We start from the raw sequence: 72,089 nt of genomic DNA on the forward strand, positions 1-72,089 counted from the left end.
AACTTCAGTATGGATTGTGGTGGACAGGCCTTCAAGGTTAACCCACAATTGACACCACTAGGGTACACCTGCTTGTGCTAAGACATCAAGCCTTCTAAGGTCTAGTGGGGCCTTCTAAGGTCTAGCATGGGAATGTGCTCCCTCAGTAGAGTGGTCTGGTGGACTGGTCATGAAGGCTGAACCCGGTTCCCCAGTTCCAAATTCGACAGCTCTGGCCATAGTGCCACATCCTCTCCTCCATTGAACACCATACTTTCCCACTGAGAGAAACTCGCACTGCCTTCAGCTATAACCTAATTGTGCCCGCTATAAACACTTGGATGTGGCTCAATTCAAATTATGCACTTGATAAGAGTAATATCCTGCCTAAAAAAAAAAAGTAAAAGCAACCACCCATAGGGAATGCGAAATTACGTAAAGCATGTGAAATGTAAGCAGAAACAACAAGGTTACCTCTCACTCACTTTTCAGAAATCAGCGAGTGGTTTTACCTGAAAAGTTAAGGACATGACTAGAGGGCCCTGAAGGGAACCGTTTCAATGTCCATTACTTATATCCTTACAAAACGTAAGCAGTATGGTTTAAAAAGACCACATCCATAAACACAGAGCCATGGTCCACATTTTGTTTTCCAATCCACCCATCAACCAGGTATTGCAGTACCTCTAGGAATGGTACACTTTCCCACCTGGGAACAACAATGCTGTTCAAAGAAAGACAAGAAAACGAAAGTAGCGCTTCACTGGCAAACTCTGCAAAGTGATGCTGTTGTATTTGGATGTAAATACAACCAATCTGGCCACTTTGCAACCACACTGTCTTGCTTTATTTAGTTATGTATTTATTTTTCATATTTGAAACCTTCTATTTCTCTCCATCCCACTGCACTTTGGAATAGAAAAATGTCAGAAAAAAGGCATTTCCCGCAAGAGTGTTTTTCTTTTTTGGATCCATCTCACAGGGAAGCAACTAAATGAAAGAAGGAAAGAGAGGTTGTGAACCGTTTCTTCAAGTTACGGTTTTCAGTAAGTGAGGAGCAAGACAGAAAGAGGGAATAATAGGAAGAGAGGGGGCGACAGCTGCCAGCACAAAAAAGAAGAGGACATTGCCCGAGTCCTATTCCTTCTCTGCCCATTCCTGAACGTCCAAGAAAGCAAGACAAGCCTTATCTGAATGCCTTTGTCCGCCCCCAAAATAGTGCCGCCTGGGGCGGACCGCCCCCACCGCCCCACCCTAGCTACGCCACTGCTCATCCGTTAGGAGAACAAAGGCGTGAAACATGTCGACCTTTTAATAACACTATCCCTTCACACATCACAATTAGAGCTGCAGCAGGTTTAATTTTTCTTGCCAGCCTGGACTCTTGTAGTCCGTTTTTAGCCATAGCATCAGTATCCAGCGAATAAAGAACATTTGGACACTTTCGCTATTTTTAAAACACCACTGTCACCACTCTACTCACCACACTTCAGCTCGACTGCCTCTTCATATAGGGCTATACGGAGCTACAACATTCCTGATCTCCGGCAAAGAGCCCCCCTGCGGGGCCCGTTGGGCATTGCAGCGCCAGCCCAACAAGGACTGCCCTATGAAGAAGCATAAACCAAAGGAAATGATGGACGGAGTGTTGAACATTGCAAGCACTCACCCCCAGTCAACTGATCTGGGTTTAATCCATCACCGTTCTTTAGCCCACTCTGCCACCCCAGTTCAGACATGGCCGTACGCAAATCAGTCTGACCCTGTGCCTCATGGGAACAGTCCAGCCCGAACTGCCAAGCCATGTCTTCCCTGGACCGGAAACAAGCTTCCTAGGACCGGTTTCTGGCATTTCAGCCGTCTTCAGCCAGGCTTGCTTGAATCCAGTGGCAAAGTGAGCAAGGGACTCACGTCTGAGCATACCCTGCCAACTTATGGCGAACAAAGCAAAAACCAAAGGAAATGATGGACAGAGTGTTGAACATTGCAAGCACTCACCCCCAGTCAACTGATCTGGGTTTAATCCATCACTGTTCTTTAGCCCACTCTGCCACCCCAGTTCAGACATGGCCGTATGCAAATCAGTCTGACCCTGTGTCTCATGGGAACAGTCCAGCCCGAACTGTCAAGCCATGTCTTCCCTGGACCGGAAACAAGCTTCCTAGGACCGGTTTCTGGCATTTCAGCCGTCTTCAGCCAGGCTTGCTTGAATCCAGTGGCAAAGTGAGCAAGGGACTCACGTCTGAGCATACCCTGCCAACTTATGGCGAACAAAGCAAAAGAAGCATGACACCCCTTGGGGTGTGTGAGGGCCATTGCTCCTATTGGACCACTCCCCTTCCCTACTAGTGTTCATTCTCCGACTGGTTGTCCTCCCTCCCTCCCCTCTACTACCTGTTGCTCCATCCCCGTAGGAACTGCATACACTTTTTGTACCGATATATAGCAGGGCATGTATGCAGGACCTAGATTATAAAAGCCATTGTACCCCTTTGGTTTACACTTTAAAGCACGGCCCTTTGACCGTGGGACTTGTTAAGAGGAGTAGCTCAAGCAGCAACCCCTAATCTACAGAAACTCTCTTCTGAGATTCATCTGCCCTATAGTGCAACTTGTCTAGGGTCCACCCCCCACCCCGCATTCCTTTGACCACCATACCTGCCCCCCTTTTTCTTTCCCCCCTTCCAGGCCCTCCTTCACTGCCATTAACCATGGACTGTCCCCAGGGTTGATAACAATATGGTCTCAGAAATTCTACAAGCTCCCTCCCTACTAGGAGCAGAGGGGTCCTCTGCCGGTTAACACCCTAACCGAAGACTGAAGCACACTGACCTCCATGAAAAGAATGTACGTGAAAATGACACTTCACGGCTTATTAATTTTGGAATACCTGCACGCGAACATCACCCCAGGTGGTTTGATTGTGAGAAACATGCCTCGGATCTTCCTATAGGACATGGCCTTTAGAAGGAAGTGGCCCCTGGTGGCATGGAAATGCACCAGGGACTGGCTGATCCTAATCATAAACACAGCCAAACGCCCGGCGGATGACCTCAATGTGAAAATCACCATGGCATAAAATGTACTACAAACCACAATCCAGATTACATCATACAAAAAAAAATTGGCAGAGATTGACACTGAAATAAATGAAAACCGTGAGTACGTGTTAAAACCGAAGATCTGCAAGTTGCAAAAGGATATTAGAAAGTTCGATAGAGAACAAGTATATCCCTACTTACAAGAAGACTACACTGGCAACGGAGACGCTTCTTCTGAAGAGAACAACTCATTGAGGACACGTTACTCTTCATCAAGCAGTAATTCCAGAGGATATGAAGACTCCCGCAGAAATCCACGACCTCAACCACCACCATTGATGGGCTACGATGGAATACCATAACAATGACCACCTCAAGGATGGCAAGCCTACCAAATTAACCCACCAGGACCACCACATGCCTTCCCTCAACCCTACTTCACCCATCCTTTTTGAGGCAGAGGTTGGGGCAGAGGGTGAGAAGGAGAAGAGGCACACAACAGAAGCAAGTACAGTGGCAGAACTAGGACAAAGAGACCTACAGACAAACCAGGAGCCAGACGGCCAAGGATTCTCACCGGAAAACAAACCGCGGTGCTCCGGAAAGGTCTTGGATTCGACCCCATCCCGAAAGAAGACTGCTTCAGAACGACAAACGAACTACATTGCTTCTTCCGAAAGATTCACCTCCACACCTTTTTTCAGGACCAACCTCCACCGGACCAGACGGACTCAGGCCTACATGCCCCCTCAGCCTTCACACCCACCACAGGTATGGTTCCTCCAGAAGTCCTCATTTTCGAGAAGGCACTACTTAAAGACGTGGCATGCTGCCCCCAGGGACACCGCTTTGCGAACATGTCCAATGAAGAAACGGAAGCAATGCACTCCCTTGGCAGAGACAAATCCATTACTATAAAATCTGCGGACAAGGGTAGTGCCATTGTTATCCTCGGCATCACCGAGTATGACCAGGAATGTGCTCAACAGTTAGCCAATCGCGCTCACTACATGCCTATCAGAGAAGACCCCACAGGCCGCCTTGCGAAACACATCACTTCCATTGTCTTTGCGGCTGAGACCCGAGATGGATCATCAAAAAGGAAGCCACCTTTCTGGTCAATAAGAACCCCAGGACACCTTATTTCTACACCTTGCCAAAGAGCCACAAAGCCACTAGACCATCACCTGGGACACCCATAGTATCCAGCATTAGTTTAATTCTTGAACTCCTGTCACAATTTTGTGACTCCTTCCTCCAACCCATTGTAACACAAACACCATTCTTTCTCAAAGACACCACTGCGGTGCTCAAACCTCCTCGAAAACCGGGGAGACGACATACATGTGGACATCTTCATTACTCTAGCCTTGGAAGCGTTGTATACAAACATACCCCAGGATGACACCTTAGAGGTCATTGAGACTTTCCTCAGAGCGACCACTTGGTCCTCTGCACCCCATCAGCTTTATCATGGAGTGCACCACTCTGGCACTCAAGGAAAACTATTTCCAGTTTAAGGACACTCTATACCACCAGACCCAGGAAACGTCGATGGGGAGTTCCTTTGCTCCGAGTCTGGCCTGTTTGTACATGGCAGACTTCGAGCAGAGGTGCATCCTCCGAGATGACAACCCTTTCCACTCCAACATTGTGGTGTGGCACAGGAACATCAACAATACCCTGATCTTGTGGCAGGGCTCGGAAGCCAGATGTGGTGAATTTTGTGAATGGATGAATACTCTCAGCCACTATCTGAAGTTCACTAGCAGCATCTCCACTATTGAGATTGCTTTTCTTGACCTTATGATAACCTTCAAAGATGGCAGGATGGCAACTAAAAGTTTCAAAAATCCCATCGACAGGAATAGTTTGCTGAGGTACAAAAGCCACCACTCAAAACATTTGCGGGACAATCTCCCCTACTGTGAATTTATGCGACTGAGACGCAACTGTAGCACCTCCACTGACTACAAAGAACAGGCTAAAACACTCACAAGAGACCTGGTTTTCAGGCAATATCCCTAGATGGTGGTGCAGAAAGCTTACAAGCGAGCCCGTAATAACAACAGAGAAAGTCTCCTGGAACACCATGAATGACCTACCGGCCAAGCAATCACCTGTGTCACTTCATTTACACCTCAATCCAACATGATAAAAAATATCATAAAAAAACACTGGCCGATTTTGCATACAGGAGACCTAACACCAGACATCCCCCGTTTTTCATTTTAATGCACCTCGAATATAAAAGATACCATTGTACACACTAGACCATGCCCTATGCGCCCACAACGACAACAACTCTGAGGGATCCCCCCAGTCCAAGGCCACTACCCCTGCACCTCATGCAGTGTCTGCCCCAACACCTGCCCAGCAAAGGAAGTTACATTGAGCCCCAACCACACGTGGACCCAGAGGATCCACACCAATTGCAACACTCGAAATTGCATATATCTTATCACCTGCCCGCGCCTGAACATCGCAGCAACATTAGGTGTGGTAGGTCCACATCTAAGATGCTATCCCACTACATCGAGATGCACCATACTCATGAGAAGATCAAGTGGACAGTTCTCGAATCCTTTCCCAATATCACCCAACAAGGGTTGTTCCACAAAGAACAACGCTGGATTTTTCGTCTGTCAACTAACACCATGGGATTAAATGATGAAATTCCGTGGTCAGGGGCAACTCTGTGATCATATATCCCTACATTACTCCATTGGGTCACACTCTAATGGTTAGAGGTAAAATGAGAAGACCACCACCACTCCTCCAGGTATCAGCACGACTGTATGGCTACCCGAGGCCGGTGGACTAGCCATACTGTGACTACGCACAAGCTTGGTGAAGCTGCTGCAGTTGTATGTAACAAGGACTGGAATATATATATTTTGTATTCAACTTAACCACACTAATCAGCGGGGCCCAAAACCCTCCTATCCACATCAAATACCCCCCCCCCCAACCCCTACCCCCATAGTTCTACTATCTTCAAGGATCATTTTAACCCCTCTAAAATGGCCATCGCACTGGTCTGACCCAGCGTGACACCAGCCTCTTTTCTATCTTCTGGGCTAATTTAAACATTACCGGTCCAAGATGGTGCCCGAGAGTGCTGGCCCACTTGAGTCTTTTTTCCCTCTCTACCTGACCTCCACCTCCATATCGGGTATTTATACCGACACATCCAGCATGAAGACACCAGCATCCCTGGCGTCCAGACGTGAGTAGGTCCCATGTTGAGGAGCTCCATACTGGAGGTGAGTTGTTACTATCCAACCATATACTTACAGGCATAGCAGGAGATTTTAGCCGGCACACTGCCTTTTTCACTGTCCCGGCATCCCAACCTCTACCTCCGCTCTAACCGTAACTTCACCCAGGATACCAGTCCAGGCCCCAGTCTAGACCGCTGGGATCTCCTAACGGCCATTGTAATGACTCTAAGCGCTGCACCGTGGGAGACCGGTGGCTCCCCTTGAGTCTATTAGACATTTTATAGTCCTTGATTCTGTCACAGGGCTAAAGCGCTTCCCTCTTTTACCTGGGGCAGCTTTTAACCATGAGGATGGTTTTTTCCGCCCCGCCATCCCCACCCCTCTCTATACCTCACCACTGCCCGCACTTGCCTCTGATTGGGGTTTACACAGTGCATTTCAACACATGTACCGAAACATGTTGTAGTGTTCTCTTCTTCTCTTCCCGCGTTGAGGCTCTCGTGCCTGAGGGGCTCCACGAGGAAGGCGTAGAATTAGAGTGTTGAAAAAGCTTACCTTTGAATGCAAACGGACAGGGAGAGAGTTGATTGGAGCTGTTGACTCTCGGAGGCTCAGCTTGTTCGTTGTCTGCCTGAGTTATCAATAAAGTGAAATTTAACTCTTTATGTGTAGCCTGGCTTCACTACAAATGTTTTTGTGATTTAGACTATTTACTCAGCCCAAACAGGGAGGTCACCTATAAATCTTCCACCTTGGCCGAGTAATGTCACACTGCAAGCGGCGGGGGCCCCGTGTATGAGAGACCAACACCACATATATCCACACAGTATATATGCCCCCACTAATATAGATGAGGTTTTCCAGATAACACACGGGATTGTTATATTTAACAACCAGTTGAAGACACTACCCATTACCTGGACTCGACCTTCCTCCAGGCTTCTACTTTCCGTCATTGCTACGGTTGGTGTGGACGCACAGGCTGACGCACCTGCTCCAGAACCGATAGGTGAGTCCCATGTGTCCCAGGTGGCGCTGTACTGTAAAAGAATTTTGTTACCACTCATATCAGGTTGTATTAATTGTTCCACCTGATCGCTAGCACTTGTAAAAAAGAATGGGAATGTACTGTGCATGTTTTCCAGGTATCCTCCACTCATTAATGCACCTACTGGTGTGGGCTACCATTATGTACATTTGTCTGTGCCACGTTTGTTCTACCTTCCACGTGTGACATACAGATCAGAGCTCACTGCAAGGCGTGAAACATGTTGACCTTTTAATAACACTATCCCTTCACACTTCACAATTAGAGCTGAAGCAGGTTTAATTTTTCTTGCCAGCCTGGACTCTTGTAGTCCGTTTTTAGCCATAGCATCAGTATCCAGCGAATAAATAACATTTAGACATTTTTAGCTATTTTTAAAACACCACTGTCACCACTCTACTCTCCACACTTCCGCTCGACTGCCTCATCATATAGGGCTATACGGAGTTACAACATTGAAGATCTCCTGCGTGGCCCGTCAGACATTGCAGCGCCGGTCGGATGAGGAGCTGCCCTATGATGAAGTATGACACCCCTTGGGGTGTGTGAGGTCATTTGCTCCTATTGGAGCACTCCCCTTCCCTACTAGTGTTCCTTCTCCGACTGGTTGTCCTCACTCCCTCCCCTCCACTACCTGTCGCTCCCTCCCTGTAGGAACTGCATACCCTTTTTGTACCGATAGATAGCAGGGCATGTATGCAGGACCTAGATTATAAAAGCCCTTGTCCCCCTTTGATTTACATGGTAAACAGCCAAGACAGCCTTTTGGTCATGCCAAGCATTTTGGAATTCTTGGCTGGCCTCCAGGTTTTTGCTGGCCTTCTTCTTGTGGTCAGCCATGTGTGAATGCAGGCCAAGGACATATTCCATAATGTCCTGTTGAGGAGGTTTGAGAGGTTGCTCCCAACCTTCCTTCACTAGACTCAAGGGAACCCTAGCTGTATATCCAAACAGAAGCACAAATGGGCTGTAGCCTGCCCCCTTCAAAGGAACCTCTCTGTAGGCAAAGAGAAGGCAGGGTAGTAAGACATCCCATTTTTGCTTAAGCTTTACCCTTTACCTTCAGAGTATAGAATCCCATCAACCCAATTTCTCCTATGGCACCTACTGATATCCCCTGCTTCCTCAGCAGTAGCTGTCTGTCTGAGGGGTTCACCAGTTCCGTCCTCTCTGGCGCGGCTTCCCTGCAGGAGGTGGAGACAGCATTGTGTAAGGCAGACCAGGCCATTCAGGTGAAAGGGAACCTCTTCCCCCTACTCTAAATACAGCCCAGGTCTATTCAGCCCAGCCCTGATTAATTCAGTAAAGGCAAAACACACCTCAATCCCCCCTGTCACACCAAAGCCAGGACATTACACGCTTCAAAACATGTCCTACCTTTCAAAGACACTGCACCCTGCCCAGAGGGTACCTTGGGCTTACCTTAGGGGTGACTCACATGTAAGAGAAGAGAAGGTTAGGGCCTGGCAAGTGGGTGCACTTGCTAGATCAACATGGCAGTACCAGACTGCGCACAGACACTGCAGTGGCAGATCTGAAAACCTTTTGCAAGGCTGCTGGTGTGGGTGACAAAATCAGTGCTGCAGAACCACCAGCAGCATTCGACTTACAGGCCCTGGGCACACACAGTGCACTGTACCAGGGACTTAATAGTAAGTCAAACAAGCCAATCATGGAAACACCAATCCATATTCACAGTTTACAGAGGGAGCATTTGCACTTTGGCACTGATCAGCAGTGGCAAAGTGCCCAAAGCATCTAGACCAGCAAACATGGAGTCCAGCACACAGCAAAAACATAGGAGGCAGAGGCAAAAAAATACAGGGGAAAACCACGCCAACTATGCCAGGTCTAACAGTATACCACATGTCTCCTACTTTTGTGCGTGATAGGGTTCCTGGGCCAATGCCAGGGTCCACTCCCTTTATGTACCAGGGCCACAAGGCTTGTGTACCAAACTCTCTAGACTCTCTACCTGCACCTGCCACTGCAGTTTCATATTGTAGGTTTTCCGGATGTGTACTGGTACTGCATCTGAACTGTGTGTACCTTCTGTGTCTCATCGTCTCCCCCTTCTCTTGATTAACGTACATACAATGCTGCAGGCTTCACGTGCTGTGCCCCATGCAGCCTGTAGGCAGTAATAACTAGTAGTGGAGACCTTCATCTATTTTTAGGGGTTGCCTAGCAATACTCCTCCCGCTTGTGTGACTCAGTGGAATTTGGCAGAGTTTTGCAGTTATTCTGCGTAATTCCGTGAAGTGAAACTCGGAAAGCTCCACCCAGTCCTAGTAGAGTGTTTTAGAGCGGAGTGTCCTGGAGTGGACTTTTGCAGAGTTTAGTGGCATAGAGTGGAGTGGCGTATAGTGGAGTGGCGTACAGTGGGGTGAAGTACAGTGGAATAGAATGGAGTGGCATAGCGTACAGTAGAGTATAAATCGTAGAGTGGTGTAAAGTGTCAGAGTGGCGTAGAGTGGAGTGAAGTAGAGTGGAGTGATGTAGAGTGTCATGGAGTTGCATACGGTGATTTAGAGTGAAGTGGCATAGAGTATTGTGGAGGGCCGTTAGTAGAGGGCCATAGACTGAAGTAAAGTTTTTAGACTGGAGTGTCGTAGAGTTGAGTAGAGTGTTGTTGAGTAGAGTGGTGTAGAGTGTCATAGAGGGAAGGAGAGTGTCGTGGAATGGAGTGGGCTAAAGTGAAGTGTCATGGAGTGGTGTAAAGTGAAGTGGCATAGAGTGGAGTAGAATAGAGTACAGTAGAGGTGAGTAGAGTAGATCAGAGTGGAGTGGAGTGCCATAGAATGGAGTGGCATAACACAGAGTGGAGTCAAGTGTCAGAGTGGAGTACAGTAGAGTGTCAGAGATGAGTAAAGTGGAGTAGGGCGGTGTGGAGTGTCGTAGAGTGAAATGTCATTGAGTGGAGTTTCAGAGTGGAGTCATAGAGTGGTGCAGCGTGGAGAGGAGTGACAGACTGATAAAGTGGTGTAGACTGTCTCAGAGTGGAGTGGCAGATAGTGGCATAATGAGAGTAGAGTGTTGTGGAGTGAAGTAGAGTGTCATGGAGTGGGGTGACGTAGAGTTTAGGGGTGTAGAGTGGAAGGGCACAGAGTGGAGTGGAGTAGGGTGGAGTGATGTAGTGCAGAGTAGAGGAAAAAAAAGTGGAGTGGCATAGCGTGTAGTGCCATAAAGTGGAGTAAAGTATCATAGAGTGTTGTAAAGTGGAATAAAGTGGCGTGCTGTAGTGTAGTAGTATGGAGTAGATTAGTGTGTTGTAGAGTAGAGTGTCGTAAACTGGAGTGATGTAGCATGTAGTGGCACTGAGTGGAGTGGCATGAAGTGGAGCAAAGTGGCGTAGAGTGAAGAGGGACAGTGTAGAGTGGCGTATAGTGGAGTAGAGTCGAATGGCGTAGAGTAGACTAGGATTGCGTAGAGTGGAGTAGAGTACAGTGGAATAGAGTTGAGTGGTGTACCGTGGTGTAGAGTGGAGTAAAGTGGCCTATAGAGTGGAGTTTTACCGAGTGGAGTAGAGTCATGGAGTGGAGTAGAGTGGAGTGGCAAAGAGCAGAGTTAAGTGGCATAGAGTATAGTAGAGTGGTGTAGACTGCCAGTGAGTGGAGTGGCATAAAGGTGAGTAGAGAGGAGTGAAGTAGAATGTCAGAGTGGAGTTATGTAGAGTGAAGTGGCATAGAGTGTAGAAGCATAGAGTGGCATAGTTGAATAAAGTGTCATAGAGTGGAGTAAAATGTTGCAGAGTGGAGTGGCATACAGTGCAGTAGCGTAGAATGGAGAAGGGTGGAGTGGCATAACGTAGAGAGGGGTAAAATGTTGTAGAGTGAAGTGGCATAGCATGTAGTGCTGTAGAGTAGAGTAGAGTATCATAGAGTCCCGTAAAGTGGAATAAAGTGGATTGTTGTAGGGTGTCATAGAATGGTCTTTCGGAGAGTAGAACGGCATAGAGTGGAGTTGCGTAGCGTCAAGCGACACAGACTGGAGTGGCATAGAATGGAGTGGAGCAGAGTGACGTAGAGCGAAGAGGAGTGGCGTAGAGTAGAGTAGAATGGCATTGAGAAGAGTAGAATGGCATAGAGTGAAGTAGAGTGGCATAAAATGGCACTGTGCAGAGTGTCATGGAATGGAGTATCATAAAGCGGAGTGCGGTAGAGTGAATAGTTGTGGAGTGTCATCGAGTGGAGTTTCAGAATGGAGTAGAGACGTAGAATGGAGTGGAGTAGCGTAGAGTGAAGTAGAGTAAAGTGGCATAGAGTGTTGCGCTGTGGCGTAGACTGTCGTAGAGTGGAGTGGCATAGAGCAGCACAAAGAGGAGTAGAGTGGAGTGACATATAGTGAAGTGAAGTAGAGTGTCATCGACTGGAGGTACATATAGTGGAGGGGCATTGAATGGTTTTTTTTAGTGGCATAGCGTACAGTTCAATAACGTTTTGTAGAGTGGAGTAAGGTGTAGAGTGGAGTGGAGTACATTTGAGTGGAGTAGTGTGCAGTGGTGTATCGTAGAATGGAGTAAAATGCCATATAGTGGACTAGCATGGAGTTCTACAGAGTGGAGTAGAGTATTGTATGGTGTGGTAAAGTGGAATAAAGTGGAATACAATAGAACAGAGTAGTGTGTCATAGGGTGGTGTTGAGTGGAGTTGTGTAGAATGGAGTGGCATAGAGTGGAGTAGAGCAGAGTGGCAAGAGGAGCGGTGTAGAGTGGAGAAAGAGCAGCGAGTAAAGGGGCAGAGAATACTGGAATAGAGTAGAGTAGGATGGCATAGAGTGGAGTGGCATTGATTGTTGTGGAGTAGAGTGGCATAGAGTGGTGTAGAGTGGAGTGACATAGTGTGATGTAGAGTGGAGGGGCATAAACTGACAGAGTGTAGTAGAGTTTCGTAGAGTGGAGTATGCATGGTGTGGAAGTGCACTGCCATTACAGACAACATATTTTTAATTAAAATGACCACTACATTTGCACAGAGATACAGTTGAATTGCTAAAACTAGACAGCGCACAAACGATAATGTGTGGAAATGGCATCACCTAGTGTGTTGATTTGTTTAGATCATATTCAAATATTTGCTTCCAGGACACTTCTGTACTACAAAAAAAGTGTTTCATTTGTGATTTTCGAATTCTGAAATATTTGCACAGTTCATTTACAGAGATTTAAAATTTGTTGTGTGCTAGAAAAACACCTTTCCTTTCACACCCCCAGATTGTGAGATCTCACGTTGAAGTCAGAGAAAGAAAAGTAACCATCAAGCCCCCTCAGAAGACAAAGCCATACATTTGACCTCTGTCTTTGATGCACAGCAAATGTGACAAGATAGGAACAAAAATAAAAGGCCTGCTTACAGAAATCGAACACTCGTGGAAAAATACAGTAAACAGGCTATGCTCCATACGACAAACATGCTGGGCAGTCAAAAACAAATATAGCCAGCAAACACAAAGCAAGCAAATGTGAGTTACAAACCACAAATCCAAAGGTAAGCAATGAGCGGAATGCATTCTTAGATCAGCTTTTAGAATGTCCCCAACAAGTCTTTAGCAAACACACAGCTGTGATTTCTGGTAGTCTTCAACTAAAAAATCATGAGCTAATTAGTCTCGACATGCCACTCACAGAACATTCTTCTACATGTGACACCAGAATAAGTTTTTCGGGACAATCTAAGAAAGCTAGCAGTGAAAATCTATTTTTTTAATGTTTCATATATTTGATTAATTTTACAAAAAAACAAATCTTGTGACACAGCACATCCATGTGACAGCAGAGAAAAGTCGAGGCGGAAGGCTGGCACAATCTTCTAAAGCATGTTCCAAAAGCACAGTTTACAGTTTCTCATAGTGTGTGCTCCCGTCTATTCCCTCTTACACTGTACCCATATTAGTGGATGTCCCCCTCCCCTCTCCCCATTCCACTCGGCTTGTTTACCCAAACTTTAGAAGCCTAACAGCAGCCAGTACAGCCACAACAACATAAATAAGACTAGCGTTATGTATCTGGAATCCTGGCTCCCCGCCCTGGTTAAGTCTCCATATGTGGTAGTTACAGTATTGAAAAATATCTAGTACTTTCCAGCGTGGGGGGGGTGCCAAAACAAGCATCAAAGGCTAGGTATGACTCCTGAATGTTGCTTGTCAAGCGCTCCATGGCCAAAATTGCCGATAGTCTCTGATGCAACTGTATATGTGGAGGGCACTGTGGTCTCTTCCAATTATGGGATTTTGCCACCCGAGACACTGAAGGCACATGTGCTATTCGTCTCTGGATATGGATGCCAGAATTGAGGCCCAGAAGTATGACCTCAGGTGTCACCAGGAGTGGGAAGGTGATGACCTGCTGAAGTATTTTAGATATCCCATGCCAAAATGGTTGAATCACCGGGCACTCCCATTATATATGGAGGGTGTCACCTATTGCTCCGCATCTTCTCCGGCTCCATGCCGAGGCATCGTGATACACACGATGTAACCTGTGGGGTGTGTAGTGCCAATCGTACAATATTTTGTAATGTATCTACCTCCCCAGGGCTAAGGAGGATGATGAATGAATGTTCATTTGAAATTTGTCCCATCTTTTGGGTGCCACCCGAGCTTCCAAGGCCTCTTCCCAGTCCCTGTTGTGTCACCATGAAGTCCAGTGTCGTGTGATATTACGAGTTTGTATAATGCCGAGATGGTACCCAGTGCGCCAATCAGTTCAGGAAATCGTTCAAATTGTGTTTTTTCCATGGTGGCCTTTACTCGAATCTGAGGGTGTGTCATACTGAACACTAAACAATATGCAACTAGCAACCAAAAAACTTGAAAGGTATACAACTCGGCAAGATGGTAGGCTGAGGTGACCTTCTGGTGAATGAGGGACAAGTTGCCCTCAGTGTCTTCCAGTCCAGGGGCAGGAGGCCTAGTTCTGCAGCTCAATGAGGTCCCACCTGGGACAGACAAGTCCGCACCATCGGCGTCAGTCTGCCAGAAGAGTACTATGCGTCTCTCTCCTGATCCTGCACAGCCATCAAGAAACATTTTAATTGGATCTCCGGGTCCATCTTGCGATTGTCATCTTAGTTAGGGTGCCAGGGAACACCACTGCCTCCAGTCTAGGGGGTCCATCCCTCTCTAGCCCTTTCTGCATCGCTAATGTCTTAGTGGGGTGGGTGGATCCACCAAAGGCCATTGCAGGGGTCCCTCCCAGTGGCCCTCTGCTGCTGAATGTTTCCAAGGAAAGCTTCCACCACGACATACTGCAGTTCTCCGTAACCCTCTGTGTCATACTCAAAAAGTGTGTCTTCCCCCGGGCCAAAATGTGTCCAGTCCAATGCTACAGCGATGGACATGACGCCATGGTAGGTCAGGACTGAGGACCGGAGAGCGGTTCTTGATCCCTTTTGAGACCTCTCAAGTGCAGCCATCTGCTTCTCTGTCGGCGGCTCCCAGTTTCTCCAGGTCAGGCAGTCCCAGCCCTGCGTTGGTTCCCATTGATTGTGTGAATGTCCCCCTGGGAGGAGCCCCTCCCAATCATGACTATCTCAGTTGGCACTCCTTTCTCGGGCTCCGCGAGAGACCAGGCTGGGCACTCCCAGGCCTCCAGGGCCCCGAGGGACAATACTATTGTGACAACCAAGTGGGCGGCCAGCTTTTGTATGTCCGAGACAGTATGTGGGATCCATCCCAGCTCAAAGGAGAGGTCAAAAGGGTACGCTCAGCTGTATCAAATAGCATCCTCTCGAAGTATCATGGTGATGGATCGAAAAGGTCTCATGTTGCTGTAGCGTGAGTTGGAAGATATCTTGGTTGCAAGATTCTCTCCTTCTCTAGGTGGTAGTGGTACTTAATTAAGACATCCCTGGAGTGTTGTTGCTGAGCGGCCCTCTTAGGTCCCACAAGGTGTATCCTGCCTGTCGTTATCTCTGGGTGGTTATTCCCCAGCAGGGAGGAGAGCATGCCAACCACAAAGAATTCCAAGTTGGTGTCTAGGACCTCCTCGATGAGTCCACGTATGCTAAGGTTTTAACGCCTTGAGCAATTTTCTTGGTCCTTGAGTTTATCAACCATTGTTTGGTGTTGCTCGCCTATCACAGCATATTCCTCTGAGGCCACGGCATGGGCAGCATCAACTGTGTCCAGATATGTCACGGTCTCCACTATTAGTTGCAACACTGAGTCCACATCTGTTCTGCGATCTGCAACTCAAGGGGCATCACCCAGCTCCGCCACCGCACCTGTGCTTTGGGTTTCCAAATATGTAAAAAGGGTCCCCCTGGTTGTTGCATTCTTCTTGGGGGCATGGAAGCTCTCCCAGCATGAGGACTTTGCGCCTACCTGGCTTTTGTTCAGGGCAGCCTCGCTTCTAGTATCAGCATTTAGCTGTTGGCACCCCCGCTGCACAGTTGCAGTGAAACGGTCCCAGAGAGGTCCCACTTTATGGTCTCAGTCTCTCCCTCTGTTTAAATGCATGCTGGAGTGCTGTGCATCCGTTCCAGTGGCAGCCTGATCTCTCAAGACCCCTTCTGTACAACTTTTTCGGGTCACTCTCCATTACGGGGATCTCTAAATTCCTCTCGCTGTGTAGCCACTGACGGTGCAACACTGTCTTGTGGTTTTGCCTCGGGGGTCTGGAGAACAGAACACATGTAGGCAACTTATGTTGAGGCCTCTCCATACTTCAGGCCTGCTACAGGATGCCCAGGTAGGAGTCGCAGTCTCTACAGCTGAGGGTGCCATATCTTGTTCTCTATCCCCGGGGTTGCTCTTTGCTGTGCCCACAGCCCGGGAAGATCCCCTGCACGAGCCTCTGCTCCTAGATGGGGGCCTCCTACTGCCCTACATCAACTTTGGGCCATGTGGCGATGTTCATCATAGCTCTGGGCCCGGCCGGGGCCGCACATTGCCGAAAGGCTTGCCTGACCATCCCGGCTGCTGTCAACTCACATGGTTCAGTGCTGGGGAGAGTGCGCTCACTATGTTTCTAGATCCCCCGCGGATCATGGATGTCACTGCATCGGGGTGGATGGGTCTAAATGCTGCCCTAAAAACTGTTGGCCAGCTGGAACGATGGCAAGGAGCCTCTCACTGCTCCGCCATCTTGGTCACATCCCTAAAACCACTATTTTTATTTTTTGGGATGTAAAATTGTCCTGTAGTTCTTATAGTACCCATGCAGGACCTGCACGTTTGGATAACATACACTGTGAGATTGGTGGCAGACTGGTTCCGTACACCCCCACAGGGAAATGTTAGCCTGTTTGCATTTAAGCTAGCTGACAGTGCCACAAGTGTCTTCGCTTATCGGGGAGAGAATAATTTCTGGCAACCTTAGAACATGACAACCCTGATCCCTCAACATCGTGGAAACAATGTGCTACTTTTCGCTCAGTCACTTGTGCTCAATTAGCTTATCTCATAGATACACAAAATAAACAGTCTGGGCGTTTCAATAAAGATTTATTGAACAGTTGTTATTCTCGTGTAAAATATATGAGCTGCAACAACCATTAGACAGTAGCAGAGATATATTATTAGCAGTACTATGAATATAAAAGGATAATACAGTTATATCACTGTGCAATAAGCGTGAATACATACATGAATATAAAATGCATGATAAAGGTGCGAGCACTCCTACGATGCCTACCTAGTGGTACCTAAGTGTACCTAGCATGTGAGTAGGTGTAAAAGCCAAGAATACCTCTAGGATTTAGTCGAACCCCATTACCTGAGGTGTGAGAATGTAGAAGCCCTTCTTGGTCCCGATTTGGACACCCCGCGAGGGATGTTCAGACCACTGTCAGCTGGAGCATCTACATGCAGGAGCCTCAGCGTCTCTGGTCAGTGTGTCAGACTGGAAGTCTCGGTTTCCTCTGTCTAACACTAGCAAGAGGTGCTATATTTATATAAAAAGTATCTAATGTTCCTTTGACCCTTGTTACTTGTATTAGCCATTGTTGGGTATGAGGATGACTTATGGTATGAACCTTGAACGTAGATATGGGGAGGAAGGTGGTGTAGCCCTAGCCTGGTTTCTAAGAACCCTTATGAATATTCATTCATGCTGTGTGAGTCTATAGATGGAGTTATAGGACTCTAATGTTAAGGAGAAAGAAATGCGTTACTTACCTGTTAACAGCAGTTATCCAGTATTGGTGTCTTTCATAGATTCACATGCCTGAATCATTCCCCGTCGTCGAGACGGGAGCCTCCGGTACATAGAAAAGTAATGTCCTATAGACATACATAGAGAAAAATAGGCCTAAGGGCCTCCCCTTAGTAGCCTATCCTTGTCCTTATGTAAAAAGGACCAAACTCTTAGAGCCAGCCAATCAGCTATCACCTCCCTCTAGAACCTTCCTGACAGGAGCCTCAGTCCCTCAGATTTTCGTACGCACCAAGCTAGGTAGGCGTAATATAGTTAGAGAGAGACGTGAGTCCTTCCAGGGGAGGCGGGAGGGTTGCATGTGAATCTATGAAAGACACCAATACTGGATAACTGCTGTTACAGGTAAGTAATGCATTTCTTATCCAGTATTAGGGGTGTCTTTCATAGATTCACATGCCTGAATCAGAGTAGTCAGCAATACATTATGCACATTTCTGATGTAATCATGCCATATAGCCATTTTAGATAAAACACATATTACTATGCGAGTTTAAAACATTGGAATACATCAATACAATATATCAGCAAGAGATGTGCATACCAGGATGGCGGGATGTTGGAAGGCTCACCTCACTGGAATAGATGGCGAAGCACCGCCTGGCCCACTGCCGCATCCTTCGTAAGCTCAGCATCCAGGCAGTAGTGTCTGGAGAAGGTGTGCGGTGACTTCCACGTCGCCGCTCTGCATATGTCCAAAATCGGCACTCCAGCGAACAGTGCTGCTGATGTGGACATCGCTCTGGTGGAATGCGCTTTCACCCTGTCTCTCAAAGGCCGACCGGCCCCGTCATGGCAGAATGCTATCGCTGAGGCGATCCACCTTGAGATGCTCTGTTTCGTTAGAGGCATACCCATCATTGGCCTACTGTAGGCCACAAATAGCTGAGATGACTTCCTGAAGCTCTTTGTTTTGTCTATGTAAAACTTTAGACACCTTTTGAGGTCCAGAGAGTGGAGCGTCCTTTCTGCTGCCGTGGTAGGGTTTGCAAAGAAGGAACGGAGAACCACCGGTTCATTGAGGTGAAAGTCTGAAGGCACTTTCGGTATGAATTTGGGATTTGTCCTCAGCACTACCCTGTCCTGTTTGAACTGCATGAGGGGTTCCTGAATGGAGAGAGCTTGAAGCTCGCCGACTCTCCTGGCAGATGTTAGAGCGAGCAGCAGAGCCGTTTTCCATGAAATGTACTTGATGGAAGCTCGATGAATGGGCTCAAAAGGGTGCCTCATGAGTTGGTTAAGGACCAAATTGAGGTGCCACGTCGGTGGGACCCGTCTAGGTCTTGGGAAGGACTTATATAGTCCCTTTAGGAACTGTTTGATAAGCCTACTGGACCAGAGAGACGGGCCTTTGTAAGTCCTGGTGAAACGTGAAATGGCCGCCAGATGCACCTTTATAGATGCATGCGCCAATCCCGACTGTGCCAAGTGTAGTAGATATGGCAATATCTGTTCAGGTGTGAAGTGGAGTGGGCAGGCCTTTCTCTAAACACCATACGCAGAATCGTTTCCATTTGAGAGAGTAGGTTTTGTTGGTACTGTCCGCTCTCGCCTTTGCCAGCACGTCCCTGCATTCCTGCGGGATGTTTAAATGACAGAACTCTCTGTGCTCAGGAGCCAGGCCGATAACCTGAGCGATTGCAGGTTCGGGTATTGCACCTGCCCGTTGGACATTGTCAGCAGGTTCGGGTGCTGTTTGAGACGAATCGGTGTCCTGATGGAGAGGCGATGAAGATCCGAGAACCAGTGCTGCCTCGGCCAGAACGGAGCAATTAGGATCAGGGTACATGGCTCTGCCTTCATCTTCCTGAGGACCCTGGAAATCATCGGAAACGGCGGAAAAGCGTACGCAAATACGCTGAACCAGCCTATGGAAAAGGCATTTCCGAGTGACCTTGGTTGGGGATGCCAGCTTGCGTAGTTTGGGCATTTGGCGTTCTCCCTGGTGGCAAACAGGTCGATTGCAGGGACCCCCCATTCCGAGAATATCTGAGCTAGCGTATTCTCGACGAGCTCCCATTCGTGGGAGAGGGATTTCTGTCTGCTTAGGGCGTCTGCAATGGTGTTGTCCTTGCCCGGGACATAGTCCGCCCTGAGAGTGATCCCATGGAGAACAAGCCAGTTCCAGATCTTTTGCGATTCGCGTGATAGAGTGAGCGAATGCGTTCCTCCCTGTTTGTTGAGATAGTGCATCGTAGTGGTGTTGTCCGTTCTGACGAGCACCTGGGAGTTCTGGATGCGTGGCAAAAAGGCTTATAGCGCCAGATACACAGCTCTCAATTCCAGAAGATTGATATGGAGATGCTGCTCCTGATCTGTCCATTTGCCGCTTACTCGGAGGTCCTGCAGGACGGCCCCCCAGCCTGCCAGAGATGCATCGGTGGTGATCACCAGCGGTGCTGCTGGAAGCAGGAATGGCAGTCCTATAGACAAATTCCTGTGATCTTTCCACCATTCCAGGCTCTTGGATATTTGCGGTGTTATCCTCACAATGTCTTCGAACGAACCTGTACTCTGAGTCCATTGGCTCGCGAGGGCTTCTTGCAATGGACGCATCCGAAGTCTGCAGTGAGGGATGAGGAGTATACAAGAAGACATCATTCCTAGGAGTGATTTGTAGGTTCGAACTCCTAGGGACTTCCTTGATGCCACAGCCGTGGCCAGAGATATTATCTTGCTTTTCCTTTCCTCTGAAGGGAATGCCCTTGCGCATTCCGTGTTCAAGGTCGCCCCGAGGAAGGTGATGCTTCTTGTTGGGGACATATAGGATTTCTGGTGATTGAGAGTCAATCCTAGATGTTGAAAAAGATTGGTGCAGGCGTTGGAGGATTTGGTTGCGCCTGCAGCTGAAGGTGCCTTTACCAGCCAGTCGTCGAGGTAAGGGAAGACTTGGTGACCCATTTGACGCAGGAAAGCTGCCACAGGTGAAAGATACTTGGTAAAAATCCGCGGAGCGGATTTGAGGCCAAACGGCAGGACCTTGAATTGGTAGTGCTGTCCTGCCACCTCGAAACGTAGAAACTTTCTGTGCCCCCTGAGTATCGGGATGTGATAGTAGGCATCCTGAAGATCCAGCGATGTCATGAAATCTCCTTTTTCTAGAATGCCTAGTATTTCTTGGATCGTCACCATCCTGAACGACTGACTCTTGAGGAAAGAGTTGAGTGCCCTGAGGTCTAGAATGGGCCTCCACTTCTTCTCCTTCTTGCGTATAAGAAAGAAGCGGGAATAGAATCCTTTCTCCCTCTGAGACAATGGAACCCGCTCGATCGCTCCTTTCTTCAACATCGCAGATATTTCTCGGAGTAGCAGTCGCAGATGTTTGTGTGGGAACCTGCGGGGAGGGGTTGCAGGTGGGATGGTGGTAAACTCCAGGGAATGGCCGAATCTTATTAATTGAAGTACCCATCGATCTGTGGTGATGAGAAGCCAATTGTTTAGGAAATGGGTCAATTTGCCTCCAATCTTTGATGAGGGAGATAGTCGCTGGACTGGCTGGAGTAACTGGTCACTGGCGTCCGCCGGTGCCCCTCTTCTGGTTTTTACCCCTGAAGTTTGATCTCCCATAAGAGGTCTGACGACCTTGTTGTTGTTTCTGCTGGTACTGGGATTTATTCTGGGAGGAATACGAGGACCTATTCTGATAGGATCCCCTGTAGGAGGACTGGCCTCTGGCCTTGTTGCCTCGAAAGGACTGATTCCTTGCCTGTAAAGTACCAAGCGCTCTAGCCGTATCAGTGTCTTTCTTGATTGCTTGGAGCGCCTCGTCAATTTTATCCCCGAAAAGGTGTTGGCCGTCGAAGGGCATGTCCAGCACCTTTGTCTGCACTTCCTGCCTGAACGATGTTGCCTTCAGCCATCCCTGACGGCGCAGGACTGCAGCCCCAGCCATTTGGCGAAAGCCTGTCATGGCCACATCTATGGCACAATCAATGATCTCGGCCGCCGAGGTTTGGCCCTCAGTAAGTAGTGCCTTGACCTCCTCTTGAACTGCGCTTGGCAGCTCCGCTATATATGGGGCTATATCTTCCCAAAGTTGGCGGTTATAACGCCCTAATAGGGCTATGGAGTTGGCCACCTTGATGGTCATTGCCGACGTGGTAGAAAACCTTTTACCAATCGTGTCCAACTTCCTGCCTTCCTTGTCTGGTGGGGCTGACAGAGGAGAGGAAGGGTTTCGAGAATTCTTCTGGGCCGCCTGGGTTACTACCGAATCCGGTTTCGGGTGCCCATTAAGGCAAGCTGGTGCCGTGGATGGAGCCTTGTACTTTTTATCCAGGCGTGGAACAACCGCAGGTACGGAGGCCGGCGTCAGCATCAGTTTCTTTCCCTGGTCCCAGAGAAAGTCAATAATTGGGATTGACTTCGTCGTCTTCTTTGTCTGCTCTTTGAAGTCATGCAAGAAGCACTCAGTCTCAGTCGCTTCCATCACCATATGAAACCGCGTCGCTGCTCTTTCTACTATCTTATGGAAACCGCCAATATCCACTGGCGGTGAATCTGCTTGGCGCGGTTGCGGGGAAGGTGGAGAGGATGCCACATACTCCTCCTCCTCATCCTGATCCGTCTGGTCTTCCTGGACTTCCCCCTCTTTCATCTCTTCAGCCTCCTCATCCGAGGACTCTATCACTTGAGGAGGCACTTTCTCCTGGCGGACCTGGGTAGCTGGTCGTGTTTGAGTTGGAGCTGTCCTTGGTGGGTTTGTAGTAGGCATCGGGCCCCCTGTATCAAGCGCCGGTGATTCTGGGAACCGTTGTTTGTAGTCCCGGATAAGGTATTTGAGGTCATTAACAATCGACAGGGGAAGGCATACCATCGGGGTGACCTCCGTGCGAACCTGCTCCCGGACAGGGAGTTCCTGGTAGCTCATCTCCTCCTGCTCTTCGTCCGTGCTCTGACATTTGACGTGCAGCTCAGAAGGGGAAGTAGCCTGATTCAGGAATTCTTCTTCAGACTCCTCACTCTGAAGAATCTCCATAGGCAAATGAGTCTGCACCTTACTTGGAGACGTTGTTTCTGGTGTAATCTGTTGCCTGGTCAGTTTGCCAGATCCAGAACAGGATCCCCTGCTGCCGTCCGTGTTGTTGTCGACGGTGGTAGGGTCATAGACGACGTTCCTACTAGTTTAGATTTCTTCCATGGCTCAGAAATATCTATGGACGACGACGATACCCTCGTCGACGGCATGGCCTTCGTCGACGGTGTCCCCGTCGACGGTGTCCCCGTCAACGATGTTTTCCCCGTCGACGATGCCTTCGTCGACGATGCGCTCGTCGACGATTCATTTGTCGTCGACGCCTTCGTCGTCGACATCTTTGTCGTCGACGCCTTCGTCGTCGACGCCTTCGTCGTCATCTTCGACGTCGACGTCTGCGTCGTCGACTCCCCCGTCGACGGGGGGCTCCTCATCGACGATGTCGTCGTCGACGGAATAATCTTCGTCGCCGACGAGGTCTTGGACGTCGACAACGGCTTTAGCAGTATAACAGATGAAATAGGTGTATCTGCTGACGATGATGAAGGGGTGGTCGTCGTCGACGAGAAGACTGACGACGCAGTCGTCGGTGACACAGTTGTCGTCGCTGTGGGGACATGACCTGGCGCCCCAACTCTTTTTTGCGCTGAGGAGGTTGGCGCAATTTTGCTGGCCGACTGTGTAGGCTTCTTAAAAGTCTGAGAGTCCTTGTCAGACACTGAAGATTTTGAAGATCTTGCCTCTGAAGACTTCTTGTGTGCCTTCATAGGAGGAGTGTCTGAGGGGCCAGGAGACGTAACTCTTGGCCTCTTCAGGGAGACTTGAGAGGTTCTTGAAAAGCTTTCCTCTGAGGATACCACACTCTCCCTGTCCTTAAGCCTGTCCAGCCAGATAAGAAGACGACCTTCTCTGTCCCTCAAGGTCTTGTGAGGAAAAGACCTGCATATTTTACAATCCTTAGGCACGTGGTCTGGATAAAGGCAATATAGGCAGAGGTCATGTTTGTCGTCCACATGGAGCCTCTTTTTCCCACATGAAGAGCAGGCCCTGAAAAGGGCTTTCTTCTGGGATTCAGACATGCCAGAAGTTTTAGAAGAAAGAAATCACTCACTGCAGTAATAAGTGGCCTGAAGCAATCTCAGTTCAAGTCCTTGAAGAAATAAGTCACTAAAAGTGAACAATCTGGTTTGAAATAAATCCTGAGGAGAACTCAGGCTGGAGACTCCCTAGCACAACGTGCGGTAGAAAATCTGAGGGACTGAGGCTCCTGTCAGGAAGGTTCTAGAGGGAGGTGATAGCTGATTGGCTGGCTCTAAGAGTTTGGTCCTTTTTACATAAGGACAAGGATAGGCTACTAAGGGGAGGCCCTTAGGCCTATTTTTCTCTATGTATGTCTATAGGACATTACTTTTCTATGTACCGGAGGCTCCCGTCTCGACGACGGGGAATGAATCAGGCATGTGAATCTATGAAAGACACCCCTAATACTGGATAACCCTCCTTCTGCACCCAGGACTAGAATTAGGTAAAGGTTCAATCCTAAAAGGCTTGTTACAGTGTAGTGTAGGGGAGATAATGTATGTGAAAGGGTACGATGTTACCCAGGCCTATATTAGGGTACCTGTATGAAACATAACAAAATGATGCCTTTGAAGTTGCTTCAAGTGTCCTGCAAACTAACAGCATCTTTCCGTGTCATTACTGGACTCATGGAAAGGTAAGTTTGTTCGAATAAACACCCTTATTTGTGTGCGTCAGAGAGCAAAGTGGAAATAAAATATTAGTTTTTGGTTCTTAACGCCGAAAATGGACTTGACCTTTATCACCCTGAAGGGGCCGCTGTGAGATGCTTTAGTAGTTGTCTGCAGGTGAACTAGAGGATAGCCATGGGAGGTATGTGCAGGAAAACTCAGTCTACAGCAGCTTTTGGGAGGAGATTTGGAGCTCTTTGGAGGAAGCACCACAGGGCAGAATTAAAGCCCTTTAAACCTGGCATTGTTGGCGTGTTTTCCCATCTCTTTTATGCTTCTGACCTCCTGTTTTTGACTGTGTGCTGCATTTAGTTTTGCTGGTTTTAGAACTCTGGGTACTTTACCACTGCTAACCAGTGCTAAAGTATAAGTGCTCCCTGTGTAAATTGTATCTGTAATTGGTTATCCATGATTGGCATATTTATTTTAATGGTAAATCCCTAGTAAAGTGCACTGCCTGTGCCCTGGGCCTGTAAATCAAATGCTACAAGTGGGCCTGCTGCACTGTTTGTGCCACCCACGTGAGTAACCCTGCAAACATGTCTCAGACCTGCCACTGCAGTATCTGTGTGGGCAGTTCTAAACTGCATGTCGACCTGGCAAGTGCAACCACTTGCCAGGCCCATATCTTACCTTATGCTACATGTAAGGCACACCTAAGGTAGGCTCAACCAAGCCCCATGAGCAGGGTGTAGTGTATTTAAGAGGTAGGACATGCACTGGTGTGTTTTGCATGTCTTGATAGTGAAATACCGCTAATTTTATTTTTCACTATTGCAAGGGCTTGCTCTCCCCAAGGTTATCGTTGGAGCTGTCTTGTAACCTCACACAAGTGTAACTTCCAATTGTGAAGAAATAGAGATTTGGAGTTTGGAGTCAATGAACACACAATTTAAAAATACATCTTTTAGTGAAGTTGGTTTTAAATTGCGTGTTTGAAATGCCAGTTTTAGAAAGTGGCATTTTCAATATGTTTTCAATATATTTCTCTAGACCTTACTCGGTGTTTCTTCACAGGATTTACATTCCATGAAGAATTCTTGACTCCCTGAGCTTGTCTGACTTGTGCAGGTAAGCCTCCTCTTATGCACCTTATGTCTTACTTCGCCCACGTGGAGCGCTGCCAGGGCTTACTTTGTCTGATCTAATTTTAGATCTATTGACAGCTTCCACACAGCAAGGGACGCCTCTTCAAGGCATCCTTCTTTTTGGGTGAGTAATAGTCCAACCATAAGCTACTTAGCTGAATACTCCCCCAGTTGGAACACTTTTTTGAATTCTCCTCCGCTCATTAGGTCGAGCATTCAAGACCTCTTATATATACTTTAGTATATACTTATATGTGTATGTACTTTGTGGGCTCTGGAGATCAGCCCTAGGACTTGTCTGCTTCCGCTTAGGGACTTTTTTTTCTTTTCAACTGCCTCTATTTAACTGTCTTGATAGAAAATGGCCAGCAGAGGTCAGTAAAATACCAGAATTGCTTTCTGCTGAAGGACTTTCTTTTTTTAATTTTTCTGGCAACTGCCTATATTTAAATTTCTTGATAGGAAACGACCAGCAGAGGTCAGTAAAATACCAGAATCACTTCAGCATTCTCTAGATTCCAGTCCATAGAAATTGTCTTCCATGAGCACCCGTAGACAGTAATATTTTTTTCAAATCTTGTATTTTCATTGATATGACCATTGAAGGCCCTGATTTTATATCAAAACAGAGCTTTGGACTTTACCATTTCTCGCTGAAGGCAATATTTCTCTCCATGTGTTCCCATGCCTGGCGTGTCACGCAATTTGGTGCTTACTTTCCCTCCATGTTAAAGAACAGTAGATGTTTCAGCACCCAGGCTAATGTGCTGCATAGCTAAATACATATAAGGTCCCAAAGGCGAGATCGATTGCATTGCAAATGCTTGTTTTTTAGGCTGTCAACACTCCCACAACGCTTTGTCAGGGTCGAAACGTCGACGAATATATATGGTTCAGCTATGTCAAAACTATGGGCCATACATCAATAAGCAAATCAGCTGCTACCCAGAGTTACTGTCTACTTTTGCTCTAACCACATTCTAGTTCCCTGTGTAAATAATTGTACATAATTTCACTTTTTATATATGCACTGCACCACTGTCAATGAGCACTTAATGTCACTGTACCATATGTCACCTTTTTCAATATTTCCTGTATTGACAATCTTCTGATTATTTGTAAATATTGATTTAAGCTTTAATTGATATAAAAGAAAACTCATTTTGCAAGCATCCAATAGTAGGTGTTTTGCTTCGATCTGTGTTTTAATTTCATTTAATATGTGTTCCAACATCATTTGATAGACATTTGAAAGACGTTTTATGATTTAACCAAAGTCAATGCTACACCTTCCATACTTATTGAATAGGTATCAAGCAAGTTCTCTTGTTTCTCTTCAAATTCATCTTCTACAAAGCAATTGGGTTCTCCCCGACAGTACCATTGTAGCCTATTATATACATACCCAGGTTCCGAGGGACACAGGGTCGCCCCATTATTGCCATCTTACTTTTAGAAAGTGGGCATGTTTTTGCTTAACCATTCTGTGCCTCTGCCTGCACGTGGAATCCACATCTGAGGGAGGGTGACAGTTGGCCTGTTTGTGCATTCACTCTAGACAATCACACAAAAGGAGCTGAGGTGTGCCCTGCATATCCTTATGACCCCTCACCAGGCTGATGGGTCTTCCTGTGCTAGAGTGGCAGGAAAAGTTGTCACAAAATCCTCAAACAAATCAGTCTTCACCCCCCTGTAGTGTGTCTGGAGCCAGGTCAGGGAAAGGCAGGGTTTTGTGCACTACAATGACATTACTTTGAAGTTTGCCTACTTCAAAGGCAGAAACTGGTATAAGTACTGGAGCTATGACACCATAACTCCAGAACACTTCTGGACAAAGAGGACTTTCTGCGAGGAAGGAGAGCTGGGTGCTGTAGCAGGGGAACTGCCACTCTGCTTGTTGCTTTGTTGTGCTGGCCTTCTGCTTGCTGCTTCTCTCCTGTGAGTGAAAGAACTGGACTTTGCTTTCTACATCCTGCTTCCAAGGTTCTCCGAAGGCCTGTGTGTGCTCGCCTTCTGTTAAGAAGTCTCAGGGCAATCAATGTCTTCATCAGCAGCCCATGAACTCCTCTGCTGTGACTCTTGACCTGCCAAGTGGTGCCAATTCCAGTTCTGGACCCTTAGAGGTGGTTTGATGCTAAGAACTAAGAAGATCAACGCATCGACTCTCAGCACCTGTTTTTCCGACGTAGCACCGTTGTGCGGTTGAAAAAGCTAAATATTGCTGATGTGTGCCCAAAGATTTGACACAGGGCCTGCCGTGCAGCTGAAAGATTGCCGCAGCCCGAGTTCTGAGGACTGTGTCACTGACATCTGTGGCGCATGCTCTGACGTGGGCTTAGCTGTGCAGCTGAAGAAATCGACACATCACCTGCTTCATGGCTGGGAAATCCACGCAGCACCTGTTCCACCGCTGCTACATTGATCCAGCGCATCAGGATTTTTGATGCATCGTCTCTGCGCTGCAAGTTCTTCATCGATATTGCCCTGCAGTAAGGAACTGAGGCTGTGTGTCTGGAGATCGACGCATCAACTCCTCTAACAGTAAGGAACTGACATATCACCTCCCCTGACAGTAAGGAACCAACGCTGAATTAAGGAAAAGAAGCATCACTTACCCTGGCAGTAAGAAACTGACCTATTACCTCCCCTAGGAGTAAGGAAGCAACGCATTGCTTTGCTTTTCCGGTGCCTCACCTCCCCTGTGCCTGTTTTCGTCATCTTTGATTTTGAGGCAGCACAGTTACTTTGTGACAAAAGTGCCACATCCATAGTTTTTTTATGGACTGAACTATTTTGAACCTTTAAAAAGTGACATCTTTACTTGTGTATGGTGGATTTTGTCATTTTGGTCTTGTTTTTTTCAGACAAATATTGGCTATTTTTCTATAAACTGGGGTGGTGTCCTTTTATAGTGTTTTCACTGTGTTATTGTGTGTGTATGTACACATGCTTACACATTGCCTCTGAGATAAGCCTAATTGCTTGTGCCAAGCTGCCAAGGGGGTCATCAGGGGTTATTGTAGATGTGTAATCCCTTTACCCTTACTAGAATGGGGGTCCATGCTTAGACAGGGTCCAAACCACTACCAATTAGAGACTCCCATTTCTAACAAAGCCTGTGGGGTCACACAACTGCCGTCCAGCTACTAGCTGCGTCAAGCTACATCACTTTAGGTAGCCACAATACGTCTCATTAGGATATGTATAGGAGAAAAGTATTTAATGTCCGTTTTGAAGGACATGTTTTTCCAATCTTAGAAAACTGGTGTTGTTCTTCTTATGTTTCTACTCGTGGTGGGAAGGTTGGCCAACTTTGGGACGGACACACAAAGTAGAGAGCAGGCCTACAAGGGCTCTCATGAATGCACAGCAAGTAAACATGGGAAGTCACTAATGCTTGCTCACAAAAGATTCTGGGGACAGCAAGCTCATGTTTGTGGCTTCGTAGATGTTTGAAGAGCCACTCCAGCATAGCTGTGGCCTGTCAATGTTACTCATTAGCAATAGTACAGTAGGGTGTCCATCACAGACACCGCTGAAATATTTCATGTGCATCATACAGGGGTGAAGCAAGATCTTAATTTACCTGCCCTACCAGAAAATGTAATAAATACAATAATTAATTCACTTTTTTGTGTTAGCTCTGGGAAAATAAAGTCCCTTGGTTAACCGTTTGTAACCTGAGTACTTTGTATTATGGTCTGGGAAATTGCTTTCTCGGTCTCTTTTGTCCCTCGAGGCTACTACCTTAGAATGATTTGACACCAAATAGTGCTAAAACAGTGTAAGTGTAGTGAAATTCCTTATTTTCCGGAGAAAACCGGGAAAGCAAATCTTAGTGTTGATAGCACTTTCTCTGTAATTATCAGTTTTAACCGACTACCACAAACCGGTGGGGTAAAACAGGCCCCAGCAGCCCCCGAGCTGCAGGGGGCCCCCTCAGCACAGTTCTCTGGCCTGAGAGCACTTCTCTAACAAGTGGTGTGTCTGTGTGGAAATGCCCCACACTATGGCCATGTCTAAACTGGGGTGGTGTAGTGGGCAAAAGAACGATGGATTTAACCCAGATCTCTTGACTGGGGGAGAATGTATGCATTGTCAGCATTCCGTCCATCATTTGTTTGTTGTAACGCTTTTCGCCCTAAGTGGGATGGGTATTCCCAGACGTGGGACCCATGCTCACTACGCCACTGGAGTCAAGCTATCCTGGCTGATGACGGCTGATAGCCAGAAACCGGTCCTAGGATGCTTGATTCCGGTCCAGGGAAGACATGGCTTGGCAGTTCGGGCTGGACTGTTCCCATGAGGCACAGGGTCAAGACTGATTTGCATATGGCCATGTCTAAACTGGGGTGGTGTAGTGGGCAAAAGAACGATGGATTTAACCCAGATCTCTTGACTGGGGGAGAATGTATGCATTGTCAGCATTCCGTCCATCATTTGTTTGTTGTAATGCTTTTCGCCCTAAGTGGGATGGGTATTCCCAGACGTGGGACCCGTGCTCACTACGCCACTGGAGTCAAGCTATCCTGGCTGATGACGGCTGATAGCCAGAAACCGGTCCTAGGATGCTTGATTCCGGTCCAGGGAAGACATGGCTTGGCAGTTCGGTCTGGACTGTTCCCATGAGGCACAGGGTCAAGACTGATTTGCATATGGCCATGTCTAAACTGGGGTGGTGTAGTGGGCAAAAGAACGATGGATTTAACCCAGATCTCTTGACTGGGGGAGAATGTATGCATTGTCAGCATTCCGTCCATCATTTGTTTGTTGTAACGCTTTTCGCCCTAAGTGGGATGGGTATTCCCAGACGTGGGACCCGTGCTCACTACGCCACTGGAGTCAAGCTATCCTGGCTGATGACGGCTGATAGACAGAAACCGGTCCAGGGAAGACATGGCTTGGCAGTTCGGGCTGGACTGTTCCCATGAGGCACAGGGTCAAGACTGATTTGCATATGGCCATGTCTAAACTGGGGTGGTGTAGTGGGCAAAAGAACGATGGATTTAACCCAGATCTCTTGAATGGGGGAGACTGTATGCATTGTCAGCATTCCGTCCATCATTTGTTTGTTGTAACCCCTTGTGAAAGGGTAGCATGCCATTAGTCATAGTGGAGTCAGACAATGGCTAAAGTGGACTGACGCATCGCCCTTTGATGCATAACTGAGAGAGTGGAAGGATAATGTGCATGACATAATCACAGACTATTTGAGAAGGCCTGACTTGAAAACCCCTATAAGTATGGTATACACATAATTTTAGTAAAATCGCAAGGGCTTGTTTTGGCTAACAGGCCCAAAAACGTCAATTGGTCTGCCATTGGCTGTCAGCCTCTTGCATTGTGAGAAGAAGGCAAGAAAGAAAGAGTGAAAGAAATCAAGAAAAAAGGCAAAGAAGAAAGAAAGCAAGAAAGAAATGGCGAGCGAGGGAAGAAAAATGGAAGGACGGAAGGAAGCCAGGTAGGTAACAGGCAAAAAAGGAGAGAAAGAAGGCATAAAAGAAAGAAAGAAAGCAGACAAGAAAGAAAGAAAAAAAGTCAAGAAAGACTGCAGGCAAGAAAGAAAGAAAGAAGGCAAGAAAGAAAGAAAGAAGGTAAGAAAGAAGGTAGGTAAGAAAGAAATAAAGCAAGCAAGACAAAGAAAGAAGACAAGAAAAATAGAAGGCAAGAAAGAAAGAATGAGAGAAGGGAAACAAGAATGAAGCAGGCAAGAAAGAAGGTAAGAAGTAAACAAGAGTGAACATAAGGAATAAGGAAGGAAGAAAAATAAGGATGAAGGAAAGAAAGGACAAAGAAGGAAAACAAGAATCAAGGCAAGAAAGAAGGAAAGAAAGAAACAAAGAAGGTAAAAATGAACAGGAGTGTTCACTATATTGTTTTGTTGTCCACTATATTGTTTTGTTTCCTGCCCAAATTCAGGCAATCCAATGTTAACAAATATAACAATGATGAACAAACAATGAGATTCAGTTGTCAGGAGTCTTAAAAATGCATCCAGTATCCAACTTTTATTGATTTTTCAATATATGAAGTTTTCCAGTCAGCCCAGCCAACGCGTTTCATACTCTATCGACTTCATCAGGGTTGTGCTTTCCAAACTTGTGTGACTTTCAAATAGCAAGAAAAATGCTGCGACACTTAAACCCTGACGCACGAAGAAGGAAGATGATTTAGGGGGTAGTACACCACCTGAAAAGGGATTTATTACCCATGAAGACACTGAAGAGGAGCCTGTACTTCCTGCTATTTAAAAGTGCTAAATTATCCTGCTTTGTGGGGTCTATCATTGTTCTTTTCCTTTAATGTTCCACTGACTGCTTCCCTGTAACAAGGGAAGAGTAAGGATTACTTCTATCTCCAATGCTTGCTGACCAAGTGAAGCATTTACAGGCTTTATTTCTACATCTTTTACAGTCAAGTTGATCTTTTCTTTATCTTTTACAGTCAGCTTGGATTTACTCTGATCTAGCTCCACCAACTCTGAAGTAACCAGGAAAAAGTTGAGGGTTCAGAGATCCAGGATAGGATGAAGACCCTTGTCCTGCTTGGGTACCAGAAAGTAGAGGACATAGCAACCACAGCCTACTTCTATCACGGAACTCTCCCTATGGCTCCCTTGGTCTAAAGAGCCATGACTTCCTCGAGGAGCAGGGACAAATGATACTCTGTCAGCCGGTCGTAAAATGGAGGCATGGAGTGTGGGGTAGTCTTGAATGGGAGGAAGTAGGCCCTTTGGACGATCTGCAGAAACCATCTGTCCGATGTTATGGACTGCCAGTAGTCGAGGTAACGGCAGATCCTGCCATCCACTGGATGCCCATTACCTAGAAGGGAAGATTTTGAGGCTTCAGCTGCTTTCCCAAGCTGTCCAGCCTCTTGGATTCCCTGCAGCCGTGGTCCGTGCAGGTAACAGGGGTGGGGCAGAGGGACCGCATTGGGGGGGATTTCGAGGGACGATGTAGAGGGAAAATGAAATAAATAATTAATTTTCCCTCTGCATCATCCTTTGAAATCCCCCCACCACCCCACCGCTATTACCTGCACGGACCGAGGCAGATTCCCTGCCTCGGGGAGCGGCACGGACCACCAAGCTTTCCAGGGTAGGGTGATGGATGAGGGAATCCTCCTATTTACAAGAGCTCCTGTGCTGGGTTTGGACCAGGTCCCCAAAAGGACGCCTGTTGGGGCTCTGTTGAACTGAAGTAGGAGTTCAGAGGAGGAGACTCCCAGTTGCAGCACCTACATCAAGATGTTGGTCTCCCTCCTCCTTAGCCACAGTATGGGGCCAAAGCATACTGGTATCTTAAAACATATCCAGTCTGCTGTTATCACCCAGTTCCTCACACCAGTCCATATCCTGATCATACTGATTATTCTAAAGTGTCCAGCGACACCTCCCCTTCCTCCCAGAGGCCCAGCCCTTCAGAGTGGGGCTCAGGTTCCAACCTAGGACACAGGGGTCCTGTGGGCACCAGAATCAGTGTCGGTCGATGCAGCTGAGTGTTGCTGGGGGTCACAATGGGGCTAGTGCCGCTGGCCGGCATGGGGAGCATCAAAATAGTGGCCGGCGCTGGGTAAGGTTGTAGTGGCACAACCGGCACCAGTCCAGATCAATGACCGGATCCATCGATGCCCGCCGGGGCCAGAGCTGCCAGCAAGGAAGCAGATGAGGCCCCCGGAGAGCCCAAAGGGGCCAGGCCACTAAAAAATGAGACGCATGGCCTCATACAACTCTTTACATTGATATGGGATCGCTCTGGCTCCTGGAAAACTAGGGCGGTGTAGAGTCCACCCAGGAGCATGTTCTGAGGAACTGGATCTCGAACTTCAATGTTCCTTTGTCACGTCAGCCGACAGATGAGGAGAAGTCAGAGTGTGCTTCAACTGCTTGTATTTTTTGTGCCTCTTACCCAAGTGCCCTGACGACTTTTAGAGTGACGAAGAGGACTTTGGACTCCTGAAACAGTCCCCAGACCTTTCTCAAGCGGGACTGTTACTTCCACTGAGTTGCATGCCAGGCCACCAGCAGCTTCAGGGAGCGCTCCCTTGAAGCGTTCGGCACCATGGCTTGGCAGCCGAAGCACAATGGAGTTTTGGTCATGCTCCAGAACCCACAAACACACGAGGTGCAGGTCCATCACTGACATGGCACAGTGACAGGCGCCACAGGTTTTAAAATCTATCTTCCTCGATGACATCCTCGACAAACCAGGAGGCAAAAACCTCACAATAGGTCAACAACATTTGGCAATAATCCTATCAAAAACTGACAGAGGGGTAGTTCTTCTTACAGACCAACACTGGCTGGCACAGAAATAAAAGAACTGACATCAGCGCACAAGGTGGAGCTTATATACATAATGTGGATGTCACTTTTGGCGCAGCCGCCACCACAATGCAGAGCCGACCAATGACACCTACTGGTGCGCAGGGGTACTGCTCACGAAAAATCTTCCAGATCCAATCTGATGCCTGGGGAATCTCAAAGGTAAGGAATCTGCAGCTAGAAGTCTTTATCAGATAAACCTCAAACAAAAATTGTAATTCAAACTTGGATGGTCAAGAGTCAGAGGCGGACCTTGCAGTATCATCTATGTGCCTTGTCTCTGTAAACAATTGGTGTGGTAACGTGGTAACTTGTTGAACATCTGCAAAGTCAAGCAAAGTTAGTGCACAAAGATCTAAGTCGTTGGAGTAGGCTGTGCTCAGTATTACCAGTTCAGAGGGCTGGGGTTGTTGAAGAGAGCATGAAAGGAGTGCCAAGGGTTCACCTTTTCAAATAAAGGGCCAAATGCTGGTCCCCTGATAAGCATGCTCACCAGGCTGAGCCACTGTTCTTAGGGCCTGCTTCCCTGCACTTGGTTACTGTGGAGTTACTTTCCTGCTCAGTTGGTAAGATGTTTGATGCATGGATGCAGAGAACTCTGAGCAACCTGCTCAGGGTCTCTAATTGCAGTATGTTTACTTTTTGCAGATAGTCAATCAGCACGTAGAACATCAGAGCCATTAGCATATCTTCTTCAGCTTTATCCCATTCTCAAGGATACCCACAATACGCAGCTCAATGTCCAATAAGCTGTAGGCTCACATAGATCATTGTTGCTCTTCATCTTGCAGGAGCCATGGGCAGCTTTGGGGGGTTGAGCTCACTGTCAATTGGTGCAGTGAGTCGATTTGAAATGTGGGTGCCAGCCAATCTCGTTTAAGAACGTCATCACAGGCTCTCTCTTGTTTTAGCTTCTGAGAGACTGGCAGGGACTGGGGACAATGTATATTCAGCCCAAAGCTAAAAATGGGTAAAACAAGTATCTATATGTAATTCCTTCTGACTTAGAGCATGTCCACTTTTGAAGTTTCTACACACACTTTTCACATGAAAAAAGTCAGGACCTGGAGGGTGGGTATCATCTTCATGTTGGTAGTCACCCGTGAGACATGGCACTTACGAAGTCCTATTTCAAAGTATACATTCAAACAAAAACTTGCATTCTGTCTGCATCCTTTTTGCCTGAATTGTTCAGGTCTAACTGGATTTTACGAGGGACTGTTGAAAGATTTAAACCTGGGGTACAGTAAAAAAGCTACAGCCCCAAAAGTAAGAATTACTGCCACCAACAAGTAGCATTCTTAAAAAAGATTCAGGGGGCTACACCATCAAGAGTAATTTTAGGGGAATGCTTTGAGAGTCTCCTATCTCCTACTACAGGGAATGGTCGGGGTAATGGAGCCAAAGTCACTGTCTGGATGGCACTAGATTAGGGTCCATCAACCACACAATAGAGGGCAACATGCACCAAGAAGCAGAAAATGAGTATCCAGTATAAAAAGATGTGCACGTAGGGTCAACATCCTTCTCTAGGTCAATATAGACACTGACTCCAGTCCTGGACTTTTTACCCACAAATCATTTTTTCACAGGTATTAGTCTAATTAGGTCAATGGAAGCAAAACAAGACGCCCACACATAGAATGCATTAGGTTGTCACCCACAGGTCTAGGAGCCTTACTACGTATGCAATTCATTTTCCTGGTTAGCTCTGGGCGCACCTTTTAAAAGGTGCACCCAGAGCTAACCAGGAAAATGCACCACATTATAGTTAATGCATTGCCCCCAGGGCAGCCGCAAACTTGCACTGCACACAGGGCAGCGTATTCAGGTGAAAAACTGAGCGGCTGCTTTGAAGCTGCTCTGTGTTTCACTGTGCAGGCGGCAACCCACCTGCACTTTGATGGGAGATTAGAGATCCCACTTGCAGTCGGGTGTAGAGAGTGACTAGGCCCGCCTGCAAGGGGATGCCTGGGGGATCCAAGGGACTCTTTCTACCTTCCTGAGGGCTGCCATCAGGGATGCGCTGACAGTGATGGTGCACTGGCAGTGCACCTCCTGGCAGCTTATTTGCCTCTGTGCCCTCGTATGTAATACGGAGCGGGTTCAGAGGCAAAGGATCTCTCTCATTTGCATGGGGCAATGACCCCATGCAAATGAGAGAACACCCTCTGATGATAGTTCTGGTACTTTCTGTGCGCCAGAGCTATTAGTATTACAGAAGAGAACGCACAGGCATCTGCGGTCATTCCATAATACCAAAGTGCCCCTGGGACGCGCAAAGCGGGCGCAAACACCCATTGCACCTCCTGGGCACGCCGGTAATACGGCCTCAGGACTGGAGATAGTTGGATGGTGATGCCCTTGGGTCACCAGGCGCTTTAGAAATCGTTATTAAATTAAATTAAATTAACCTATGTGTACTGCCAATTCTACTACATGTCTGAGTAGAGGATGCACCCAGTCCTTAATTTATATAAAACTAAAATAATAAATAAAAAAAATAAGTGCAGGTAGTCAAGGTTTTCTTGAAAGCCTACAGCTGGTGCTGCCGATTGCTAGGGTTGCTAAAAAGGAAGATCGTCTACTTACAATAAAGGTTCACAGCAGGGTTGGGAACATTGGGCCTATGTTTAAATCTCCATTTAATCATCAATAAATATACAGCTGCTATGCCTGAATCCACTCACCTTGCATTTTTGGATCAAAGCTCAGCTTGGTTTATTCATTCAAAACTTTGATCTTTTATGTCCTCAGTCGGGGTCGAACCAGACATTGTCAACTTTCACAGGATCTCCACAGAAATCTTTCTGCTAGAATCAGGTTTGGGCCTGAGGGTGAGTACCCTGAAAGCTTTAAACTCGGATGCAGTGTTCGCCAAGGATGCATTATGGATACTTTCTTCTACACTATGTATACATTATCTGGAAAAAGCTTTAATTTTGGAGGGAAAGGATATGCCACTTTGTAGCCTGTGGCCAATCCCAGCACTACTGTAAGTGAACAACATGTCCCTGCTTTCCAGGCCAACCAATGGTTTGAAACTTTTTCTTTATTCCACGATCTCTTTTGTGTGTGATTGACAGCACAGGGTACAATAAGGCCTGTTCTGTCGGTCACATTGTATATGTGACACAAGGCCACAGTGCAAACAGTAGGTCCAAGAGGACACTTGGGTGGACTAGGATATGATGAATGCCAGAGTGAGTAATTCGGGCGATATATCCCTGTATCCTGTGACTGCCTTATGGTGACCGCGAGCGCCCCCTTGCCTCTCTCAGTACCGACTTAGAGTTGTTGGTCCATTCTGTTATCCATCTATCTGTGTGCCGCTGTGTTAGTGGTGCGGGTTAGCCGGGTGTGTTGATAGCTTTTATCTTTATGCCCCAGTTTTCAAATGTCAATCTTTCCAGTAATATCTTTTGTACAATGTTATCCGGTATCCATGTTGTCCGTGTGACCTCAGCCCCCTGAGGATCACCTTGGCTGACAAACTCTACTGAGTCCAAATCTGTTGAGGTTACCTCCGATAACGAGGGTATATGTGATAATAAACGAAGAATGCTCGATTTAACATTTCGTGGGCCCCTTTTGATCTATATACTGGTATAAACTCCAGTATTTTCCCATTCTTGTTGAGGTCGTTCACTTGGCTATCTAGTTATGGTCTGTTAATGGGCTTGTGATGGTTTGTGCTTGCTTGGGCCGGTGTTGTAGCTGCTTCTGCCCTGTTCTGGTCGGTGAGAGTTATATTTGTGGCTGGCCCAGTGCAGGGCAGCCTAGTGCTGGAAAGATACTCCATAACGTCCACAGAGGCGGGCTTGATTCTTATACTACCGTGTTTGGAATCTATGTAGTTAACTATTCGCTCATCCGCTCCAGCATTAGATACTGTGATGGACTGGTAATTAAACACCCTTTCTGATTGATGATCCGGCTGGGTGGTAGAGATGGCAGACTTAGGGAGTTTGTCATCCTCGACCGTGAGTCCTTCTGTTATTTGGTTGGAAACATGACGTTGTGTGGCAATTTCTTCCAGTTTCGTTCTACATGCCAGTATTTGATGTTCACCACTCTCCCTAGCTAATTTGCGATCCTTGTGAGTGCAGGTTCCTGCTTCTTCCCCATACGATGTTTGCCACAAAGAACCCGTGGTGACAGGTTGTTGGTTGGAGTTTGGGACCAACCCTTGCCCATGATGCAATATACTTGATTGAGTTTTGCCCGTTTCCACTGGAGCTGATTGATTTAAAAGGTCAGATGTTTCAGGCAGTGTCTGTCTAAAGAGACGGGCAAAGTCCTCCTATTTTTAGATAGATTTTGGATTCCGCCTCTTTCTCCTTTGGGTTCGCCTTTGTTTGGCATTAGTAATGGTTCCTGGATCAGCTGAGTCTACCCCTGTCCCCCGGGTGGATTCAGATGCTGATGCCTCTATCGTGATACGCCCATCTTTTTTGGCCTTGCCTGTTATCGGCTTTGGAATGGACGGGATAGGACCTGAATTTCCCGAGGTATATGTACTTGTTCCATTCTTATCCTTAGTGGAGTAGGTTCCCTTTTGGTTATGCTCGGTGGAGTTCCATGCTGAGTCTTTGAAATGGGCATACAAGTCACTCAATATTATGGGGAGAGAGGTGAGTTTGTCGACTATTGGGCCGCAACCACAGTTTAGCTCCCTTTCTTGTAACTTTCCATGTGAGCTCTGGAAGAGCGAGTTCAGAGCACCAAGTTATTCATCAGTTGCCACCACGAACACTGCCAGTGTGTTTAATAGAGTTAACTGAGTGTCCATTGTGTCTGATTGATATTGGAGGGCTTTCACTAGAAGTTGTACTGTTTTAAGTAAACTAGCCCAGGCATTTTGAGAGTTCAATTGTTGCTGAAGACTGGTTGAATTTCCTAAGTCGGGCATCAGTGACAGGGCCTCCTTTCCCTGGTCCCTTTCAGCTCTATATTCTTTGATGTGGGGAAATTATGAGGGTCCAACCTGGGACTCACTGTTTGCTGTGTAGGGTTTATCAGTAATTCAACCCAATCCCCTGCATCAATGTTGGAGAGTTCCTTTAAATTTTCCGACTCTTTTCCTAGTACTAGTTCCGTGCTGTGCGGCGTTGATGACAGTAACAGATGGGGATCTGGCGGTGAGGTCGAGTTGGTCCTTGCTTTTTTAATGGCAATTGGTGATGTGCCTATTTCTATTATAGTCAAGTCCTTGTCTGTGGTACAATTATTCCCTATTTTCCCACTACGGCCTCCATCTTCCTGTTGGTCTATGTGTTCTCTTCCAGCTCGTCCAAGAGGCTTTGCCAGCTTCTTTGTTGGTTCTAGATTGCTGGGTGTAATCGCTTTTGACATTCCAACATCTGGGTGTCTCTGGAGCCCTTGCGGCAGTGATTTGGCATTACTTTGCGCAGCTGATATTAAAGCCAATGTACTGTGTGTTTGATGTGGGTAAGATGGTAAGTCATTTGACTCGGGGTCCCTTTTTTGTGCCAGATGTTGTGCTTAAGACACACAATTGATGGACGGAATGCAGAACAAATCAAAACATTCACTCCCAGTCAAGAGATCTGGGTTAAATCTATGATTCTTTTGCTCACCATGCCACCTCAGTTTAGACCTGGCCATATGCAAATCAGTCTTGACCCTGTGCCTCATGGGAACAGTCCAGCCCAAACTGCCAAGCGATGTCCTCCCTGGACCGGAAACAAGCATCTTAGGACCGGTTTCGGAGTTTCACCCCTCTTCAGCCAGGATAGCTTGATTCCAGTGGCACAGTGAGCCCAGGACCCACGTCTGGGTATACCTGGCGCACTTAGGGCGAGACAGCAAAAGACACACAATTGATGGACGGAATGCAGAATTAATCAAAACATTCACCCCAAGTCAAGAGATCTGGGTTAAATCCATCATTCTTTTGCTCACCATGCCACCCCAGTTTAGACCTGGCCATATGCAAATCAGCCTTGACCCTGTGCCTCATGGGAACAGTCCAAGCCAGATGTTGTGCTTTGGTCATTGATCTGAGATCTGTTTATCCCGCTGTCCAATAATTTGAGTGGTGAAATCGGAGTTTTGAGACCTTGTGATGCGATTGAGCTTGATAAGAGGGAGTCTCTTGGGTTTTTTAAAAACTGAAATTTTGCTTAAATCTTAGGCTGTGTCACTTTGTAGCAGTTCTGAGTTGGTCCTGTCTCCATATTGTTATCCCTTGGGGTGGGGTCCATGTCAGGAGAGGTAACACCTGCTCTAGTTTTGGTTTTAGGGTGGGGCTCGGCCATGCAGCCCTTAGGCGACAAGGATCCTGTTTTCCGCATACTCGTTTTTGTTTGTTTGTTCTAGACGGGCACCCTCTGATCCTGCCAGATCTCATTTCCTCTTTGGCGGGTTGGCTGGTTGTCCTCTTTGGCCTCCAACAGCCCGCACTGGCCACACACCACTTGCAGCCTTTTGCCGTTGAACCGGCCTCTCCTGGGAATGCTGGGTACTCTGGGTCTCCTCCGGGACTGCTCCAACTGCTAGGGCCACGGGATGCTTACAGCTAATTGCCGACTGCCAGCCACCCCTCCTCTCACAGTGCTTCTGTAGCCCTCGTTGTCTCTAGTAGACCAGGTGTGCAGCCCGCAATCTCCTCTGTGTTCTCCGCAGCACTGCACTCCAAATCAGTTTCCAATCCTCAGTTTTGTTTTTTCCCATAGTCTTCAAGAGGAAGGGTTGGTTGCTGATACACAGGTACACAAATACACTGCAAGGTCTTAGGGTGCCAGCCAACTGATGATTCGGGGTGATTCAGGGCTACAGGGCTAGCGGTTTAGCTGTATGATTATATAGGCTGCAGGTACAGTGACGACGTGCAGACGTATATGGCCTACAAAAGGGAGAACAAAGGAGAAAAAGGACTCACAAAGCTGGTCAGTCTGCTTGCTTTCACCACAGCAATCGGCAGTCAAAGACCGTGTCAAGCCCTTTCCGGTCAGAACCGAATGGGCTCCGCAGCCGTGACCACAGCCGCCGCTGCTCACAGCGTGACTCACAGCCTGGCCCAACCCGCAGGCTGTGGCTGGATGTAGTATATTAACACAATGGGGTGACCCTGTGTCCCTAGGAACCTGGGTATTTAACGTATAAAGAACAATGGTTCCCTTGGCTAGAAACAATGCGTATTGTAGTTAGCCGTAGTTACTTCAGCATAACATATAATACATTTCTGAAAGCAAAAACATTTCTTGAACAAAAGGGGAAAGAGGAACAAGTACACAGAGAAAGGATTTTCATTGATTTATGTATCAGAATTGATAACATTCGATAAACAGAAACACATTGCAGAATTTTATACTTCCAAATTCATACAGTGATACAAAATAGTGAGATAGTGGTGCTCAGTGTTGATATAAATACATAGTGCAGTGAGGTGAGGGTGGGAGGATGTGGTTTGTTTTTGAAAGGCCAGATTCAAAATGCAGTAACAAGTAAGTTAAACAAATTAAATAGTTGGTAAAAACTATGTCCTGCAATCTGTGCCACAAGAGATCGTCAACCTTTCAACCCTATGGGCGCTTGGTGGTGTGTCACAAGCGGGTCTTCATCAGGACTGTGGAGGAGGAGGCCCTAGGATTTCAAGGGCGGTCAAGGCAAATTGATTGGAGGGGTATGGTTATTCTAACAGGTTGTCAACTGTGAAATGAATTGCACAGAAGATCAAAGAATTATTGTTTTCTTGGGCTGGTAACACGGAGTCCTCAACAATCATTCTTTGATCTTCTGTGCAATTTATTTCACAGTTGACATCCTGTTAGAATAACTATACCTCTCCAATCAATTTGCCTTGACCACCCTTGAAATCCTAGGGCCTCCTCCTCCACAGTCCTGATGAAGACCCGCTTGTGACACACCACCAAGCGCCCATAGGGTTGAAACGTCGAGGATCTATTGTGGCACAGATTGCAGGACATAGTTGTTACCAACTATTTAATTTGTTTAACTTACTTGTTACTGCATTTTGAATCTGGCCTTTCAAAAACAAACCACATCCTCCCACCCTCACCTCACTGCACTATGTATTTATATCACCACTGAGCACCACTATCTCACTATTTTGTATCACTGTATGAATTTGGAAGTAAAAAATTCTGCAATGTGTTTCTGTTTATCGAATGTTATCAATTCTGATACATAAATCAATGAAAATCCTTTCTCTGTGTTCTTGTTCCTCTTTCCACTTTTGTTCAAGAAATGTTTTTGCTTTCAGAAATGTATTATATGTTATGCTGAAGTAACTACGGCTAACTACAATACGCATTGTTTCTACCCAAGGGAACCATTGTTCTTTATACGCTGGATGTAGACGCCTGATGTAACGGGTGTAGAACGCTGTCTCTCTCTGCTGGGCTGGCTGGCGGTCTGACGGCGCCGATGGGCGCTTGGTGAGCGGCTGGAAGGAAAAGTCGCCTGATATTCCTTGGCTGTTTTTTGGCGATTCTCGGCGCCCTCGCTGCCCCTTGCTGTCTCCTTCACTGCTGCTACTCAGCGACGCACTGCAGTGCTCGAACGCACAACGTCTCAAATGGCTGGAAAACCAGGACTGTAGGGTCTGGATTGGGTACTCACAAAGGGCGCCAGTTACCAAAGCTCTCATCCTCCTTAAATGCTTTCAGTCATTCACCACAAAGGGATTCAGCAACATATGATGCGGGAAAGATCAACAAATATTAACCAGCTTTCTGAGAGACTCATGTCATCTTCTTGCTCTTGCTTCCTGACACGATCTTAGAAATGCTATATAATGCTCGCATATGTTATATCTCACAAATCCAATAGAAGGACAGTCCCTGAGCTTATCAACAAGCTTTAGGCTCAAGGCTACACACCTTCTTCTGCTGCCACTCTTAAAACTATATATTTCTTTATTGAAAGCTGCCTCTCGTTAGTTCTTCATGTGAGCAAAATTGTCCACGCTGCAAACTTCAAGTTTGACCAACTGAAAAGAGTATCTGCCCTCTACAAAACAGCTGAAATCAGCTGGACATGAGCTCATCGTCTCCAGAAGTAGCACTGGTAACGCCATCAGAGCTGGCCTTCCAGCCCGTGTTCTGTTGTCATCAAAGCAGTTTTTAGTTCCACTTAATATTTATCCACAGAAGACGAAACGTTGATCAGGCCACACTTATTTGAATGATCTCCCCTTGCGAGCTACCTTTAGAAGCTTGGATGCAGTTCAAGCTTTGTTGCCTCGCTCATAAAGGCGTTCACCTGGGCAAGCCCTGCTATTTATCTGACCTTCTCGCAATTTCTGGGATCTCCAGAACATCTCAAATGAAGTAACTATGTCACTCTTGAATTCATGAAACTCAGATCCATGCTTGCCCAACAACACGCCTTCTCTGCATTCACCTTCTGGAAATCTCTAGCGACCAATTTAAGACTGGCTCCGAACAGCCTGTCCTTCCAGAAAGGACTTAAGACCTTCCCGTTGAGAAGACATCTAAGCAATGATGTGTCTGAATCCAATACTCCTCCTCCTAGGGATGTATGACTTTAACTTTCTTGTCCATCTGCTGTTAAACCACTTGTTTGCCTCTTCTTTTTCTCGCCCCATTCACCACAGTAAGTCTCTTGTTTTGCCTACCTTGCCTCTGTCCATCCCTCTTGCACATCCCCTTCTCCTCATTGGTCCATCTACGTTGTTACTTGCTTCATCCTCCTCTTCCCCGTTTCACGTTCTTCACCCTCCTCTGTATTTGTTGCTGAATTTAAAAGTTTTCTGTAAGCTTGTCTTACTAATAGGACTACTGTTCTCTATGAAGCGCTCAAGAATAGACCATTAAATGCGGACGTTATCATAACAGTTGTAATTCTTAGGATATTGTGGGTATTCGTGCCAATATTGGGGCCTCTGCACAAGGTTGCTATAATGCTGGCCGTGGCATAATGGTATCAATTCTTGGCAAATTCTGTGCATTTATGGCTAGATAATGTACACCGTAGTATAATGATATACCTAGAATGATATCGATAATTACTGGCACATTGTGAGCAAGAGCATGCAAGTCCAAATCTATATGTGTGGTAGGTGTATATGAATGGTGAAAATGCTTTGGGCGCCAATCATGAAAAAGAAGCTAAAATTAAAGGATAGTAATCCACTGTGTTTTTGAACGAGGATTAATTCTGTCTAGTTAAAAAAAAAATGTAAAGCTAATATTTGATAGAATTACTGCTTTCTTAGATATTCATCTGTAAGACTGACTAGCCCGTTTGCTGTCAGAACCTGCAAGGTTCCGAGTCATTGCAGCGCTCACAAGTGTGTATGCCCCAGCAACACCCATGCCGCAGCAGCAACAGGGCCTCTCACGTCAGCTCTGCCCACCTCCACATGTCAGACATCCCACCAGCCTGAAGGAACCAATTAGGAACCTCCAGCATGCACCTGAAACACAAAAAGGTGGTGGTGAAAAGACCTCTCGTGTCACTCCAGCCCGCTTCCAAATAGCAGCAAGAACGCCTGCCCATCACTCAGTTAGTCTTAAAGGAGTCAGTCAGAGGCCTCATGTGCATACAGTGTGCCCCATAAACGCCTGCACTGCTGCGACAAGTATACCTTGTGTGTTAGTCCAGTTTACCAGCAATCAGCAGGCAAAAAGGCTTTCTGGCCACCCAGCCAATCTTAAGGGAATCAATCAGAGACTTCAGTTTATCCATAAATCCGCAGCTCTCTGAACATAATCTAGGCTTGGAGTACTCAGCCAAGGGCAGATAAAGACAAGGCCATCACCCGTGTAGGCCTGTTCAAGCCAGGAAGGACCTAGGTCTAGGTCTCCTGCACATATTCGAACTCATGCTTGTCAGTGTACTCTCTGAAAACATCCTTTCTCCTGACATAGAACAATACAACCCACATGCACTCTTTCATAGACCATGACCCACACCCTCTTCAACACACATTCTTGATTTCCTCAATCAAAGATCTTACATACTCACAAGAAAGGAGGAGAAACTCCCATCATCCACAAGTCTTCAAGGATTTGTGACCAGAAAGCGCGTCCCCCTATTTTATATTAGAATGCTAGGAAAAGTAACTCTACACAGGTTTTTGAGTTAGAACAACAATAAGGCATGTTCACTGAGGGTTCCTGTCTAATGCCTTGAGTTCCCAGGAGATGGCTTTATGGTTCAAAAGGCACTCAAAGTGAACCCGTCCTTTAGAGAGTGACTGGGGTCCTCATACCAGCTTTGGGGGGCTGGCAGTGGTTGCAGCTTTTATTTGTAATGAAAAGGACAGGCTTGTCTCCATAAGAGGGAGGGATTCTTACTAATCCTTCCTCCTTCGGGGTGGCTGGTGTCCTATCCTCTTTAAAAGTCTGCCTAGTTCACCTCAAAATGGTCTTCCACACCATCAGTGTTAAGTGCTTGATGGAATTTTACGCTGCGTCTATAAGATGACGTGTTCGTGAAGTATGTGCTGTGTTCTAATGTATGGAGACAGGTATCCATCTTGAGACTCATGCGGATATCTGACAAAATGGAAACTAGAAATGAGAAGGCCCTGTTTCCTTGATGACTGAGGGGGCCATAGAACATCAAACAACCTCCGTTATGAAGAAAGCAAACCCACGTAGCTGGAGGATAATGGTAAGCTCCCTATGAAGTATAGAGGCAGTGCCCGGCAACTTTTAGCTTAGCCTTCACAAAAGTGTTACTTTGCTAAGCTATGTGTAGTGGAATGTGAGAATGGCTCTACTGCTATGACTATGGCTCCCTCTGTGGCTGTGCAGCCTTTGTGAAATGCAACACCACCATAAATCCCGACATAACCCTAAATAGAGATGGTTCCAGGAATTCAGATTTGTTTCTGCCACCAAAGGATAAATACTCAATTCCAAGCATTCCAATTGACTAGTGCCAGGTCCCACACAGCAGTGTGGGGATGAGGACTTCTATGTGCGAGGGCTGGGATCAGCAAACAGAGTGGAGGGCTGAATGCTGAAGACTTCCTGGAAGAAGGAGGACTGCCCCTTGGATCCAAGAGATTGCTGGACTGCATCCTTCAGAGGAGTACCTGCCTCATGCATTTATCAGCCCAGCTTCCTGGTGACTAGGAGCTGTGTCTGGGTGTCTGGGTTTTGGGTGGTGGTAACCCTGCTGGAAGCAGTGCACTGCATCTGTCTTTAGGAAAGAGGCCAACTCACTGTGCAGAGGGGTATATGGGAAAGCCAATTTGAAGAGAAGACCACATCTGTGCAGACAAGACAGAGAACTACCTCAGCACCGTGAGGCCTAAAGGAAGACCAGTTCTGCAGGATAGTTGTTGTGATTATAGGCCCTGATCCCATCTGTGCTGTTACTAATCCTTAGTAGAACCTGGGGCATCCTCAGCCCCTCTCTTCTGGCATCGAAGTGATTTATGGGTTTGCTAGAGCAGACCAACAGGAACTTGGTTTCCACACATCAGGTAAAAAATGGGCCTGGGAGAAACTTCAATTACACTAGCGTAGCTGGTGTAATTTTAGTAATTTCGAGCAACAAAATGTATGCAAAATTACAGAGATTACACCATTCAGCATAACAAGACTCCTGTTGGGGAGAAATTGTAATGCAAGATGTACCTTGTTTATCACATGGGGGTGAGTGTCTGGACTTAGTAGTTCAGGGGACAGCCACCCTAGTTTTTAAGTAAGGTGGAATTGGATTTGAGTTTGACAGCTAAGAACAAGAAAGGGGTGGCTTGCACTAAGAGAGTTTCATTTTGGTATAATGTCCAGCTAGATACATAACAGCATCACAAACAGTAGTGGCTCCTGGAGGGAGTGCTGCGGGCGGCTGGGCGGGGAAGGGGCAGGCTGGGGGGTAGTAAACTACGGCATACGGCCGAACTGAGGTAAGTACATAAATAAATAAATAAATAAAACAAATTACATTGAGCACGCTGCAACGCCAAATGACGATGCAGCATGCGCAATTTAAATTGAGCCTCGAACCTTAATCACGGGATATATATATATATATATATATATATATATATATATATATATATATATATATATATATATATTCACTGAAAAAAAAACATAGGTTTCAGGCACGTTATAGTTAGGAATTAGCATTTAAAAAACCTTAGAAATTCACTGAAAAAACCATAGCTTTCAGGGGCGTTATAGTTAGCTGGACTTTTCACTCCTACAAAACCATTGAAATTCCCCCGTTATAGTTAGTTCAGCTAACTATAACTCGCGTTCCCACAATGCACTGCTGATGATGTCACATATTACATCACTCATGACATGGTCAGTGACATCACTCATGACATCACTGATGACATCTCAAATGACATCACTGATGACATCATCCAGTGAATGTGTGTTTTTCTGAAAATTACATATGTTTTACATATGTATATCTCAAGGTCGATGGAAGAATAAATGGGTATATAAGTGTCTAAATGGATGATTTGTTTTTGAAAAATTGATTGTATAACTGACTGATTAAACGTATCTTTGTGAATACATGGCTTAGTGAGTAATGTTTAAATATGTAAATATCTGTATCAGTCTCTCACTTTGTGTACAAGTGGCAGCATGGGTTGGTGAGTAGCTACATGAGTGTCTATATAGGTTATTAGTTGGTTTTTTGAGTATCAGTATGAGTGTCTGAGTGTCTGTATGGTTCGGTGGGGGGTATTACATAGTGCATAGGTGCATGAATGAGTGACTCACTGTTTGTATGTGTTGAAGACAGCATGTGTGCAGGACTGTATGGGTGGATGAGTGTGTGCATGGGTGTGTTAGTGAGTGAATGACTGTCTCAATAGTGTCTTTATGAGTAACTACATATGTTTTAAACTAGTATATGTGACTATTGGTGTATATAAGTGAGTATATGTGAGAGTGAGAGATTGGAAGAGTTCCTGTATGAATAAGTATGTGTTTCTATAAGTGATTGTTTAAAATACTAAGGGCCTCATGTAGGTAGCCAAATACCGGTCGGTAACGGCCGATTTTCGGTAATTATACCGTTACCGACCGGTATTTTGGCTTTTGAGATGTAGGGGGAGAATTTCTGTATTCGGAATTTACCGTATCGGTAAAATTACCGATTCGGTAATTTTACCGATTCGGTAAATTCCGAATACAGAAATGAGATGTAGGGGGACTGTGTGGTGTGTGTGGGGATTCGTTATTTACCACCAACTAATAGTTGATGGTAAATGACGAATATGTGTGTAAATGCATTATTTTGCCCGTAGATGTGTGCAATGTGGCAGACACACATGCCCTCAGGGCATGTATGTGTTGCACATGTGCACACATGGCCGAATCAGGGGTGCAACAGGGTGTCAATGTGACACCCTGCCACCCTTGCATGTGCTCCCCCATTACCGAATCGGTATTTACCGATTCGGTAATGAGGCATACCTTCCCATCAATGGGAAGGTATGCCTCATTACCGAATCGGTAGATACCGATTCGGTAATTACAGAATTTTTCCGAATCGGTAATATTTACCGACCAATTACCTACATAGCATTTACCACTTCATAAATACCGAATCGGTATGATTCGGTATTTATGAAGTGGTAAATGCCAGTCCAAAATCAAAAGGTGTCCTCTGGGAGAAAACAGAAGGGAGAATCCCGTGCTATTTAGCTGTCACTTAGCATACATTCACCACTCATATTTCATCACTCATATATCTATCCGTATTGGCACACAGATTCCTTACGTCACGAAGAAACTTTTTTTCACTTCAATTTATTCTACAAATCTATACACATAGTGTTTTGTCAATCAATATTAGTTAAAAATCCAAAAACGGCCTTTGTTGCTGCATTTGGTTACAATTAAAACATGTAAGAATACGAAATTAAAAAACACAATAAAACACAGTCCTATCTATCACTATCTAGCACCTTACTGAACGGGGAGAAACCATCAGACAAAATTGTATGTCATTGATTACCACATTCACAATTGACAATTAGACCAACTAAAGAGGTGTTAAAATGTGAAACATCAAGGTCTACTGTCCATAAATTGATGGAAGTGATTGTGGGTTTTCGTCAGGGGGCGTCAAATGCCAGCCCACCTACATAAGGCCCCAAGTATGTGTAAGTTTCTGTAGAAGTAAGTGTGGTGGTGTGTGTATAACTGTATATGCAAGTAAATGGATGTTTGATTGTTTATTAGCATGAGTGACTATGTGTGTGAGTAACTCTATGGATGAGTGGTGTTGCGTAACAGGATGTATAGGTGTATGAGTACATATGATGAGTGAGTACATGTATGAGTGACTGTTTAGGACTGTTGGTGATTGAGCGGATGTGTATGTGGATTTTAGAATTACTGAATAGGTTGTTGTAACTGGTATTGGTATGTCCATTGTTTTGAAAATTTTAGTTTCTATTTTTGAATATGTGTATCAAAGGTTATATTAGGGGGAGAGGAGGTCTGGCACTCTATCACAAGGATGATGTCATCAGTGATGTCATTTGAGATGTCATCAGTGATGTCATGAGTGATGTCACTGACCATGTAATGAGTGATGTAATATGTGACGTCATCAGCAGTGCATTGCGGGCGCGCGAGTTATAGTTAGCTGAACTAACTATAACGAGGGAATTTCAATGGTTTTGTACGAGTGAAAAGTCCAGCTAACTATAACGCCCCTGAAACCTATAGTTTTTTCAGTGAATTTCAAAGGTTTTTTAAATGCTAATTTCTAACTATGCCTACAGAGATAGGACATGTGAAGAAAGAAGAAAAGACACACAGAAAGAAAAAAAAGAAATGCAGAAAGAAGCAACAGAAGTCCTCAAAGACGAAGAAAAGTGCAGGAAGAAGGATAACGTGCAGAAAGGACAGAAGAGCAGAAAGAAGCCTTGTTGCAAAATCATCCTGTACCCTCAACTTTTTCAGACGGATACTGGTGGTAACAGAGTCTGACTAACCAGTCCTAGAGCCAGTGCTATGTTAAAAGACACTCAGAATACAGTGAAAACACCTACATACACTGTGCGTTGGGGTCCCTCTGTGATTAGCATGACCTCCTCTGTAAGCCCCTAGTATATAATAGGGCAGAGGATTAAAACTACCTCTTAAAACTACCTCTTAAAACGCGCCACAGGGCGTGGTTGCACACGTCACCTCAAGCCCCGTCCCCTCCCATCCCCACTGTGTAAACACGCCCTGTGGCCGTTTTAAGTTGGGAGATTAAGTCCCCTTGAATCCTGAGGGTCCCTAGGGTCCAACTAGACCACTAGGTACCTCCAGTAAGCGCCACAGAGCTGCGTTACATAGAGGGGTAAAAAGGGGCGTGGCCTCAGAACACCTGTCTGCAACGCAGCTCCCTGGCGCATACTGGAGATACCTTTTGGGCTAGTTGGCCCTCAGGGACCCTCAGTATTGAAGGGGAATTAATTCCCCAACTTACAACTGGCCAGGGGGCGTGTTTGCAGAGTGCTGCAAGGAGGGGGCCTGGCCTTCGGCGCGATGCCGGTCTTTTATTTATTTTATTTTTTTAAGAAGGAGGGCTGTGTGGCCCCCCTTCTTTTTTCTAATTTATTGGCCCTGGGGACCCTATCCCCCAGGGCCTGCACCCTAATTTTTTGTGTTGAAAAAAATTAATTTGGAAGGGGGCCGTGTGGCCCCCCTCCCAAGGCCTTAATCGGCCCCGGGGACCCCAACCCCCGGGTCATGGCCTTTTTAAAAAAACTTCTTTAGGAGGGGGGCTGCGTTGCCCCCCTCCTCAGGCCACTTATGGCCCCGGGGACTCCATCCCCCAGGGCCGGCCTTTGTTTTTTATTATTTTTTTTAAAATATATTTATAGATACACCTAGGACATGCTGGACAAACCGTATGTACCTATCACCATGACGATTTGCGTGATATTCATTAAAAGGCGACTATGCATACAATGAATCCACGTTGAATGTATTTACACCGCTAGTGAAGCTCTGACGTGTCTGACGCCCTACCGTGCCTAATCCCGGCGCCCCCGCCGGTGGGTACTCTCCAAGTAGACACCCTTGTCGTTTATTTATACAAACATGGGTAGCTATTGAAGGGCACATTTAATACACACGCACACCAAGCCATTCAAAGGGGATTCGACAAAAATGTGACCAAACTATGCAAGAAACCCCCCTCACGGTTAATAAAACACACATCCACTGCCGGATGTGTAATACTTTTTATTTTACTCTCTGGAAAGGAGACGAACCTCACTTGAGAGTCACAGCGTGCTCCTGGCTGAGCCCAATGCTGTGTTACACCCACCAGTGCCCGCCGAGTGCCACACACCTCTGCGTTGTATTCCACCAGGTAGTGCGTATGCTATGACACTCTCTAGCCCATGTGCACTGTAACACCACACCGTGAATATGTCATGCCACACTTGCCTTTGCACGGGTTATATTGCCCCATCTAACGTGCCTTCCTTGATCTCTATGTTATAACGCACAGCGCTATGCCATACATATTACAATCTTGGATCCATATCTTTGTCACAGTGCATATGCAACGTTACACTCCCCAGCACATATTTTATATTACAACTTTAGAGACTAGTTAGGTTACACAACACTGCCCTGTGCATATTACACTCCAAGGCGCATATCGCAGAGCACGCGCTAGTGCCTGTGCTATCTCGCGCTCTCCAATGAATCTGTCATTGCGCACAATGTATTGCATATTATATTTCACGCCCCGGTTCATCTTTTATCACACTTTTTGGTGCATAGTTTATACCATATACTATATCTAGTTTTCATTTTCAATCGTGCTCTCAGGACTATGTTCTATATAACACTGCGTCCACCTACCCTTTTCACAGGCATTACATTTTGCGATGGGGGGTGGAGGGTCAGGGGGTGTTTCTGCCAAGTGAACCCGGAGTCACAGTCACAAACGTCCTCTTCTTCCTGAATAAAAGTGAGATTATGCTGCATACTTGTTCATATTTTAAGTAGTTCGCACAGACACACATTTTAAAAACAATATAGTTCCTAATACCCACCTTCTCTGAACAGTTAGCTTGCTGCCCCATCCACCTCCTCCCTATCCTCTGTTGTCTGAATCCATGGACTAGCCTCCTCCCTCCTGCCATGCATGGTCTGATGTGCTGCCACTGCCCTCCATTTAGCATGATGTACCAGTCCACTCCTCCTGCCCTCCATTACCCAATTCTATGGCCCATCATTGACCTCCTGCTTAGCCCCTGTGCTTAGCTTGCTGCCCCTATTCTCCTTCCCCCTGCCCTCCGATGTCTTTGTGCATGCCCCTGCTCCATCCTTTTTTCCCACCATGTTCCATGGACCTGCCACGCCTATCTACTCTGAGTGTTCTGTTGAGCTGCCACTCCCCTCCCACCTGACTAGCATTGTCAGATGACTGTAACCTGTCCCTGCCACCTCCACCCTGCCTGTCCACATGTCATGCCCCTATTCCCTTCCTCCTGTCCTCCATGGTCCATTTTACTGCCACACCCTTCTGCCCTCCCTGGTCTGTTGTGCTGCAACTGCTCCTCCTGCCTGCCCCGCGCGGTCTGTTGTGAGGCCCCTTCCCCTGAACTCTCTTGTCAGTCCCCAGGTCCTGACCCTCCCTTCTATCCTCCATGGTCCTTTGTGCATGCCCCTGCACCCTCCTTCTTGCCCATCATAGCCATTGTGCTGCCACTAACCCTCCCGCTTGCCATGCATGGTCTTCTGTGCTGCCATGGCCCCTCCCACCTTCCCTGTGTGGTCAGCTAGCTGTCCCTGACCCCCCTCCCACCTTCCCTCCATGGTCTGTGTGTATGCCATCATAGTCTCACTGTTGCTCTCCATGGTGTGTCTTGTTTCTAGTGCCCATCCTGCCTGACCTCCATGGTGATCTTGCTGCTCCTGCCCTGCCCCTTGCCCCCAGCCCTCTTTTTCCATGTGCAGACCCCTATTCCCTCCCTCCTGGCTTGTCTGTTCCATTGTAATGCCCCTGGTCCGTCCCTCCTGCCCTTTATGGTCTGTTATGCCTCAGCTTTCTCTCCTGTCAGTCCATTATGGTCAGCTAGCTACCATTGCCTCTTTCCCCTCTGTTCTCTGTTGTCCATGTGCATTGTCCTGTCCCCTCCCTATTGCTTTCTATGGATTGTTGTGCTGCACTCCCATCCCGCATGCCCTGTGTGGTGTATTGTGCTGCTGCAAACCCTGATGCCTGCCCTGTAGGGTCAGTTTGGTGCACCTCTCCATGTCCCTCCTGTCCTCAGTTATCCGAGTCCATGTCCCTACCCCAATTACTCCTGCCTACCATGATCCAATGTACCATACTTGCGAACATTTTGAACTTGGTAAGAGGGAGATTTTGGAAAAAAACTGGGGTATTGATTTTCCCCTTTGAGTTACATTGAAAAATAGGAGATTGTAGACAGGAGACAGATCAAATAAAGCCCATTTGAGCTTGAAAACATTGGACGTTTCCTGGCTGAAACGGGTCTGTTGGCATGTATGGTTGCACGATCACTGCCTCTTCCTTCTGCCCACAATGGTCTATTATATTGCCACAGCCTCTCTTGCCAGTCCTATATTGTTGGTTTGTTGCCCCTGCCCCCCTTTCCACTGCCCTCCATAGTCTGTTGTGCTGCCACTGCCCTTCCTGCCTGCCCAGTGTGATCAAATTGTTGCCTCTGCACTCTCCTACCTGCCTTCATTTTTCAGAGTCCGTGCCCCTGGCCTCTGCCTCTCAACAGTATCCCAATGAACAACTAGATTGCTAACATTCTATATTTATTACAAAAGTGTGGAACGCCTGACGTCACCTTGATGTAATCAAAACTGTAATACCTAGAGCATTTCCTTTAGAAATTACATATATGAGAGGGTCTTATTTGCATCAAAATTATGGTTAGTGCACTAAAAAACTAAAATGAGGACATATTTTCTGAGTTTTCAAATAGCGACAAAGAACTTTTAAATTATTTGTAATCTTTATGTTTTTGTATCCAGTTGACCACTTGATTAAATGTTGCACTTAGGGGAGAGGATGTGGTGTTACTTCCAGAGCTGCAGACTTTGCAACTGGGGAACCAGGTTGGAGTTTCTGCTTCAGCTCAACATTCTGTGATTCTGGTCAAATCACTTAATCTCCCCATGTCTACAACCAAAATGAATTTGATCTTGTGTGATGTAACCAATGCTCATGTAAAGCACTCCAATACCTGACAAGTCTGCACTATATAAAACTGCAAATACACAAAAAATAAGTGTTTTGCACACTTCTGTCATTGGGCTACATGTGGGCACTTTTGTCTCTGGTGGCCATCTTGGGAGATTTATTTGTTATGACGTTTCCTAATTTCCTCATTTACTGCAGTCTCCTCAGTAGGAAATGCTTTCAGTTTTTTACTTTGATTCCATCAAGAAGGTATTCAGATATGTCACACATTTGCAATAATTTCTGAATGTTAGTACTCTAGTTGCTCATTAGATCACTGTAGTAAAGCTACTGCTCACCACAGAAGTCTGCTGCTGGTATTCAAAGTGCATGTTTCAGTCTGCATGTCAGAACTTTTTTATGAAATAGAAGAGGATTTGAGAAGTGAAAATGTGCCCTAATTTGTCTTTCTGCAGCACTAATCATAATTTCTATGGCAAAATGAACCCCCTCATTTTGTTCCTTTGTAAATTAAATGTTTTAGGTGTTACCACTTTATTCCAATCAAGATGGCTTCAGGTGTGCCATACTTTTGTCATAAGTAAGACTGTTAGCGCTCTAGTTGTTCGTTAGAACACTCTGGGAAGCTGCAGTAGAACACAAAAGGAATCAACTGACAGTCTCTGCCCTTGTTGGATGTACATGTTTTAATGAGAATGTCAGACTTCATTCTCACATGACTGAGAAAGATAATGTGAATTTACAGAAAATATGCTCTCAGTTTAGCTTATAGATCACCTTTCAAACCTCTGTGGGAAAAGCATGAGAAAATAGTTTTCTCTCAAACATGATTCATGATATCACAGCAGAAGGCTTTTTCACATGGTAAAATAACCTTAGAACACACCACAATTCCTAAAATGAGTATGGTACCATCAACAAATGACTTATAATGTAACTAAAGTCTTAAAACCTTCGATTAACTGCAATGCTTTTTAATGAGGTGCTATCATGTATATTGGTCCCAAGATGGCTGCCAACACTTTTTGGATGAAGTACTGACAGCCAATCAGATCTCACGATGAGATGTGTGGTTAGGCTCCGCCCAGATATATCTATCTTTTTAACTCTAATTTTCTCAGGAACTACTGAACGTATTTACACCATTTAAGCAAAAGGCACGAGTCTGAACTGAGGACTACCTCTTTGCCAAATTTGGTGTAATTCCGTTCAGCAGTTCGGGCTGTAGCTGCGTCAATAGGTCCTATGGGAAAATGCATGGGGAAAACGCGTTTTGGGACCCCCCTTTTTTCTCGGCCCCCGCTTGACGAATCACCGTGAAATTTTCAGGATAGGAGCAGACCGGAGCTAGCCAAAAGTTTCGAAAACTTCGCGAAGATTCGTCAACCGGTGCCAACGTTATTCCAAATAGAATGTTGCGGATTTCCTATGGAAAATAGGTCCTAACTATAACTACCTACTGGCGACTGCCAGTAGGTATATTATATCAAGAAGACTCGAACTCCTGCAACCTCCAGGCGGCGATGAAGGAGACACAGACCCCGCAGTATCAGGCAAGATGTTTATTTAAAATCTTGTTCCCACGAGCGACGCGTTTCGGACTTCAAGAGCCCTTGTTCAAATACGGAACAACATCGCCAGATTGGTTTTTTAAGTGTTTGCTTAGTGCACACCCACCTCCAAAGCTTCGTGTCACATGATCAACGATATTGAAGACCGACTTCAATCTCAAATGCTAAAAAACATTGCATTGTATGGTGTATTGCTATCGCTAAAGGCTTAAAGAGAGCAATTTTAAACAAATGTAACACCCTGTATGCATACATAAATTTAATGTCATAATTCTACTATGTTTAAATACATGACGAAACCATTTCTCAAATTTGTCTTCTTGCAGCTAAATTCATTTGCAGTTTATAATCGTTCAACTGCACGGGTTATATCCCAAATGAATTGTTGAACATACTTGTAAAGCGAAAAACAATTCCTTGCTGTCATATTGAAAAAGATCATTCCTCTATAAATCCAATGGGACACTGGAGTAAAGTGCATAAATGCCTAGCAGCAAAAAACATGACGTGCAAAATGGTGCAAAAGTGCAAGTATATAAAGTGCAAAAAGTGTTCTTCTAAAATAGAATAGAAAATACCATTAAAATCATAAATATTTTGCTAAAAATCCATTACACTAAAAAAATCTATTCTGGGGAAATATTGACTGCAGAAGATAAAATTATTCTTATTGTCAGAATTCTTATTACTTGCATCATACAAAAAATGATCAAAATCATATTTACAATTTGCCAAGTATCCAGAGAGTCACAAAGAGCTAAAAGTGTTTAAAGACGCTGTCATCTACACAGAGAAGCATATCTGCATACTTATCAAAATTAATTAAAGGAAGTTATGCATGTCCTCTGTGTTGTTTAACCCATTCGGCCTCTTGCTTTCCAATTCCAAAATGATTTATGTTTCTAACTGTCTTAGTTGGCGTTCCCTATCGCCCCCCCCCATGGTTTAGGGATAGCGTTGATAACATAATAGGTTAGACAGTTTACATCATTATCATGAATTCTCTTGAAGTGCCTTGCTACTGATTATGCTGGATCGCTGTGGAGGATAGCTTGTATATGTTGCAGTATTCTGACATGCACCTGTAGCTTCGTACTACCAATGTAGTTAAGGCCACAGGTGCATATTGGGTCCTACAGTTGTAGCTGCCATCAATGGAAATGGGTAAATCACTGAAAGGAGTCGAGTAATGAGTCTTGTTGCAGCCAAATTTACAAGCCCTGCAAGAGGAACATTTCTTGAAACCATGAGCTGGCTGTAGCCAGTGAATGGTTTTCCTTGTCTCACGGGAATTCTTATCCCAAATGGAACCCATAGATTTCGCTCTCCTAAAAGTAATCATAGGGGTTTCTGCTATTCTATTGCGAAACACATTATCAGTTAATACAATGGGCCAATGCTTTTTGATAATTGTTCTGATCTTCCGTTCCTCATTGCTAAACGTAGTGATGAGTCTGGGAGTGTCAGCATTTCTAGAAAAGGATACCGAATTTTTATCTTGATTATGAGGATCAGTATTGCTGCTCTTAAATACACTGCTCCTTGGTCGAATGCTAGCCTTGTTCATAGCTTCTTTTATAATATTTTCACTGTATCCTCTAGCTTTCAGTCTATTCGACAGGTCATGTACACACTCAGTAAATTCAGATTCTTCACTGCAAATGCGCTTTAACCTTAGGATTTCTCCATGCGGTTTGCTCGCAATTAGGTGCTTGGGATGTGCACTACTCGCATGAAGCGTGACATTCCCAGACGTAGGTTTTCTGAATAAAGTGGTTTTGAGTTTACCCTCCTTGATGTAAAGCCTCACATCAAGGAACCCGACTTGTGTTTTATCTACAAGAGACGTGAAGGTTAGGTTCATGGAGTTATCATTGATAGTTTTAATAAACTGTTGGGCTTCAATTTCACTGCCTCTTCACAGAATAAAAACATCAATGTATCTAAGGTAAAATAAAACTTGTTGCACTAAGAGAGTTTCATTTGGGTATAAAGTCCAGCTAGATACATAACAGCATCACAAACAGTAGTGGCTCCTGGAGGGAGTGCTGCGGGCGGTGGGGCGGGGCGGGGGCAAGCTGGGGGGTAGTAAACTACGGCATACGGCCAAACCGAGGTAAGTACATAAATAAATAAATAAATGAATTACATTGAGCACGCTGCAACGGCAAATGACGATGCAGCATGCGCAATTTAATTTGAGCCTCGAACCTTGATCACGGGAGATATATATATATATATATATATATATATATATATATATATATGTGTATACACAACCTACTGGCAGTCGCCAGTAGGTAGTTATAGGTAGGACCAAGTTTCCATAGGAAGAGCATTTATTGTTTTGCTTATAACTTTGGCGTCGTTTGATGAATCTTCATGACATTTTCCAAACTAATTATTAGGTCGTATCAGCTCCTATGTGGGAAGTTTGGGGGTGATTCGTCAAGGGGCGGCTGAGAAAAAAGGGGGTCTGAAAATGTGTTTTCTCCATGTTAATTTCCATAGGAAACTTTAGACAAGGCTACAGGTCGAACAGGTGAACGGAATTACCCCAAATTTGGCAGGGAGAAGGGTCTTGGTCTAGAAAGCACACTTTTGTTTATTTGGTGTAAATCCGTTCAGTAGTTTTTGAGAAATATCGAAATTTCCAGATATCGATATTTGGAAGGTCTGCAATCTGATTGGCTGAGGTGTTACGAGCACGAGCTTGCTGCTTATTGGCTGCGAGTGCTGTGAGCGGTTGCAACTAGGAAGTGTTGGCTACCATTTTGTGATTCCGTCGAAGCGAGTAAGGGGAAAAAAGGGCAAAAAAGTGGGAAAGAGGAGGGTAGGTGCACTGTAACCTCTGTGGGGTGTTTAGGGTGTGCTATAGACAGGGTGTGAAGCGAAGTATTCACCCTAGCGGTGTGAAAGTGCTGGGCTACGGAAATTAAGTGAGGTATTGCCTAGAGTCTGATGCTGCTAAGGTGAGCTGGTGCGGGAGTCGGGGATTAAAGCGTGAGCCCAAATTGTGTGTCTTATGCTGTGAAGTCATGTGCTGTGGCCGCTGCACTACACCTGTGGAAGTAGTGTCAGCATGTGTTTATACCTACTAGGACGAACTACTGACCCGTACTGGTCTGAAAGTCCTAGGGTACGGGAAATATGTGAGGTATTGTGTACAGTCTCATGCTGCTAAGCTGAGCTCCTGCCGGACTCGGGGATGAAAGCGTGAGTCCAAACTGTGTGTCATATGCTGTGAAGTCATGTGCTCTGGCCGCTGTGCCACATCTGTCCAAGTAGTATCAGTATGTAGTTATACCTACTCGGAGCAACTTTTGTTTCAAACATTGTAACTTGTGTATGGTGCTTAGGGGGTGTTATACAGGGAGTGCGAAGGAAAATTTGCGCGTATCAAATCAATTCAGTATTTGTAAAGCGCAAACTACTCACCCCTATGGGGGAGTAGAGGCGGTGATCAAAGCGAGAGCTCTGTGCTGCAAAGTCAGATGGTCTGGCTGCTGCGTCACAGCTGTGTGGAGAATATATTTTGGTAAGGGTGCGGGAGTCACCGTTGCCTGGCCCTAAAATAGCGTGCCTAAGTTGTCAGTTATAGGGTGGCTCTAAAAAGAGCCCTTGTGTTGATTAGTTGGAGCTACATATAAGTGCAGATGCACAGCTTCAAGTTATTCAGGAAAACTCGATTTCCGTGATCTGTGAAGTGTACTGCATCACTTTGTAGATATCAGCCTTATCAAAACGTATGTTGTTGTTGTAGATGGACCCCATTTTGTGGTCTCTGAGGTATGCAGACACAGCTTTTTTGAGTTTCTTCCTAGATTTTTCAATCTGAGGACAAAACAGTTTTGACCATTTCCACTTCTGTCTTTGGCATAAATTGGAATATACAAAGACAGTTTGAGGGAAAAGTAACATCAATTGTCCAAAGGTGTCCTTCATAAGCATTTCCAAACCTACCCCAGTCAATGTGCTTAGGTCATTTCCACCACAGTGCACAATCATGAGGTCAGGGTGTTGGAGATGCAAACAGGTTTTAACCAAAGGCAACAATTGGTGCCACTTCAATCCTCTCTGTGCAAACCATTTAATGTCCACATTTTGTAAACCTAGGTCTAAGTCAATATATCTCTGTTCTGCATACCTCTTGCACCAGAAAATATAGCTATGTCCTATGATCCACACTAGCATTTTGAAGGTATGGCTGAAAGGTATGGAAAGATGTCTGTAGCTCATGCAGTTCCTTTGTAGAATAAGAGATATGTTTAAAGATGGGGAACTACTTTTTATTGCCATACAAAACGATACGTGATTGGGAGACGAAAAACATTCTTTTTTAAAAGTAGGGTGCACATTTGTTTTGTGGAAAAGCATCTTTGTGATTGGTTAAGAAAAAGCAGTTTCAACGTGGAGTACATATCATAGGATAAAAGTTGTCAACTCAACCACACCTGCTACTTGCATTTGTAAGGCACTGTTCGAACTTTAAACAATCGTGAACTTTTAACCTGCACTTGCCGTTAAATGTTCAAGAAAATGTTGCAAAAAATATGGTTAAGTTTAAAAAGATTGATGAACTTTTGAACTGCACGTGTTGTAGAATGTTCTAGAAAGTGCGTTGATAGAATACGTTGCACTTGTGACTTCTATGTGTTGTTGAATATTTAAAAAAAAAACTGTTTATATGAAAAATTAAAAAGAAACCAAGAGAGAGAAGTTTTGAAACCTAAAAGAATCAAGGAACTATTCTAATTTGTTCTTTACATGTATTTATGTGTGGAGCAACAAAATTATAGACAGAACAGCACCAGGCAGAGGAAGAAGCAGGGAGTGGGGGGACGGGGGGAGATGGGCAGAATGGCAGACATGCACAATTAAGTATAGCACAAGTATAGACAAACAATGGCCAAAAAGAAATACACCAACAAGGAGCACAAGTCACACAACTCGCCAACATCACACCAGTGAACGGGCATAGAAGTGAAAACCACGCTGCATTCATAGAGGATCTGTACAAAGGTGGGTCGTTGGTGTTGTGGGATGTCTGCGACTGTGGTCATCATGGATGAGATGCCCAGCACGTGGCACATGGGCGAGTTCACTGTCTGCTACATTGCAAACAGCTGCTCGTCCCTCCCACGAGCTGCCACACTTGTGTACGGTGCGGTGTTGTATCTCGTGCACTCGTACAGCACACCACTGTAATGCCTATTAGCGCATGTGCTGCTGCATTCCAACTACACCATCACAGTGCTGTTTGGAGGTGGTGCATGCCACTTTACAACATCGACTGCTGCGGCCCTTGTGGCAGGCCACACCAGAACACAGAGACACACTTACCGTACTTCTTGTACAAGGAGATGTCCGAGACGCCCCTTTCCCGTTGTCGGATAGGCACACCCCTGCGCTGACCTGTGTACTCTGGACCAGCACACACTAGTTGTGCATGCTGGAGGATGCGTGTGTAGCTACATGTCCAGGCTCACTGCCAACGCTGAGGTGATAGCACACTGTGATGTTGCAGGGCTGGTGCCTATCATGCTAACACAATGACCAGAGGGACACACTTGCTCAGATGCGGGTTTAGGGGGCGTTGGCGGTCCCGGAGTTGTTCCGATGAGTCTTGTGGCCCTCATGGGTAACCCTGTATCATGCTCATTTATTCTATGGCACCTGTGGGTGTTCTGGTATGGCTCTTGGCTGTGTTCTCTTTCATGATGCAGGTAGTCGTCCTGCTTAACACCATCAGAAAGCAGGTGTAAAATCGCTGGTGCCAACGTGGCTTATCGCCGGAATTTGTTTAGCATTGCAGTTGGTGCGAAAGTTGTGATGTGATTTTTTGCATGTGAAGGACAATATACGAACTGGGCAGTGTATCTCTTCAAGATCCAGCACCTGAGGCCCGATTCCCAATCAATATAAATACAATGCGGTTTCGTAAATAATTCTGTGTGTACACTGAGTGCAGCCACTTCGTTAGTGCGAATAAATATAGGATTTTAGGGGCATATTTACAAGGCGGCGATAGAAAATTATTGCACTTTTGCGGCCGTTTTCGGCCGAAAAGCAGCGATAATTTTATCGCCTAATTAGCAAGGTCACGCTAACTCGTGAAACCTTGCATTAGCGCACCTATTCTTAACGCCCAGCTTTGCATCTCTAATGAGATGCAAAGTGGGCGTTCCTTACCTGACCTGACAGGAGAAATGTCGCTAAGCGACATTTCTCCTATCATCAAGCCCCACGCTATGAAGCATAGCGGCAAGAAAAGTAGCGATAACCCCTGTTATCGCTACTTTCCTTACGTCTGCTTCAGGACTGACTTAGCCATGATATCCTATGGAAGGTGAATATCATGACTAAGTTTGTGAGTCCCTATCAACAAGCTAACGCCACATTTCATGAGATTATCGCTGGGTTTCCAGCGAAAATCTCACGTTATGCAGTTAGCGCTAGGATTTTTATCGCTTTTGAGATAAGCGTTCCTAATAGCACGCTATCTCAGCGATAAAAATCCACGCTAGCCGTCGATAATTATCCTCACGCTAAGAGCGCTGAGCAATAATTATCGCCGGCCCTTGCGGATATGCCCCTTAGTATTTAGAATAAATCGCAAAGGTGCACCTCGTGTCTTTTTGCACAGGAACGGCTAGTCTGCATTTCATTATCAGCAATTTAATGGAAGTAAAGTTGAGATAAATCTAACACACTATTCAGAAGTTGGTGGAAACTGCAGACATCACCAGTATTCCCGCGATAAGTGCTACAAAATTTAAGACCATGGTGGACTTCATCAAATAACAGTAATAAGAACAAGAAAGAGTTACACAGCAGTTAAGAAAACAACCAGAAACTTGATAAAACATTTTTTCAAACTTAATTTTTTTATTAACATATATCAATGATAAAGTATTAAACAAAATTTATTTAAAAAAAATACAAAATAACAAGGTGGAACACTGCTGAGGGGACCATGAATGTGGACGACAGAGCCTTGAAAATAAAGCACAAAATAAGGACGTGTGTAATGCACATATCAAAGGAGAGAGACATAGAGAAAAAAGAGAAGGAAAAAAAAAGCCAGAGAGAAAAAGAGAGGGAAGGAAAGAAAGGGAGTGAGAAAGGGAGAGGTATTTGGTAAAACATATCGTAGTTCTTTCTGTGATAGATACCCCTTTGACGCTGCCTCTCCCCACATCAGCAGGTAACGCACCCTCTTCCCACATTACCATCATGAGCCCAACAACCTTCTTGGGCTTATGAAGTGTCCCTGTGCGGTTGGACAAAGAAGAGTCTTAGACATGTATAGATTTACATATAAAAAAAATTATCTAAAGAAAAGAGCAACAAATAAGACTGAAGGGAGTCTAGTGCTGTGGTCGCTGGCACGAAGTTGGGGTGACTGCCATTCAGGATTCAGGACACAGTTACACATGTGGTGTCAGTTTGTTTTAAAGAGGGTTAGTGGCACGACGTGCTGTTGGCCTTGCATATGGAAATATGCCTCACTGATCAGAGGGAGTCTGGTGCTGTGGTCGCTGCCACGGACTTGGGGAGACTGCCATTCAGGACTCAGGACACAGTTACACACGTGGGATTGGCTTGCATTAAAGAGGGTTAGTGGGATTATGTGTCGCCGGCCTTGCATATCGAAATATGCCTCACAAATCGAAGGGAGTATGTTGTGTGGTTGCTGCCTCGGACTTGGGCTCACTGCCATTCAGGACTCAGGACTCAGGACACAGTTACACATGTGGGATCGGCTTCTGTTTAGAGGGTTAGTGGCACCAGAAGTATTGAGAGTCTATAAGCCTGTGATGATGCTTGGTGTGGACGGGCCGCACTGGGAGCAATGTGTCTTGGCTATAGGACTGTGTCATGTGGAATCACGACTTTATCTGAATTGTGAGGCCTGCTGATCGTAGTGTAGGCCAGAGGTAGCGGTGAGCAAGGGCCCACAGCCACGTGCATACGTTGGTGGCCCCACCAGCCTGCATAGTGTAGGTTCAGTGGCACCACGTGCCGCCGGCCTTCCATATGGAAATACCCCTCACTGATCAAAGGGAGTCTGTTGCTGTGGTCGCTGCCATTCAGGACTCAGGAAACAGTTACACATGTGGGATCGGCTTGTTTTGAACAGGGTTAGTTGGTACCACGTGTCGCCGGTGTTCCACAGTGTAGGCCGGAGGCAGCAACAAAGGCCCACAGGCAGGTGACGTTGACTTGAGCTGCACAGATTGGGAACATTTGGTCTTCTTAACCCATTATAGTCTCTTACACAATTTGCATCGCTACTAATGTTGAATTGTGAAGCATGTAGCTCCAGTATAGGGCGGAGGCAGCGGTCAGGATGGGCGCACGGGCATGTGGCGTTGAGTTGAGCTGCACAGTTAGTGGCACCTGGAGTACTCAGCGTGTGCGCACCCTGCGATGAGACGTGGTCCCGGCGGGCGGCACTGGGAGCAATGTGTTTTGTCTAAAGAATTCTGCGTTGATAAGCCCACGTGGCGATGACTTATGGTGCAGTGAGTTAGTAGCATCTGAAGCACACAGCGTGTGCGCACCCTGCGATGATGCGTGGTCTGGGTGGGCCGCACTGGGAGCAACGTGTCTTGCGAACTGGACTGCGATATCTGCAATCACCCCTACATCTGAATTGTGAGCCGCGCTGTCCGTAGTGTAGATCGAAGGCAGTAGGCAGTACAGACATAAGTCTGCGGTGCTGTGCCACTGGGTTCGCAGGGACCCTGTGTCGAGGAGGCCCACGGTTATGGCGGCTGCCACGTGCCAGGGTGAGGGCTGCCGTTCTGACAGACTCGTTGGTCTTCCCACAAGTGAACCACGCCTAGGGCCTGGTCTATTTATTCATAGTCCTACACTGGAGTGGCATACGTTAGAGCAGCCCACTCCCCTTCCGCTCCCAGGGGGGACAACAGAGCTACATGACCGAGATCTTCCCCACTGCCTGAGGTAACATGGTTGCGTACACTTTGCACTACAGTACAGGTATCAATAGTATATCTCCACATGGAGAGGTTTGTGCTTTGCATAGTGAGGTTTGTGCAGCACATGAGCGTTACACTTGGCATTGTGTGCTTTATCAGTGATGGGTGACTTATCTCCTTCATATATAGTTGGTTGCTCATCTCTCAACATTCAGCTATTGCGTGGCTGAGGGGCATGGCGTTTTGGGAAGGTCCATTGTTCTGTTTTGTGCTGTCTCGGTGGTAGAAGGGGGGGTGGACCAGGGGTAGGTTCTGGTGGTAGTGGGGTTGGGTATTGTGGCGTAAATTGGCGCCCGAACAGGGACACTTTCTCATCTCACGCGCCGGAGGTGCGTTGCAGGCCCGGTCTCCTGCCACAGCTGGACGGACAACAACGCGTACCCGCAGGATTTCCTGTATCTCCCTCCGGCCAAGCGGGGGTGACTGAGGCTGCGATCAACACCCAGACGAGGCGGTGAGAAGTGCGAAGTATCCCGACCAGAGCCTAGCTGAGAGAGCAAGATCCGAGGTATACAGAGGCCCACCAGGTTCCGAAGTTCCGAGTCGAGTCGAGTCCAGTCCGGTCCAGTTCAGTTCAGTTCCGAGGCCTTCCGTTCCGTGCTACCCGGTGAGTACCGTTGCCGGGGAGGCATTTAGACGTGCACATAGGTTGTGCCGGTCAAGAAGGGTTTGGGTACACAAATCCGGTCTGCACTGTTTCAGCAGTGTATCTGTACTGTTTAGCAGTATATCTAGTATGTCTTGCATATAATTCAGTATTATTTCGTGTTAGTATTTTGTCAGTAACTAGTTTCCTATTAGTTATCATCGCTCGTTAACTGTTAAATGTTAAATGTTTTAATACGTTCTACATATTGTGGTGTGAATGATTGTTCATTATTGTGTTTATTGTATTAAGTGTGTTCAAGATTAAGTAATAAGGTCTAAAAATGCCGCTCTTTTCAAAATTAAGACAGATCAAAACCAGAAAAGGGGTACTAGAAGAAGCTGTTCCCATTCCACCTAGGGACACTCCAGGGTACTTTATGTATCATAAACATGGCCTAGATGCCGTATTATTTCTTGATTTATGGGTGGACTACACCAAAGATTTACCAGAAAGTCAGAGATGGCCCGCAGCTGGGACCTGGGATGCAGATTGCATCATGAGAGTAGAAGAAGAATTATGGAAAAATAAAGCCAGACAGTCACAGAAAGATGCCATTGAATTATGGCGTAAAGAATGATATAGACGTACAGAAAAAGCGCTCAGACAGGAAGAGAAAAGTAGGGAGAATTCGAATAAAGCCCGAGAAAATATATTAATTGAGGAAGGTACCCGAGTAAAAGCAGAACAAGTAGACAGACAACGAAACACTCTTATGAATGGTATGTATCCTCTTCTGGCCGAAGGGTTACCTCAGGCCACCCCGGAAATACCGAAAGACTTGACACCTCCATTACTCCCGATAAAAGCACATCCTAAAACAGCAAAAGATGTTTTCCTTTCTTCCTATTTAGATGATGTAGCTCCTGAATATGCTAATGTTCCGCCACACACACCGCCCACCGATGGTGCTCAACGCCAAGATCATCCGTCTGTATCCCCGCAACAGCAAACTCCTACGCACATTCCCACAGGTCCATCTGTTTCTACCGCTTTTCCTACATCTACAGTTTCTATCTTACATTCAACAAATCCTTTCGTGCCTAGCACCTCAGATGGTGCGACAGGAGGTACGACAGACATTTTTGCCACGCCACCCCGAGGAAATAAATTATCCCTTAGAGATTTAGCATACGAACGTACACCCCAACTAGCAACTTCCGACATGTTTAAAGAGCATCTAGTGGATTGTAGATATGATCCTGTGCCCGGTAGACGGGACGGTATGCTGCTGTCATCACTACGTATACGACGAGCTTCAAGATATTTAGCGACGCTACCAGGAATGGTGGCACATTTAGACAATATATATCAATTCGTCCAATCAGGGCGAGGCCCTGAAAGTATTGACGAAGCCATGGAATACCAGAAAGTGGATGTACAGAGACAACTGTTACGCTTCTTCATAAACTGTGTGATCAGAAATCAAGACAGGCCTGAGGTAGAGCAGGAGGAAATGCAAGTACTTACCAGATGGGGTCAGAATATATCAGAAGGGAAACATGATAAACAGACATGTATAGTAGTTATGTGCCGAAAGATTCGCAAAGAAGTAGAACGAATGCATAAAGAAAGATTAGAGACAGACCAACATGAATCAGAGGGAGAGGAGGACGAAGAATCAGAAATGCCTACAGGGCAATTAGAAAGGATGGCTTATGTAGGTAAAGGAAGATCTTTTAATAATACCAGATGCTTTAATGATCCGATACGTCCGATACGTCCAGAATGTAACAGACATTTTCAAGCCCCTATGTTAAATACAAGGTCTCCTGAACACCTATTCCAAGCTGCTGATAAACTACTCCGAGACCGAAGGGGGTACCATATGCTCGATTCCATGGATGAACAAGAATTAGCCAGGTCAGCAGTACAATGGGCTGACAGTCCCGGCAAATACAGTGATGATGCACTAGCACACACGTTTCTGAACCTGGCCCCAGACGAACAACGATTAGCTGGTATATACATGATTCAACACCTCCTTATATTATATAAAAGCCAACACTCCGATCCTGGACCCTTACCTGACATATTGACCGAATTACTCACGAATAAATGGAGGGTCAGGTACTGATTTAATTAAAGAAATTCTAGAATTTCGAAACCAGTATATAGTCTTCGTATGCCCAGAACATGTTCCAGTTCCCACTATGGGAAGAAAAATGTATCACATAGATAGACAGAATCCCTTACGCGAAGTACACCCAATCAGAGGTGAAGATAATACCTTTAAACGCGTGTTTGTGTACACGCCTATAACTAAAATTGAATTATTAGAAATGAAGAAAGTAGTACCCAGCCATGACAAAGATCCAGCAGGTTTCCACCGTGAGATAAAAGACATGTTACTCATGGGAGAGTATACCTACCCCGACATTATGAAAATATTGAAAGTATTAATGCCTGCCGGTATTTACGAGAAACTCAAAGAAAAGGAATGGGAGGTGGGAGACCAAAAGATAGATTGGACAGCATTAGAAAACGAAGAAAAGGCCCGAGCTGCAGGATCAGGGCTTGGGGAAAAGACTACAGCACTACCAGGATTACTAGTGCAGGTACTGCCACGTTTATTAACTACGAAAAAGGAGGACTGGGGTGCAATCTCAGCCTGTACACAAAAGCAAGATGAAGACACTAGTGATTTCTATTCCCGATTTGAAAAATGTTTTGGTATAAATAGTGGCATAAAAGCAAGTAGCGAGTCATATCCACATCTGTTTGTGACAAAATTAGTTGAAAATTCACTACCGCAAGTTAAAAATAGAGTATTGAAATTCGAGAGTACATGGCAAGGTAACACCCCGTCCCAGATGTTACAGATGTTACAATATCACCACAATAGAATTAGAGAAGAACAAGAACATGAACAAAGACGTATGAAAGACACGAAAATGAAAATGCTTGTGGCTCAGTCAGTTCCAGCTGATGGTCATAAAAAGGGTGATTCCGCAGGTCCAACGAAAGGGACGTGCAACTATTGTAAACAACAAGGTCATTATATACACGATTGTGCAGTTCTGAAACATAATATCGCCACGGGTAAAACCCAGGAAAGACCACGTCCACCTAGACAAGATCAGAACCAACAACAAATGTCTCAGCATGCACAATCTAGGCCAGCTCCGCAACAGGCAGCTCCACAACAGACAGTAGCCACATCACAGCAGCAGCCTATTGCTGCCACACAAGCAACAACGCAACAGATGTACCAGTATGCACAAACTGACTATCCCGATTATCAGCGATACACATGAAACAGCCTAGAGAGGGAAGTTGGCTTACCCCTTATCGAGGTTCCTGTAGATCAAGAGGGACCTTATGTACATAGTGAACTATTAGGGGAAGACAGAAAGTTTTTACTTGATACAGGGGCAAGCAGAACAACTATACGACGCAGTGAAGTTCCAGGGGCACCACTCTCAGGCTCACAGAATATTTCCCTTGGATTCTCAGGAAAGCCTATCATTAATGAAGTATCGCAACCCCTTCCACTTACGGTTGGTCCATTGACACGAACTACAGATTTATTGCTTACTAAATCATGTCCAGAAAACTTGTTACGTATAAAAACATTGAAAGCTCTAGGAGCTATAATATGTTGTTCTCCGGAAGGAGTACGATTATTTTTACGTGACTTCAAAGGTCACTACGTGTCCAGAGACATGGATCACCTTCTGCAGAATTTACCTAGCACCGGTAAATATTTAATTACCGGTACTATTTTTTATGCGGTAAAGTCTAGTAAGAATAACTCAGTAAAAATAAGAGGCAGAATCCGTGGTATTAGAGGTTCTGAAAGGCTTTATTCCTCTACAAAGGAATTATGGTTCGAACCATAGGCATCAAATTCCATCACCACGAGGGTTCAGGAAGGGAAGGCAATACATTATTGACAAGTAAAGATATTTATATGAAAAGCATTACATTAAGACAGATGCAGGAGGCGTAACAGCTGATAATACAGATAATAATACACATACGTAATGAAAAGGCGTACATATAGGCGTAACTAGAAACGTCATTAAACATGATGTCACAAGTGGGTGGATCCATAAGAGAATCCTGCAATGTCAGCAGAAATACTTGGCAGAGATGCGTGCGCAGCCGCATGACGTGTGATTGACGTGCAACTAGAGGGTGAAGGGGACTTGACATTTAGCTCTACATGTGGAGACAGAAGTCTGAGGGGTCATGTCAACCTAATCCCAAATCATATCTAATATCTTATGTTTAAAGAACTGTATTATCCAAAAGGAAAGGTCTCTCGGACGGAATCTATTCTATACTGACTGTTAGTGCGTGTACAAGCGTCTAAGTGTCTACATGAGATGCGAGGGGGCAGGAATCTTCCATGGTAACAGGGGCTATGAATTACTTGCATAAAGACAGCGAGGCCGGGCCCTTTGCTCGGTAGCTGGAAGGATGTTTACCTAAACTACTAGACAGGAATGACAATATCCAAACTAACAAAAGGTGACGGACTCGAATGGTAGCACCTCACTTCCAATCAGTTGCTGCCTTATCAGGCTGTTAGTGCACAAACTCTCCAGCACCATTCACCTAGTGGTGCCTCAGTACAAATTCTGACCAATAATTTACATTGAATGGAGGTGCACTGAACATATACGCAGAAGTCCAAAAGTTGTTTTATACTTTTCTTTGTTTAATTTTTATTTCAAGTTGATAGATACAAAAACCACAGCCAACGCGTTTCGTTCCCTTCAAGATATAATTTCTTAACGGAACTTCTTCAGGGCTCAAAGTGACAGCAATTTAAATGCAGGCTTTGGAGTTTCACATTTGGCGAGTAAGTAGTTTAAATAGTAACTAATCCAGAGATCAGAAGAAATTCAGATGGGTCGTGGAAGGTCTTATTATGAATCTGGGCAAATCACCATCCACATTGGATCTAATTATTGCACACCTCGACTAATGGTAATTTCGGCTTTAATCAGACCTTCCACGACCCATCTGAATTTCTTCTGATCTCTGGATTAGTTACTATTTAAACTACTTACTCGCCAAATGTGAAACTCCAAAGCCTGCATTTAAATTGCTGTCACTTTGAGCCCTGAAGAAGTTCCGTTAAGAAATTATATCTTGAAGGGAACGAAACGCGTTGGCTGTGGTTTTTGTATCTATCAACTTGAAATAAAAATTAAACAAAGAAAAGTATAAAACAACTTTTGGACTTCTGCGTATATGTTCAGTGCACCTCCATTCAATGTAAATTACTAGACAGGAATGCATTGGATGAGGAGCGGAGCAGATAATCTTGAAGGTGAAATACAGTTTTTGGCAGGCAACAGGCCGGATCAGGCACCGTTAGCCACGCAGGGAGTAGGACAAAGTTCATGGATACAGATGCGGGCTCGGACTGGAACTTTCAGAGGCAGAAAGCAGGAAAAAGGCTTGATGGCAGAATTCAGGGCCTACTCGCCTGAACTGTAAAACGTGGAAAGTGAACCACATAAAGTCGGTGGCCTTTCATACTTAGGAACGGAATATCCGACTCATTCATGGCGGATCTGAAAGAGGACATGTTGACGGTGGACGCACATGTATTTGCGTCTTCATAACTGGAACTGGAGGGAACATACATGTACTTGTAGCATGCACATGGAGCCGTTGGGGTCTAAGATAGGGGACATAACTGATCATAAAATTCATATTTCCTCATTCCCTCCTTGTCCACTACGGACCCTCAGGAGATATCGATCTTCATCAATCCATCAATCTGTTCATATAGCATCATTTGTTCTTCTTTCTTCTTCCGGGATCTTGAACGAAAACTTGAAGGCGGGATACACGATGTGGCACACAGACCACAAATCGCTGGCCCACATTGTAGACATAAGCAGCAACTGAATAGTATGAGAAAGCCAATACCTAGGAAGGATAGAATCCTCCATCCCCAGGCTGACAACACGCTCCAGAACCAACCGGACCAAGTCCAGGTGCCTGGACTCTGGTGTATCTGGCTTACAATCTTATGAAGGCGAGTTATGGCTTTATATACTGACGGCGAGTTTTCTGGTATGAAAACACAGCAACTTGATCCGATGACCCTACAAGCTCCGCCCCTATCGGCCAGAATGACGTCAAGGACAAGACGATTTTGAAGCACAACAATCCGCATCGCAGACTGCTCCTCTGTTAAGTTGCCTAGGGCGGAAGTAGTCTCATTCACTACTGCTTCAAGGGTTCTGGTTAATCTACGTATCAGCTTACTATTAGTGACCGTACCTATATAGGGAAAGAAACCTTTATTGAAATCTGTGTATTGCTCCCATGCCGTTTCAGTGTAATTGACAATCGGGAGATCTCTCTGCTGTCTATTGTGTACTAAATGGGTATTTCTGTGATAGTCAGGAGGGGCTAGGAAGACAGGTGGCAGAAGGAATGCTATGTAACAGGTACCATCCCAATCTAGAGGCAAACGTATATATGCAGTCTGGCCACATATGAAGTAGGAATGACGAGAAGCTCTGAATGTGGACTTGCCTTGATCACTGAATTTTATCACAGTGGTACATTTACTATGGCCCAGGTGTATGGAACCATTCTTTCTTACACATAATTCACCTTTAACTGGAAATACTGACATAGCGGGCAAGATTGGTGTAGCTTCGGATTCAACATTCAGAATCATGAGGTTAAGTGTAAAGTTACCTAATCCATATACTTCATTTTCTAGATCAGTTCCTGTTCTTTTGGGAAGTCCCTCCTTGTTACAGTAGCAGACTTTAAGCAAAACTAGGTTCAGGTTTCCCCATACCCAGTTGTCTTGATAAACTACTGAATTTGAATCTAGGGAATTAATCAAACTAAACCATGCTCCACAGGAGCCATTGTGTGTGAACGGATACGGAAAGAGAGGCAAAACTCCCTTATAGTTCTGATAGGGAGGGAGTCGGCCACATATCCAACAATTGGTAGCATTGCTGGTCTGATGGGAATGATGTAACATACTAATAAAAGTGTTGTTGCGCAGCGCAAATCTATAAGACAACTCATGCGGAGGTAGTTCGCTAAAAGAATGTTCAGCAGTAGCATTGTAAGCACGCTTAGAAATAGGGTAATACATATGTAGCAATACACTAGAAATGATGATCAGAAGACTTAGAAAAAACAAAATTA

Source organism: Triturus cristatus, chromosome 9 (genome assembly GCF_964204655.1).
Source record: "Triturus cristatus chromosome 9, aTriCri1.1, whole genome shotgun sequence".
NCBI classification, from domain to species: domain Eukaryota; kingdom Metazoa; phylum Chordata; class Amphibia; order Caudata; family Salamandridae; genus Triturus; species Triturus cristatus.